Source organism: Diadema antillarum, unplaced genomic scaffold (genome assembly GCF_040938485.1).
Source record: "Diadema antillarum isolate AM-2024a unplaced genomic scaffold, OU_Dant_1.0 seq00000222_RagTag, whole genome shotgun sequence".
Taxonomy (NCBI): Eukaryota; Metazoa; Echinodermata; class Echinoidea; order Diadematoida; family Diadematidae; genus Diadema; species Diadema antillarum.
The window spans coordinates 797,529-869,617 of NW_027271276.1; the positions used below are offsets into that span (position 1 = coordinate 797,529).

General features: G+C 39.6%; 2 protein-coding genes across 2 annotated transcripts; both read left to right on the forward strand.

Moving 5' to 3' along the window:
• Positions 1-3,800: 3,800 nt before the first annotated feature.
• On the forward strand, positions 3,801-17,825 carry LOC139729188 (uncharacterized). Its single transcript, XM_071640118.1, has 12 exons — positions 3,801-3,929; positions 5,976-6,080; positions 6,874-7,463; positions 8,616-8,655; positions 9,280-9,549; positions 11,462-11,560; positions 12,127-12,180; positions 13,520-13,617; positions 14,759-14,867; positions 15,220-15,337; positions 16,365-16,461; positions 17,670-17,825. The coding sequence occupies exons 1-12, from the start codon at positions 3,905-3,907 to the stop codon at positions 17,823-17,825; spliced, it is 1,761 nt and encodes a 586-aa protein (XP_071496219.1). The 5' UTR covers positions 3,801-3,904.
• Positions 17,826-26,591: 8,766 nt separating this feature from the next.
• LOC139729172 (uncharacterized) lies at positions 26,592-29,676 on the forward strand. Its single transcript, XM_071640104.1, has 2 exons — positions 26,592-26,936; positions 29,054-29,676. The coding sequence occupies exons 1-2, from the start codon at positions 26,643-26,645 to the stop codon at positions 29,165-29,167; spliced, it is 408 nt and encodes a 135-aa protein (XP_071496205.1). The 5' UTR covers positions 26,592-26,642; the 3' UTR covers positions 29,168-29,676.
• The last annotated feature ends 42,413 nt before the right edge of the window (positions 29,677-72,089 follow it).

Consider the following 72,089-nt stretch of genomic DNA (forward strand, 5'->3'; position numbering starts at 1 on the left):
CATACTATGGTATAGTACGAAATGTTAACATGGCAACAGTATGTAGGCAAGACAAGTCTCGCAAATACATGTATGACAAATATTGCATATTGCGAAAGCAATGTCCTGGGGTTACTTTAATACTAGAGCACACAGTCAGTCTAGACAATCTAGTGTCTAAACGACCAGGTGTAGTGTTGTCACTGACACTGACACTGGCCCACCACTGCACTGCCACTGGTACTGACTACTAGTACTACTGTGACTCTAACTAGCTAGACAAGAATAAATCTACGTATAAAGTTTACACCTAAGCTCAAATTTACATAAATTTACACTTTTTTCATGTACAAAGCTGTTTGCCACAACACACAATGTACAGAGTGTGCATAGCCCACAACCACAGAACTCTTACACACGTAGAAGAATCACTCGCCACCCGTTTTGTCGCCGTCGCTCGACTCATTGTCACGTGACGTCCGCCATTTTGCTTAGCGGAACTTTTTTTGCGTGCAAATCCCAGCAGACGCTATCCACATACAGTGACTGCATGTTGTACCGTGTTTTTCTGACGTTCCGAGACTCTGAGTGAGGCATTAAAATGCCATATTGTGCGGCTGTAAACTGCACAAATCACTTGACAAAAGGATTTGGAAAGAGGTAAGTTTGACACCAAGCCATGATGAGAATAAGAAGTAAATTAATTGCCCAAGTAACGTTACAATTAGGCGGATCGGTCGTATGTTGGCTTTCTTGTGAGCGCAGTAGCAAAGGTAGTCCCAGACACTGGATTTTGTGTTTGCCGTCGACATATCTGTTTACCACCAACTACTATGCAAAATGCCTAATTTAGGCCCTGGGGATATATTATACTCTGTACATTGTGTGTTGGGGCAAACAGCTTTATACATGAAAAAAGTGTAAATTTATGTAAATTTGAGCTTTGGTGTAAACTTTACACGTAGATTTATTCTTGTCTAGCTAGTCTAGCTAGTTAGAGTCACAGTACCAGTGGTGGGCCAGTGCAGTGTCAGTGTCAGTGACAACACTACAGTCGTTTAGATACTAGATTGTCTAGACTGACTGTGTACTCTAGTATTAAAGTAACCCCGGGACATTGCTTTTGCAATATGCAATATTTGTCATACATGTATTTGCGAGACTTGTCTTGCCTACATATTGTTGCCACGTTAACATTTCGTACTATACCATGTAGTATGTTTTCACACTCATAAGGATTTCATTTTGAATTGTGCTTGAAGCGAACAAGTGCAAGTGAAATCTTGGATTATACAGTATTGCCTTTGATATCTTTTTTTATATTCTTGCCAGTGTACATTATTCATGGTTTTATTTTGCTGCCATATTGTATGCTAAGTGATTGTACATGCATTTGCTTTCATGATATACGATACATGTAGTTGTCTTATTTGTGACACTTGTTTTGCCTACATGTACATACTTTGAGATACAGTGTAGTATGTTTTCACACTCTTTAAATTTCACTTTGAATTTCATTTGAAGCAAACAGGTGCGTGTGAAATCTTGCATTATACAGATGTTCATGTATTGCCTTTAGTTGATATTGTTATGCCAAGAATGCATTTGATATTCTTGCCCGACAGTGTTCATTGTTTATGGATTTTATGTTGTTGCTATATTGCATGATAGTTGATTATACAGGCATTTGCTTTCGTGATATACAACAATTGTTGTATATCTGTGATACTTGTTTTGCTTACATGTTGTTACCAAATTATGTTTTCATACTACACAGTGTATGGGATAGTGTTTGTTAAACTCATTACTAAGGATTTAATTTTGAATCATGCTGAGCTAAGTACAGGTGAAATCTTACATTTACAAATGTATTGCCTTTAATACTGTTGCCAGGAATGCCTTTGGTGTTCTTTTCAGTGTTCATAATTCGTAGATTTATATTGCCATAGTGCATGCGGATCAACACAATATGTTTTCATACTATACCATAGTGCGTTTTTACACATTAGGATTTTCTTTTTGAATCACGCTTGAAGCTATCAAGGGCAAGTGAAATTGTGCACTATATTGATGTATTGCCTTAGATAATCTTGCCAGACAGTGTTCATTATTCATGAATTTTATGTTGTTGCCCTATTGCATGTCCATTACAGATGTATATGCATTTGATTTTGTGATTACAATAGTTGTCACAAATTTGCGACACTGGTGGTCTTGCCTATCATTTGCATAGTATGTTCCTGACGCATGTACATGTGATTATAGCCGCCGTAATAGGTATGATAATGGTACATGTACTTCAAGCAAATGGTATATCACTGTACTGTGGTTGATTCTCAGCAATCAACTTTGACCTTGATAGATGTCAAATAAATTGTAAAAAATCAGGAAAATTAACTCTGTCCAAATTAACTTTCTGTTTTTTGTGAGAAGACAATCTTGAAAGGAGTTCATGCTTGTAATGTGTGTGTGTGTGAGTGTGTGAATACATATATATATATATATATATATATATATATTGTATATATATATATATACATAGATAATTATATATATATATATATATATATATATATATATATATATATATATTGAGTACCAGGTAGTCTACATGTTGGTGCAGCAATATCATGATATCGAAAGTAAAACAGAAACCAATTTCATGTTGATCACCAACAATTTATTTACAGCACACAAATATTTGAGCGATTCGCTCTTTCTCAAGTGTTGTTGCAAATCGCTCAAAAATTGGTGTGGTGAAATAAATTGTCGGTGATTAGCATGAACTCGATTTCTGTTTTATTTCATGTATACAGATATACAGTGTATACATGCCTATAGGCATATTGCTTCCTATACCAATATGTGCAATAGTGGTAACTACATTGTACTACACACTACTAATGATAATGATAACAGCGGGAATATAGATAATTAAGGTGATGTTGTCTTCCAAATTTCTAATATGTTGAACGAGTGTCAGATGGGGAAGATGTATTACATGATCATATCCACAAATCATTGATTTTTACAACTGGACTGACTGGAAATTTAATTTGACCTGTTTAATTGGAGAAAAATCAAAAGCACGAACACACATCTTCTTACAATATCATTGGAGGGGGAAAAATGCAAGACATAGGGTTGAGAGGGGTATCAGAAAAATGGCAGAGCACAGACAAGGACAGGCGCGCGTCTTAGATTATTTTATACCAAAGCAGATCACGTCTCCGAAGTTAAATAGATCTATCCGAAAGGGGAAAAAACTCCTGTTTCAATACAGACAACTTTCAGGGAAGAGTGTGAAATAAATAACATAAATGAGTACATGAATCTGTGGTCAACGCTGGATTGAGAAGTACCGGTTTGACAGTAAAGTTCAAGTAAATATCAAGGGCTATAGCGGCTGTCATACTGTCCGATCAGTGAGTTGACCGTACCGTACTCGCGAGGAGCTGCGGAGGTACCGCTAAGCAACATGGCGGCGTGTGCACTGAGGCGTCACATCCGGGGTGCGCGGTGGCGACACCGAGCTCAGTGGGTTGTGAATGGGTGTGATTCTTCTATGTGTAAGAGTTCTGTGCCCACAACATGCGCATGTACTGACCGTCTTCGAACGTTGAGGGGGCAAATCGTAGTCTTCCCTTTGCGCATTTTGTGACGCGTCGTTTGTTCTGCAGCATGCATGCTGTTCTAAAATCTGACTGAGGCTTCTCCGTGCACTCACGTATCATACCTACACGTACAACGACACACACGTACGTCCGTACTTAAATACGTCCACGTCTTTGTACGCATGCTCAGCTCACCCATCCATTGGAATAAAGCCGACCTGGAAATTTGCGAGACTCCACGATAATATTTTCTGTATAGGACTCGAAAGAGCTCAAATATCCGCGGGGTATAGTCAACTTTGGGGATAGACATGTCCGAGGCGACACAGGAGAAAGGTAAAGGTTCGTTAAACCATTAATCAGGAAGAATGTACTGATCTGATCAAGCGAAAACCGGAAAGCAACATAAAAAAGCAACAGGGATAATGTGCGTGGCGAGTAGTGCATCGGTCAATAGTGCACTAGACTATTCTCTACGCTGTAGACGTAGACGCCACTGTAGTTACGAGTGCACGACAGCAGCAGTCGGTGTGCACAAACCACAGTGAAGTGTCAGTGACTTGATGCATCCATCACCTATCGACACGCGGAGCTGACATTCTAACGTTAATCGTACTGTCCGCGTCTGTAGTACTAACGTTTGAGTTCTAACGGTTAGACTTAGAGCCTCTAGTTCTAGTCCAAACCCATTTTGTTGGCTCTATCACATCATCACATCATGTCAAACAGAACCCGTTCCATGATGATGGTTGTAGCCTTGTCAAGTGTAGGCCTACAAGATTATTACACAGAGGGGGGTCAGAGTCAAGTGAGTAAAGACAAAAGAGAAAGACAAAAGTTAGCAAGACACTTTTTAAAGTGTGTCAGCATTGTCAATTGACTAGACCACCTAACATTTAATTACCTTTAACACGTTAGTTGCCCTGGACTGGGAAAGTGATTATGAATTGGGGCCTATCGATAATCATAATCAGTGTATTGTAAATTATAGAAAGTTGGCATGTCGAGTCTAAAAAGTGCCTGCAATGTACATGCAGCTGTGAAGCACAGAAATTTGATTCATATTCACACACATTCATTGCCTGACTCGTGATAGACTAGTACTAAAGTAGACATCGGCAATTGTGCACCTTTAATACGGCCTTATATCGGTGCGAGATTTTACCCTAATTGAGCAGTGCGTGCGAGTTCGTAAACTTAGGCACCGCAGGTTCGACAGCGTGTCTTCACCTCGGTACTGTACTGTGTATATGTGTGTCAGATTTTGCGTTGGGATGCAGCGTTTGTGTGAATATGTCAACGTGTGTGTGCATGATAAAAGCACTTTTACGCGGTTGCTCTAACGGCCTTCCCTGTGTGGCGTGATCGAGCACGAGCAAACCCCAGACAAACAGGGCCCAGGGTGCTGTGCATTGGCACACAACGGAACGCAACGAGTGGTAAACTACGTACCTTGCTTCAATCATAATTTTAAATGAATGAATTCTGCGTTATACCTGAAGCAGGGGATCACTAATTAACCTATTGCAGAGGACGTTTAATGTCCACTCGCGGCCTTGGCGAAATTATTCTGTGAAATAGTAACAAACACCCTCCAAATCTTATCCCGATTCGTCAGTCTGTTCGTGTTTATTTCGTTTACACAGTTGCGGTTTAACGAGCACGACCAGACAGTGTGCGAAGTGTGTATAGCTACCGATTTACGGGCAGCCACTACATGGACACACACTCACACACACACACACACAAGCCTCGCCCGCGTGGTTGGTTTGCGCGATTTGTGATGGGGTCGGATCGAGATGGATGAAGGAGGCATAAAAATATTCACGTAGCTGTTGTGGCGAGCTGGCGAAAGCTCGGATGTTCAAAAATGGAATCTATTGACTGTATCGCAGACAACTGCCAACTTTCTCACACTTTGGCAATTTTCTGCGATGCAACATTGTACAAATTGTATATTATATGCAAAGCTCGATAATCCTGCAGCGGAGAGCAAAGGCACGCAAAATCGCAATCCCACAGTGTTCCATGTGTCCGCTCCGCAGCAGATGCGCAGTGAGTGAGGCGGGCATATACTAAGTGACCTTATCACTTGTCAAATGGTGTTCCATACAGCAAGAGAAGGTCGCCAGCTGCTTAGTGCGTGGTGGTTCATGGGATATCACCTTGGCATACGGCGAATGAGGTACCGATAATATATAGGGCCGTAAAGTGCATAATTGCCTAGACATCTACATGTACTGCACTATGTCTATGATATTACTAGTGTAGAACTGTGAGTTCTATACAGAATCTCAGGTGTGCCACTGGGGGAAGGGGGTTCCTTTCCTGATGTATAATTATGTTTTTAAAAGCGGTTCTATGTTCTTTATTCTTTGATAGTGGGAGAAGATGCAGATGTAGTCAATGTATTGAGTGACATCATGGCACCAATGGACGATGACTTTGCTGAAGAAGTGAAGACCACAACGCCTGCCAAGAAAGTTGGTGAGTTTTAAAGGTCCTTCCCCCCCTTTAGTTTTATATGCCGTAGTGTCTGCGAAGCTGGCAAGTTTAACCGAGCCCCTTTGACTCAAAACTCTACCACTGACTCTTACCAGTCACGACCATATAATAGCTGATTGCTTCTTACGTAATGCTAATAGCTGTGAGGGCTTTTGATTGAAAAAGCTGTGTACAATGGAGTTATTTATCTAACATCTACTGGATTTTAACTGAAGATTTGTTTAAATTTCATTAGTGCTTGTACTTTATTTGGTCAGTGGGATACTGTCATCTTTTTTGATAGGAAAAGTTTCAAATCTATGTCTTGTGTAGGCAGTGTCTGTGTATGTCGTATATGGTTCGAGGTAAAATATACAAACAGTTTTAACTCTGGAGCTGCGTGGTTGGTCACAAATAAACCCAGTTTAACAGGGATTGACATTGGTGGTGGCCATGGGCTACCAAAAATTTGTGTCCGACCCCAAATATTTCAAAAAGCTTGTCTTTTGGTGGCCCGATCAAGCAACTTAAGATTCAAAATTGATTGCTGTGTTTCCTTTCATTTATCACCTTTAAATTTCCTTTTCAGGCCACCAACATTTCATATTTAATGATTTTAGTGGCCAAAACAGGCAACCAAAGAAAATGAAAAAGTATCAAGCCCTGATTAACTATACTGTGCCATGCATACATGCAATGTAGCCTCTTTTTCCATTTTGTTGTTGTTGTCGCATCATACTGCTTTCGTGATGAACATCCAAATTATTTTGTTTTTACCAAATTCCGTTTCTTCCAGTTCCAAAGAAGGTTACAAAACCTACTAAGTCCCCTGGGCAGGCCAAAGTCGTCAAGAAGCCAACCACACCTAATGCCCAGGCCCCGGCCCCCAAACCCACGGCTGCCGCAAAGGAGGAAGCAACCCCAGTGGCCCAAGCCACCAACGGGCAGAAAGCTTCAACCCCCACCCCAGCATCCTCGGCTGCTTCAACCCCCGCTTCCACAAAACCACAGCCAGCCTCGGCCACTGCCACGCCCACAACAAAGAAGAAGGTCGTTAAGAAGGTGCCAGTCAAGCCAAAAGTAGCTGGAAGTTCTGGCTCCACCGCTGCAAAGCAGACTGCTACTAAACAGGTTACTGGGAAAGCAGCAGCCTCGGGGGGCCCAGCCTCAGCCAAGAAGACCGTTGTGGCAGCAAAGACTGGGAAGAAGGCAGCGCCAGCTAAAGACTCCAGCAGTGACACAGCCAGGGCGGCCTCTGGTACAGTCAGTGCGCAGTCTTTGGATCAGTCACAGGCCAAGCCAGCTGCTAGCCCCAAGACACCGAAAGTGACAGTGGCAGAAAAGAAAGAGGAGGCTAAGGTAGTTGTTTTTAGGAGGCCGAGTTCAGTAGAAAAGACACATTATTTGTATACCTTCCCTTCCATTGTCTTGTAGGGACAATGAGTTCTTGCAATTGTAAAAAACAGACAAAATGCAGGAAATGGAGATCTGATGAATGTAATTAGATTTTTTTTCAGTGCAGATACAATGCCTGCGGCATAACAGAATGTCTATTTTTCAGCCAATTTGAAATTAATTTCAGATATGTTGAAACAGAAAAGGTCTTTCTTTAAAAATCACTCTCCTTCACCTTAGTTTCTTAAAGGGATTGTACAGTTTCGGTTGAGACCTAACTTCAGATTTCTAACATTTTTTGGTGAGATAATGAAAAACCTCTTATGAAATATGAAAGAGCATGTAATTTTATGAGGAATTCAATGTTTATTTGATGAAAATTGGTTTTGAGAAAGCTGAGATATCCAAAAAGAGCGATTCTAATAAAGTGTGGGACCCACACTTTCACACAATCGCTTTGTTTACCTTGTTTTTGGATGTTTCCGTCATTCCAAACCCGATTTCCATCAAGTAAACTTCGAATTCCTCTTAAAATGGTATGCTCTGTACTATTTCATAAGTGTTTTCTTGGCATCTCGCTAATAGTTAAAAGCCCAATTCTCACCCCCACCAAAACTGTACTATCCCTTTAATCCCTGTTTGTTTCCTAACTTGCCATTTTCCTTTCAAAATTTCCAATGTTCATTAGTCTCTCATCCATTATCTGTCTTTCTGTAAGCTTTCCTCCAGTGTAAGGTATATTTTCTAAATTATGCCATTTTATAGCTGTTGCCAGCACTCAGACCACAGATGCGTGAGCTGTGTTGGGAAAAAAAAGTATGTTTGAGGTGTTTTCTTTCAGTAAACTTTGCTACTGTAAGAATGTTAGTGAAATGTGAAAATAATCGCTGTTTCAATCGCATGTTTTATTTCTACTTGTATCTATTCGTATTTACTTGTGATAGCAAATTATCGTATATATCAGTCCTGTGGATTTATTTCGTGCAAATTAGTTGCCAAAAGGATCTGGACTTGGAAGGGCTCAAGTCGGGCAATTCCAGGTAAATGGTAGACCGGAATGTGGTGAATGAATGTGTGAGAAATGGAGAAGAAAATGTTTAACCTCAATAATGGCCTCTAATAATATTTTTATGATATTTTCAGGCAAAGAAGGAGGAAGAAACAGAAATGGAAGTCACTGAAGGTGGGTACAGACCTTGTCATTTTCATCCAACCTGACAAATTACTGTAAAAGTGGATATTTTCGAGCAACTAATTTTTTGCGCTTGGCCGGGTAAGAAGAATTTTGCGTGCTTTTAATTTCGTGGAATCAAGACATCACGCACAGGAACATATGGCTAGCAAAAATATTCATGTGCTTTTATTTGTGCGGTAGTTTCTGATTGTGCGAAATGCGCGAAAATTTCAACACCGCGAAAATTTCCACTTTTACAGTATATATGTTGGAGTATACTTCACATCGTTCCCCTGGACTTCTATGATATTTCATACCCATTATCTTCATTGCAAAATTGTATTGTTATATGTGTTCTGACCCTTAGGCTTGCAGCCAGTCGCATTATTTTAACCCTTTATGTTCCGGGGACTTTGGACATTGTGTGTAAGGCTATGGGTTTTCAGTGTCAGTCGGAACTCGGAACTCGGAAGCATACACAGGGTAAAAGAGTCACACCAGTGCTTGTCTAAATCAGCTCGATAGAATTTGATCATTAATTATGGTGCTTTTTCGCATGGCGTAGATGTTTTCCCAATGAAATTATTGAATTGTGATTCCCTCAAAACCCAAACATACTTCGTAAACACACAGAGGTACCTGGAAAGGAAGCCCACATCTCGGCCGAGATGACCACTGGTGCTACGCAGGAAGTGGAAGAGGGCAAGGAGACATCCGCAGCCGAGAGAGACGCCGACAACGAGGAGGATGACGATGAGGATGATGAAGACGACAATGAGGAGGAGATGAGCAATGCTGCAGACGGGGACGAAAGCGGGGACGTGGAACCGCCCGACTTCAACGACTCCTTTGATGTCCGGAGCGAGGCCAGCTCCAGTAGCTCGGAGAGTCAAGTCGGTGACAGTGAGTCTGTCTTATCATTTTTGTCTCGCCCACCGGAGGTGAAGGCGAGACTAAGGGATCCAAATGGCGTCCGTCCGTCGTCCGTCGTCCGTCCGTCGTCCGTCCGTCGTCCGTCCGTCGTCCGTCCGTCGTCCGTCACAAATGTTAAAGTTTACCTGCAAGACTTTCTTATGATGCATAACTTGGCATCTGTTACAGCAATGGCAGCCACACTTGGGTGATAGAAGCACTAGGGGTATCTTCATGTTATGGTGTTGTCAGAGGTCATGTGATGATGTCAAAGGTCATTTGAGGTCATAAATTAAAGAGTATGTGCAAGACTCTCTTTTCTATGTTAAAGTTTACCTGCAAGACTCTCTTTTGACAAATAACTTCACATAAGTTGCTTGGATTACAACCTAACTTGGGTCATAGATGCACTGGGGGTACCTTCATGTTATGGTGCCGTTGGAGGTCACAGGATAAGGTCAAAGGTCATTTGAGGTCAAACGTTAAAGTTTACTTGCAAGACTCTCTTATCACATGTAACTCGACACATGTTGCTACAATGGCAATCAAACTTGGGTGATGGATGCACTAGGGGTACCTTCATGTTATGGTGCCGTAAGAGGTCACATGATAAGGTCAAAGGTCATTTGAGGTCATACGTTTAAGTTTACTTGCAAGACTCTCTTATCACACGTAACTCAGCACATGTTGCTACAATGGCAATCAAACTTGGGTGATGGTAGATGTCTCTTGGGAAGTTGAAGGTAACCACAAGGTCAAAGGTTACAGACAGGGGTCAACGAACTTTTAGGGCCCAATGTTAAGTTTTTAGGGCACATTTCGTTTATGGCTCATAACTTTTGATCCCTTTGTCCGTTTGTGACCAGACTTCGATGGAAGATGTCCCTTGGGGAGGTGAAGGTCGTCACAAGGTCAAAGGTCACAGACGGGTCAACAAACTTTTAGGGCCCAATGTTATTTTTTAGGGCACGTTTTGATTGTGGCTCATAACTTTTGATCCCTATGTCCGTATGTGACCAAACTTGGACGGTAGATGTCCCTTGGGGAGTTAAAGGTCATCACAAGGTCAAAGGTCACAGAAAGGGGTCAACAAATTTTTAGGGCCCAATGTTAAGTTTTTATGGCGCGTTTCGATTATGGCTCATTACTTTTGATCCCTTTGTCCGTTTGTGACCAAACTTGGATGGTGAATGTCCCTTAGGGTGTTGAAGGTCACCACAAGGTCAAAGGTCATAAGCAGGTCAATTAACTTGTGGGAGTTATAAAAAATATTAATTCCTTGTACGCGAATGGGCGAGACACAATTCGGCGATTGCCTTGTTCTTTGGATTCACCTTCACATTTACCATTCATGCTAATTACCTTTTGAGAACACGTCATGCGTGTAAGCATTTAGTCACTTTGCATGTGAAAACCAAATGAGATATACGCAAGGTGCACTTTGATAGCAGGATAGAAAGTGAGATACTGGTCAGATGCCACCATAAAGAATCCCAGGTGTCACGACAATTATAGAATTTGTCTCAAGTTGCGGCAAGTTTTCACTAAAATCTGTAACTTTTGAGTATTTATTTTCATTTGAGATATATTTGTGTCGAGGTTACTGTAAACCCAGAAACATTTGCAGCATGAAGCTTTTGCGAATTGATGGAGACAAGAATCTTCACGTGCATTTTGCTTTTGCGAATCTTGGCTCCTTGCAAAATTCGTGAAAGTTTCATGCGTAGGAAAACTTCTTGTTTTACAGTAAATCCTCCAGTGGTGATATGGCAAAGTTCCTAAAGTTTTTGGAAACATAAATTACACAAAAATACAACCGAGGGAATTTTCTTGAACATACATGCACATACGTTCCTCGTAATGACCCGACCTCTTCTTTCCGCTCTTTCCTGGTTACCCATAGATGAAAGCGACAATGAGGATCGACAGAAAACGAGAGAGGACAGGAAGAGACAGTTCTCTCCTATCGTCTATGAAGGCAAACATGGCTCTGACTCTGAAGGTAGCAAAAGTTCCATTTTTTGCAGAAGTAGCCTAGTGATAAGTAGATTACCAATGCTTCCACTTTACATTTAACCTGTCAGTCTTATTGTCAGCATTTTCTGTATACCGGGTACTCATAAACTGAGCAGAACAGGAGAAAGAGAGAGAGAGAAAAAAAAGTAAGTTTTGGAAAGGCAAGATAAAGTTTAGGCAAGGCAAAATATTACCTGCAATGTTTGTTAGGTAGATGTGGGTCAAAACTTGATATCCTTATGTGCCAATTAGAAAACCTGTTGTGGAGGACATTCTGGAAAACTAATTGAAGACATTTTGGAAAAAGGAACTAAAGTAGACAGAAGAATGTATTGCAGTGCTGTATTAAGCATGAGAAAAGAATTGTCTCCTACTAGTGCCACTTCGTCAATTGTACATAGCATCAAGGTCGTATTCAAGTCCCACAAGATGACTATTTAGAGACAAGGAATGTCTTTGCATTGATGTGTCCTCTGATCCAAAACATCAAAACTGCTTTTGTTCGATTCAACATAGTCTTCCACTGTCTGTTCATTTTCTCTTGTCCAACAGCAGACAGCGGTAAGAGATCCAAGATGTCCTCATCTATACGAGAAGTTATCCCAGGTCAGTGACATCACTTGAAGAAAAAAAAAAGGAAAAAAACGAAAGAACACCTAACAAACACATGTACATTATTTAGCATCTTTGGGACATTGGATTTGCAGCCATCATCTGTCTAAACTCTAAGGCCCGAATTCACGAAGGTGGTACAATCTTGTCCATGGTTTCCTTAATTCCATTAAATAGCCTGTAGGATCTTGCCTTTTGATTTTCCCTATGGTCTGTACACAAGTATATATCACATAAGTCATGTCTGTAGTTGACAACTGAGCACCTATGAACCCTTTCCCTCATGGCAGTCATTGCGAGGTTACTGGAGGACAAGAAAATTGGTGCATAGGATACATAAGAAACATTTTGTTTTTATGTCATTAGAATTGTGATGAAATGTGTGTTAGTCTTTGGAGGACTTGGGAAGCCATGACATCATTGTACAACAAATATTATCTGATTTGCACGTATCTGTTTGCTTCTGCTGTCATTTCTTTGTGTTAGCAGTAAAACATAAGAATGTGTAAATACCACTTTGCTGTTTAGAGGAAACCAAAACCCAAAGAGAAATCTGGATTGAGTGAAAGCAGCAACATCAGTAGAACACATCAGTGAAAGTTTGAGGAAATATTGGACAATGGATGCAAAAGTTATGAATTTGTAAAGTTTTGGTGTTGGAACCGCTGGATGAGGAGACTACTTGAGTTATCATGTGTGGACAACAATTATAAAGAAAATATAAAGAAAATTCAACATGCTTTCATTTTTGTAGCATAATGAGCACTTGACACCCCTCTTTCAGAAAGCAGGGGGAATAATTACTACCCTTTACATATGTCAGTATCAAGTTTATGGAATGTGTAATTTTCATGAAAAATGAATTTTTGTGGAATTCCCTTAATATTTTCTCTATATAGTTGTCCACACATGACATCATAACGTCTCGTAGTCTCCTCATCCAGCGGTTCAAACAACAAAACTTTAAAATTTCATAACTTTTGCATTGTCTGATTTTCCTTAATCTTTCACTGATGTGTTATAGTATTCTACTCATGTTGCTGCTTTCACTCAATCCACATTTCTCTTTGGGTTTTGGTTTCCTTTACGGACAGATTTTAATGAAAATTGTGCCATTTTGTTGATCATATTTGTAAATAGCAACCGACTCCTGAAATTTGTGAAAATAAAATCCTATCGAAATATTCAGCATGTACAATATTCTCATGATGCTACAGTGAATGCTTGCTGTTTTCAACAAGCCTACCTCTCCAAAGTGATATACACATGAAGGATTGTGACAGTTTAAAGAGAAGAATTGCTTTTAATGTGATTTGAATGTTCCTTCCCACAGCGGATCAGACGGCAAAGATGAAGTATCTCTTCAGGGACGCTCGCTACTTCCTCATAAAGAGCAACAACCACGAAAACATTGCTCTGGCCAAGGCAAAGGTAATGTTAAATCCTCCAAGAGCTTTTTTTGTGAGGTTATTGTTGAGTACCCAGTTACAAAAAAAATATATATATATATAAGTTTTTTTTTTTTTTTTACCTAGTAAAGTTTTAAACCAATTTATAGGCAAGCTGTGTGTTTGTTTCTATCATACTTAAGGGTAAGTTTATCAGTGATATATATTTTCATTGTTAAATGGTAAAACAAGACATTGATGGTGTTGCCTTTGTGAAGATGACAGTTATTATAAGTAAAGATGGAAGCGTATGTATGAATTGTGCCGTCAAACTTATACTTACCTTTAAGAAAGGCTTATTGAGCTGCCACTCTTGTAACATTTATGCACAAACTGAAAACATGACCACGTATACCTTGATGTTATGTGCTTCTCTGTTATGACTTGTATTGTTTTACATTTTGCCAAATGAAAGAATGAATGAATATATCATGGTTCATTAACTTTCATTAGACACGTATTGCAAATATTTTGATTACCCCAATGAAGCAATGAATATGCTGTTTTTGCGTGAGGGAAAGTCAGCAATGTGTGAAGAAAGCTGAATGCAGTTATTGTGATGGTTGGACACGAGTTCAGCAATATGCAGCCTTTTGTAATTCTCGGTATCGGCAATACTTAGGTGCTGTGCATAGAGCAGTGTTTTAGATGCATTATGGGACAGCTCACAGGACAATCTTGCCCCAGTTTTGGCTGCACATACACTCCGATCATGCTCTGTCTTAATCCAAAGGTATTTTTTGTTGAAGATTTCTCCGCTTTCCATCATGTGACCAGCACATTGAAGCCTTGCAGTAGTGAATCATGACTCTAGTGACCGCAAATCAGTAAAACTTTCAACTCTTTTAAGCTGAATTATAGCCAAGAAAAAAAGGGTAACAACGGAAAAGCAGACAAATAACTCCATTGAATCGTATGGGAACTGCGACTCGTGTGAGACAACCGGAAGCGAACAAGGGCACCGAGGAATCCCACAGCGCATATTTGACAGAAATCTTCAGCGTGCACAGAAGTTTTCTGCGCATTGGCGATACCGAGAATATATATATATATATTTTTTTTTTTTTCCCTCCTTTTTTAGACCCTTTTAACTTAGTGATCAATTGCATTCTTTGATTCTACAGGGTGTATGGTCCACCTTGCCCTACAACGAACAGCGCCTGAACCAGGCATTCCGGGAGTCCAGGAACATTCTGCTCATTTTCTCAGTCAAGGAGAGTGGCAAGTTCCAAGGTAGAAACACATTTTTTAGTCATCCAATGTTGAAATAGCTGAGATATCCAAAAAACAAAGAGGTCCTAATAAAAGGTAGGACTCGCCTTTTATTAGGACCACTTTATTTTTCTGTGTTTTTTTTATATCTCAGCCATTTTAAAACCCATTTTCATCAAATAAACTTTGAATTCCTCTTGGAATTTGTGCTCTTGTATATTTCATAAGAGGTTTTTTTTAATCATCTTACAAAAAAGTTGAAATCTGATTCCCCCACCTCAACCAAAAACTATACTATCCTGAGACATCTTGCATATCTTACCTTCTTTTTCTCTCTCTCTGTGGCATTTTTTGTGAAAATTTCTGATAACAGGGTTTGCCAGGATGAGGGGTGAGTCTCGCAGAGATGGTCAGTCAGTCAACTGGGTGCTCCCAAGCGGCATGAACCGCTCCATCCTTGGAGGAGTCTTCAAGGTCGACTGGATCACCAGGTACAGTGGTGATCTATCACTTGGTCCACTCCCACTTCGTCCAAAAGCCGTTTAGTCTCAACCCACATGATCTAATCCTGTTTCATCTACAACCAGTTAATCTAATAACCATTTAGTCCAATTGCCACTTAGTCTTATTACCAGTTGGCCTACTTCCAGATGGGCTGTGCCCATTTCGTCTAATACCCGTAGTTTAATAGACCAAACGGGAAAAAATCCCAAGGAGACAAAATTACAATTACACCATGTGGTTATCAGACGAAACGATACTTAGCCAAACTGGGCATTAGACCAAGTGAGGATTAGACCAAAAAGGCATTAGTCAAAATTGACATGAGATCAAATGAGTTTAGCCATAGTGGTGTTCTTAGACAAACTGGGAAGTAGACCATCTGATAGTAGACCAAGTGGCAATAAACTGGTACAGTCACACCATGTGCTGAATGTGGTAGAATATAATGCCTGTGCCTATCATTTGAGTGTGGCTATCTTTTAGGGTGACACGACATTTGCTCCGGTCTTATTTTCTGCAAGGACTCAGGGTTAGGATTGTGATAGGGTTTTAGGTTTAGTTTGATGTGAGGATTAGGATTTAGAGTTAGGGTTATGTTTGTGGGTAGAATTTATGTTTGGCTTAGCATGCAGATATTCCGTTGGAGTAATTGTTGTAGGAGCAAATGTCATGGAACCTCTTCTAGGAGTTTGCTGCAATTTGTGCTTCCCTTTTTTTTTTTTTTTTTATTAAACAATGTTATTTTATAGATATTATCTTGCTTGCTATGTGAATTTAAATAGAATGAACTTAGAATGACCAAAGAGGGTGAAAATTCCACAAATTTCCGTTCTATGAATGAGCTGTATGTGAAATTTTAACCACTGGCTATTTATAAGACCTATATTAAAAGTAATGTAAGTAAAATGTATGGGAAATTTATAGCAACCCACATAAGTTGTCATTTGCAGTGATAAAGGAAAAATGTGATCAGTACACTAAAAATATCATTGTGTGACTCCCCACTGTCCGTAGACATGAACTGCCATTCACAAAGACCACACACCTATACAACAGCTGGAATGACAACAAGCCGGTCAAGATCGGCCGTGATGGTCAGGTGAGCGATCAAGTCTCCTCGCTGAAGCATTGGTTTGATAGGTAGCATGTCTGCCCTACAGTTAAGGTTTCTGGGGTTCAAGACCCAGAGAGACTAGCCGAGCTGATGTAATCTTCGCGGAATCCCACCATCCCCTCTGGCTAGTGAGAATTGATTATGTCTCTTTCATGCAGAGCTGCCAAGTCTCCCTGAACCTCCAGGGCAGTGATTTTGCTCAGTCGGTAGCACATCCGCCTCCAGATCCAAAGGACGCGGGTTTGATTCTAGATTCTAACTGAGTAGTGTTGTGTGTAATCATACCGTCCCCTCTAGTAAGAGGCAAAACACTCTGTGCCTTGGAAAGGACATAAAATAGAGGTCCCGTGTGAGAGAGTCACAACTTAAAGATCCTAGGTCCATTTATTCATCGCAAAGAGCAGGGTGCATAACTTGGTGAAGTGGTCCCACCTCACATCCAACTGGACCCCATAGAAGACCAGCTAGTGCAGCTGAATATGGGCTATCCAGCCACCTCAGATGGAAAAAAAATGAAACAGTGAAACGAGTGATAAAGTGACATAGGCAAATTTGTCTCCTCTCTCTCTCACACACACACACTCTCTCTCCATCTCAGCAGTGAATGATTGATACTCATCCTTTATAGTTATCCCAGGTGACTAGTAGTAGGCATTGAAGGATATCAACTAACCATGTGATGAAAATATTGATATATATTCATGTGGCCTTTAGTTGTTAAAGGGGAAGGCTAGTAACTGATCAGTAGGAATCAGTGGGAATGCTGGGAGATGATTGTTCCAATCCCTATGGGATTCATTTAAGAGTACGTTATATATCTATTGTTGTGTGAAAATAATTTGCTTCAGAACGGTCTCATATTCAAGTAATGTGCAGCTTAATGCCCCGTCACTGACCAGGGACTCTAACCTGGAAACATTAAATTGCACATTACTTGAATATGAGACCATTCTGAAGCAAATAATTTTCACACAATAATAGATATATAATGTACTCTTGAATGAATCCCATAGGGATTGGAACAATCATCTCCCAGCATTTCCACTGATTCCAACTGATCAGTTACTCGCCTTCCCCTTTAAGCTACAAAGAAAGTAGACATGTGAATGGAATGATGAGTCCGTTTGATATCATAACTTCAAGGACTTGCATGTCCACTTATATATGATTCCTTCCCACTCTGAATCACTCTGAACTACCCGTAGGAAATTGAGCCAAAGTGCGGCGAAAGCCTCTGCCGTCTCTTCCCGCGCGACGAGAACATCGACGTCGTGGAGATCCTGCGGGCAGCTCGTCGGCGGCGCGAGGAGAGCGGCCACCGCATCGTGCCAAGGTCGGCGCCCAAGCCAAGATTTGAGTGAGAACAAACAGATACTAGTAGTCCTACCAAGACTCATCACATACTATTGCCCTTACACCTTCTTTTATGTTTTCATTTACGTCCCTCAACCTTGGGCCATCATGTCTTGCTATGTCGTCCAAGCTTCATGATTTTGGGTCCCGCAGAATGGGTCAGCTCAAATTCTGATTCAGTCAGGGTCGCTCAAAGTGGGCATGGATCCTAAATTTCAAACACAGGGTCATTCTTCAAGTGTGGGCAAACGTCCGATAAAGCTCAGTTGTACCATCAAACAAATGAACCGAATTTTTTTGGTAGCTTGTAGGTGCAATTTAGTGCTTTACCAACAGACTGTCTGACAGTGTTTGGCATTGCTATATTAGTCTATTATGATATTCATGATGGATACTTCAGAGATATAAAACTGTATGAAGGCATATAATCCAAGTTAAACTATAAAAATGTCTGATGTGCCAAATCATCAATAATTATTTTATGGGATTTTTGTTTTCTTTTATCAGTTCTCTCATCATTCTAAAACGGGCTTGCTACCTTTCAGCTTGGACTGACATTGAGGGCACTTTTTTATTTCCCAGTGACAAGTATGTTTCACATTCATAAGGGCATTTTGGAGAAGTCATTGCTTCAGTTTTAACCTTCCAAAACTGCATCAAATAGCAGATGACCCCCAAGAATTGGCGGGTAGAGTACTTGCATGCTCATGGCGTAATATCCGTAGTAGTGCATGCTACTGGTTTTGCTTCCCATCCAACTTTAGCGTACTTTTGTGTTTTTCTTTGTCCGATCGCTTCTTCCATTCTCTCTCACATCTTCTATGTATGCATTATGTGTCGTTGTGTGATGGGACATGTGCCTTGCCAACCCACTGGTTAAAGGGAATGATCACATTCTGGTTTGATGCACCATGATGTCAGCTTAATCACTGGGTCTTACTAAAGTAAAAACACAAAAGGGGAAGATAGGAAAACGAAAGAAAGGCCGTCTGAAGTAGGGTGAGAATCTGATACTTGTGGCTCAGTTCAAGCTCATGCTGAATATGTCTGTGTTTGTGTCAGAATTAGGATTTACGAAAAACATTTTTTCTTTTCCTATTGCCCCACATGAATGGTAATGGTAGTTTGGTTTTATCTGGTTAGATATTTCATAACCCAATATCATATTCCCTCTTGTGGGAGTCTCACTGCTCATCGCACAAAATCTGTCTTAGTCCATTGCTTGTTATATTTTTTTCACAGAGAATATTCGTTTTTCAGCAGAAGAAAAACCCAAGGGAGAGACTAAAATTGCCAAGTCATCCTCATGTGGGAATATAGTGGTATAGTTGGGCTATATCTACTGAAATTATACTCTTGTCAACCCAAAAGGGGTTACTCTGTCCCACATACTCATGATTTTGTGTGTGAAAGAATGAGTGTGTTCATCTGACTGAGCAGTGCAAAAAAATATCAAGACGTTCCCCCTTTCTACTCTCTTTCTTTGTGTGAGTTTGTTAATGAATTGTTCACCCTCTTTGTATACATTTATACGTATATGTGAACAATATACGCCATTTTCTTTTTCTCGCTGTACTGATAATAATTGATACTAATGATGCCACACCCTAATTTCTCTGTAAAAGCTTCCAGCACGTGACCTCACCTCTGATTGGCCCAGACCAGAGGATGCTGATAGCGTCCAGACCACCTCTAGGCCCTGTGCTCTGTCCATTAGATGGCATCTCTCCTCTGGTGCTCAGGGAGAGCACGCCCATGAACTTTTTACCCAAGAAAATGCCTCTAGCCCGTTGTAGTGCATGTAGAGCTGAATGGCAAGGCCTTATAGGACTATGTAAGAAAGGCCTCCCGTGGGACCCTACGTAGCTCGCCTTTTTTTTTACCCCTCTTCCAGCAGTTTCCTGTTGCAGGTGTTGCATTAAAAAAAAAGGAGAAAAAAAATGAGGAAATGTGTATTCAGAAACCAGCGTGGTTGGATCAATGTGAGGAATGGGTTCTGGAGCTTGAGCCAGCATCAATGCCGCAGCCAGGGGACCTGTGTGGGGAACGGAGAGCGCGACAATGCATTCGACTGCTCTGATGGGGGAAAAATGTGTGTTGATGTGGATGAAAAAAGAAAAAAGATGAGAAATTAAGAGCAGTTGGAAAAGATGCACCAAGTGTCACCATTGGTTACACTCCAGGATTGGATTCAGTGAGATGTTCTTCCATGCTATGGGCTCCCTTCTTACCAGGAGTGATCATTCAGCTCGATTAAGAGTGAAGATTGGATTTTGCCCATTACCTTTCCTTTTTTTACATGTCTGTGGTGGTGCCTCACTACTTTGGACCAGAGCTGCGTGGCAGTTTTTACATGGAGCGTGGTCTGAGCGATTTGTGTGCGTCACAAATGGCAAAGAAAAAAAAAGTGTTGGATCTGCATGTTGCAGTATGCAAATTTACTGTTTTTATCAATTCTCAACGAACTGTGTTTGTGTCGAGGGTCACAGATGACAACCTGTGATTAGTGATATACCAATGAACTCACCCTTATGTGTCATTTTTTGTCCAGTTTAGTTTTGTCGGTAGAGTGGCACAAAATGAACTTTGCTTACTTCATTCGTCTCTGTGTCACGTAGGCATGGACTGAAGCACACAGCACCAGTGTAGGGCACAAAAGTCACCCCAGTAGTACCAGGACAATGGAAAGTGGTTAAAAAGAGGCTGTAAGATGGGGCCTATTCGGTAGACCACGTCACTAGCTATGAACTGATGGGCGTGTAAATGGATCAGCCATTGTGAAATCTTATGAAAAGTTGGCCAGGGACATTTTCACAAGAGTAGGGTAGCAGAGTGGACTTGGTTTTGAACTGAAATTAAGTGTTGGACTGTGCAGTGAAGGGCTGACAGGTTGTGTTCAACTTGTTACGATGCCAGAGCCAAACAGCAAAGATGATGGACACTATGAAAGAAAGAAAGAAAGAAAAAAAAAAAGAACCTAAAAACAAACAAAAAAAATGTTTGACATGTTCTGTAGATACTCCTTCCAGAACCATCAACACACGACTGTTCAACACAACGGTATGTGGGTAACTTGCAGTGTGGGAACTTGCGTATGATTCAGTTAGGAATGAATATAATGGGAAAGAATGTAAAGAACAATTTGACTTATCTTCAAAATAAAAGAAATGACATTTTCTTTTGGATTTTTTATACTTTCTCAAATTATGATGAAAAGACTTTGGCATAAATGTGGCAGGGTAATAAATTGGGTCATTTTGATTGTTTTCAAGACTTCTGTCATTGATTGATGCAAATTCAAAGGGTTGGGAAGTTACGAGTTTCAAGTGACATTAATGCTCAGGAAGATTTAAAATGAAGTACATTCCGATTATGTAATGGCTGCCACAACAAGCTAAGAATGTAACATTGAAGCCAGTGCTTGGGAAGAGGTTTTAAAAGACTAGTGATGTCAGTCGCATATCTTTCAATGTATTTCGCAATGTAACGACCGGTTATTTCTTGGAGCATGTGACTGTGTCACTGTATTCCATTCACGAGTGTAACTTGCTTCAGCAGGCTTGTTGCTTCACCATTCTTACATTTAGGTCAGGTTGATTTCATTAACAATTGAGCTATAAAGGAGTGCACGATGCTACTCGTAGTTTTGTCTGCTGTGCATTCCTGTACTGTACTTGTGGCATAAGATGTAAGCGATGGTGGATTTATGTGCATGACTTTTGTGTCACAGTTTTCGATGACGATGAAAACTTCGATTGGAAATTCTCTATCAAAAATTCTCACTATTAAGGGGATTCATTATCCTCTCAAAAATCTGAATTGTTGAAAATGACTTCATGTGACGTGCTGTCTGCAGGAACGTTGAAATTCAATTAATTTCCGCATAGTGTCGCTTGCTTCTTCTTGTTCCAGTATAACAGAATGCACACCAGAAAATATGACTCAATTTTTTTCATGCCATAATATGTACCTATTAAAAGTTAGGAAGCTGTGGAGCACCATGATTTGGTCATAAACCGATGTGTTTGGTTGATGTTTTTTCCCCATGTCGCACTAGGCGGAGACGGCCTGAGGGCAGGGACTACCGTCATCGCGGCATGAAGCGGCGGATGGACTCCAGCAGAGATGGTGAGGTTGTCCTGTAGATTCACCGACAGGGTTGATATCTTTTTACTGACATCTAGTTGGTATAGATAGTGCATTTGTAGCATGATTTATGATGGTTGAACCCTAACTGTGCTTTATCTGCCAGTTAGCTTTTCTGCTAGAGTGCTTTCTTTACTAGTTGGCTTGAGATGGGTTTTTCTGAAAATGCCTTGATATATTTGTTTGATATTAAAAGAATGAGAGATCACAGGAGTTTATCATTGTTCTGTGTTGTGCATTGCAAGTATTGTCAATGCTTTTATGGTACAGGTCACTCCCATTATAACGAACACAGTTACACTGTATAACAAAATTTCGGTTACAACGAAGTAAAAATTCAGGCCAGACCATTATCCACCCTATGTTTGTTATTCTTTTTTTGTTTGGTTAAAATGAAATTTGGATATAACGAAAGAAAATTGCTGGTCCTGAGGACTTCGTTTTAATGGAAGTCCACTGTATGCTGCTTCATAGATGTATGTTGGGAGTTGCTGAGAGTATTAAAATTTTGGTGCTTCATTAGATCTGTCATTGTCTCTGACAATTAAACTGCATTGGGTATCAGCAGTGTTTCAAAGTATTGGTTCCAAGGGGTCAAAACATGCTGGTGTTTTGTTGTTGTAACACTCTACTCTCCCTCTATCTATCCCATGTCAGATCACCGGAGGCGCATGAGACCCCCTCCTCCACCCCCTCCGCCACCCCTTCTGGATCCCTCAAGGGACCTCCTGATAGGCCCGGTAAGTTTTCTTCATCTAACTTTCCTTGCGAGATTGGACCACTGCTAGTTGGCCAACACTGCATCACTACTTTTCAAACAATCTTATGTTTCATGTGTATTCTTGATGCCTCTGATATTTCCATCCTTTTTAACTTGTTCCCTACAAGATTCTAAAATCTCAACAGACTTTGTGCACATCTCAGGATGTTCCTGTAGGCAGTGACTTAAAATCTGCCAATACCCTGAAAATAAATTTGTGTACAGGTAGAATAGACAGAAACAGCCATAATTCACCTGTGATGGCCCCTGAAAGTATACATATTTCGATAAATCAGATCATATCTCTTATAACAATTTGGCACTTGTGCTTCACATTTAAGTCCTGCTCCAGAAGCGCTGGTACTGATGTGTGCGCATTCTAGCTATATGCGTATGCTTTCAAGAATAGTAGTAAGATTCCATGTCGATCGGTTTTGCTGATCGCGCGCATGCATTGCATATCATTATCATTCAAGACATATTTTGAAAAAAAAAAATATCGATATTGCAACAGTTTGGTTGAAAGAACCAGGTGATCTACTAGTCTATTTTAAGTTGTTTTCGTTTTTGAATACTCTTTAAAATTTACATTTAAATCCCAGTAAATAAAACTTGGAGTGACAAAAAATTTTTATTTTGTATTTTGCAGAGGGCATGCTTTATCTTGAGTATATTCTACAGATATATAGCAAATTCAGTACTCTGGGTATTGGTATACTTTAAAGGAACAAATGTGACCTGCTACAACAAAAGGATGTGAAGGTCGATTTTCTGAAAATGGCGTGACATTTTTTCCTTACTCTTCCGCTTTAATTTCACATATAACACGACTCGTAAAAGTACTCTGTTGCGGAGGTATTTGTGATTTCATGAGACCATGTCAAGTGGTCTAGGAAATCAACGTTTTGAGAAAACCGCCTTCAAAATTTTCTTATCGACGCGATTGTGATCAAGGGGAGGTAAGGCAGTTTTTGCCTCTTTACAATAGAAGGTCTGCTCATAGCAACTTCCGCGATGTTCATTCAAGCTTAGCGCCAGTGGTATAAGCATTCCCTATCAGTAACCAGGATGCCACGCACTGACCGATAAGATCACTCCGTCGTTGCCAGGGGCAGAGTCTATCTGCGGTGCTAAATCCAAATCTTCAGACACGATTCTAATCTGTTGAAAGTCGGAAAATCATGGCTCAGAAAAATGCTAATTTCTTGCCTTTTCTTTCATCATTTAGCTTTGAAATTTCAGAAGATGAACAAAAAAAACATTAGCCTACAAAATTACGTATTCAACAAAAATTTGATGGTTTTGACTGATTTGGTTTATCTGACTTCAAACTTGATTTTCTTGGCTCAGCCGTCAGCGACTTTTGGATCCTTTTGTCGTGGTGGGTCACAAATGGTTGACTGATACTTTCAATTCCTCACCATGTAACAGACTGAGGGATGGAAGTAATCAATCTTTTTCTCTCTCCTCTCTGCAGTCTTACTCTGACTATCTGAGGGACTACTCTAACCGCTCCATGACGATGTCAATGCCTCCCTACCCATCCACGGTGAGAGAAATAAAATCCACTTTAGCCGGTCAAAGTGGCCATAAAGGACAACTTCACCCAAATAATTGTGTGCATTGAGTGAATGCATCAATATTAGTAGAACACATCAGTGAAGTTTTAAGAAAATGGGACAGTTTGCTCAAAAGAAATAAAATTATAAGTTTCAGTGCTTCCATCACTGTATGAGAAGACTATAACAGTTTGTGACGTTACTGCAAGATGATATAAAGAAAATATGAATAGAATATTAATGAATCTTTATATATAGACCCAGTGATATCGCAAGGTGGCATACCTTTACATTGCCTAGGCATAGAACGAACTTGATATGAGGTCCGCAAACATGAACTGATGACTTGGTAACAACCTTTGTAGAGTGTGATCACATAGTAGTGTTCCTATGCATGAGCAATGGATTTTGTGCTAAACTGATGCCACACATTATCAAAGGAATGTATCAGACATGTGTTTGCAGCATTCTATGCAGAAAGTCTTGTATGATTTTCACTAGATGCAAAACAAGTGAGAACAGCATAGGACGTCCTAGTTCAATTCAATTCACATTTATTTCGGATATTAAAACAAGGTAAATATTACAAGGATTCATTTGGGTAACACCTATAAGAAGCAAACGCTTGTCGGGTAAGGTGCACCCTATTGCAACTGTATAATAAACATAAATAATGATATAATATACAACATAAAAGCGACTAAAAATAAAAAAACATACAGCGTACATACATACAAAATACATTCACAAAGACAACAAATAAAAAAAAATAATGGATATCGGGTAAGTGAGGTATCAAAAAAAAAATTAATGTTGGTTGAAACGTACGTTGACTCAAAAGATGTGAAATATCAGATTGGATAAGTTAAACTGCCAAGTAAACAGTAAAAAATCATGCAATTAGTCAATCAGCATTCGAAATATATTACAAGCGTCAATGATATAATTCGTTTGATTTTTGTAGAAAAATAATAATACTAACGTTAATCAACACTAACATATAGTGATAATTATTAAAATGAACTTTGAACAGTAACATAAAAAAACAATATAGCATGCAAAACATTAAAGCAGATACTTATTCGAACTTATACAAATGAAATATAATGTCAATTTTTAAAAGCATGCTTATCATGTAAAAAACAATTAGTCAGTATTTCATATCATAATTTGCCAGATAAAAAGGAAGTGTAGATGGGAAACGTTGATTTTTGTTGCAGAGTCAAATCGGAAGAAATCATATGATTGCACGTGAATTCAAAGAAATGTATTGCACAAGGATCATGATAATGTGAACTAATAACATATGTAAAATACGTAAAATGCATGCGATGAAACACTATTGTGACACTGATAAATTATAATAAATAAGGTAATAATACATTAGGAATTATACTCGGAATGGCAAACAAAAGAAGAAGAAAAAACGAAGCACAGTATTGCACAAAGATCATAGCAATGTGAAACTATAGTATGATATAATAATGAAATGCATGCAATGTGATACTACTTTATGAGACTTATGAAAATCTACACCCACTGGTAATGGGACAAATTAATTACGGAAATATAAATTGAAGCAAATGAACATAAATAAACTCAATTAATGATACAGCGCAATAAAATGATATAATAATAGTGAATGGAAATGATGAAAATCAAATTGCATTGCATGATAAATCATAGTAAACAGGGCACTTTACATTGAGAATTATACACAGTATTGCAACCAGGGGAAAAACGAAGCACAGTATTGCACAGAGATCATAGCTATGTGAAGCTATAGAATACATGAAGTGCATGCGATGATTATGAGACTATACGAATGTCTACACCCATGGTAATGGGACATATTGATTACGAAAATATAAATTGAAGCAAATAATCATATAAACGCAATTAATCATACAGCACAATAAACTAATATACATGTAATAACAGTGACTGGAAATGATGAAGATCAGATTGCATTGCATGAGAAATTATAATAAAGTGGGCACTTCGCATGAAGAACTACTCAGCATTGCAACAACAAAAACAAAAAACAGAGTAATGTTATATACTGTGTTAATGGTAATGTACCTATTCATCGTTAATTGCAAAGGAGGGACATCTTTAATGTCTTCTTAAAAGTAGTGAGCTTTAGAGACTTGAGCGAACTTTCTAGATTGTTTGCAATGAGACTCACAAATTCTAGTTTGCAATGAGACTCACAAATTAAAAAAGAAAAGATTCATAAGCACCCTTTCCATGTTGCATTCACATCAAGACTCAATTTTGCACTTAGAATTAATATTTGTTTACTCATGCATATGTATATGTCATATCAGTTGATACAGCAGTAAATAACAGGCAGTCAAATGTTTAATCCATGTTGTGTTCCATTACAGAGCTACTCCTATGACCCACTGGCCCCCTTTCCTCATCAGTATACCCCTCGTCTCCCCCCACCGGCCCCGCCCCTCTCCTCCCATCATCGCCTTGGTGACTACCCTCCTCCGCCCCTCTCGCCCCTTGGGTCCTCCCGCCGTGAGAGGGAGCACCGCGATCACCGGGACCGGGACAGGATGAGCGAGCGCCGGGCGCGTCGCGGGGAGCACCGCAGCCACGACCGCTCTCGCCGTGAGCGAATGAAGGACCGGGAGCGTCGTATGGTAAGTGGCTGCCTGTCTCTTATCTCTCGTCACCGTATTCTTAACCATTCTCTGTAGGTACAGTCTGACCTCTCCTATCCAGCCTCCCTATATCTGGATCTCACTATTATCACGATGTGGTCTTGCCGTGATTTTTTTTTTCTCCAATCTAATTACAGGAGAAGGGGGATTTCAAACTCTAACAAATTTCCGACACCAACTCACATGGATTAGATATTATTCCCAACATGGTCACATCAAATTTTCATCTAAATAACGTGCAGTTAGACACTCACTACCCTCCAAATCACCGCAAGAATATGGACAGTACAGGCGATCTTTCATCAAGCAAATTATCAGAGAATTCTGACTGCAGATCAGCTGACGAGGATGTGACATGTTCACGCAAAATTGATACATGTACATGTAGCTACCATAAGGTAGGCAGCTGAGTCTCCCATATCCGGCTACATCCCTTATCTGGATGAGCGCCGGTCTTGACATGTCCAAATAGGAGGGGTTGGACTGTATTAGCACATTGCCAATGTCCCCCTGAAGAGTGAGTTATCACAGAGCTTTATGAGGGGTACATCAGGGCCCCATTGCATAAAAGATGTTAGGATAGCAACTCTTGCTGGAATGGCAACTGCCTATAGCAAGTATTCTCATTTTTCAAAAAAGCATGCTTCCAACCCTTGAGATAGCATACTTAGAGTTTTTGGGGAGACAATATTTTGGTATGTCATCAATTTCGGAAAATGATAGTTGTTTGCATATTAGTTGAAAATAAGGCCACCATGAAATCTATGATGTGTACGCTATTTCAGTGACATGTTAACCCTAACCAGGCCGGGCTTTTTTGGGTGTTCTGTGGCCGGGGAGGGGTTGATTCAAACCCCCCCTGAGATCTCGGCCGCCGATCGCGCAATCGCCATGAAATTTAGCACGTGCATTACCTGTGGCGTAATCTATCAAGCTATCAATTTCTTATGTATTTTATTGTTTTATGAATTTCTTATATAGTTCTTTGTTTTTTCGATCTCTTGTTTTATCATTTTTTTTCCACAAAATTTATGACAGAACCTATATTAAGCATAATTATGCTAAAATTTAATAGTTTCAGCCAATAAAAGTGAAAATAATCATATCTTTATGAATAAGAAGAGAAAACTCCATTTGCATAGACTTTATACACAAAATCACGTTTTTGAGCCATTTTCGGTCTGACAGGCATGTATAAAACGTTATGCAGCGTCGTAACGGTATGCACGATTTTTGCAGAAATGGTGTCAAAAGATGCGCGAGACTTGAAAGTAAAAAGTCAGCAAATGGCGCTTTCAAAAAATTTCGCGCGGCGGAGTAGTGGTGAAAAATGTCGAGGGGGGGTTGATTCAAACCCCCCCCCCCCCCCCCCCCCCCGGCCTTTTTAGGGTTAAGGTTATTGGATGTAGTCTGCAGAAGATGGGATTTTAACCCTATATTAACGGGGGGGGGGGGGGGGGGGGGGTCAAGTTCACCCCCCCTCGACATTTCGCGCAAAGATTTTGCCGCGTCGTTTCATGACTCCCGCATATTTTGAGACCGAATTTGCGACGTCCGGGTACACCGTTCTGAAGTTACGTAATGTTTTGCATATTCATGTCAACCCGAAAACAGCTCAAATTCATGATTTCGTGTGCAAATCCAATGCAAATTGTGTTTGTTTTTTTTTGTTTTGTTTTTTGAACCAGTATGATTGATATAATAGATATAATAGAAATGTTTCCAGACTAAACCGTGTACAGTTATGGTTTAATGAGAAAAATAGTGATATCTTCTTATATTTCAGGCTTTATTGAAAAAAAAATTATATGGTAGCATGTTTTGTGATACAACTGACCTACACATACTATGCATCAAAAGTTATATCTTGAACATTTTTAAAATCACTGCTCCCAAAGGTAAACAGGACAGGAGATGATATTTCACAAGCACTGAATCTCTGGGATTAGGTGGATTCAGGTAGTTCTCTGTGATTTACGATGTTAAATATCAAGAATGCAGTCGCTCTTTGTTTTTGTACTGAAGAAACTGAGTTATAAATTTTAACTCACTGATTTTGCGTAAGCCTTCTCCCATCATTGACCTCTTACTTTCAGACCTACGAGCGAAGCCACGCGGACGAGTGCGAGGACTTCGTGCGCCGTACGTCAGGCAAGAGCGGCTACGGCTCGGGCGGCTATGGCAGCTCCCGGCACGGTGGACGCAGATGAGGTCCGATAGGACTGAACATGGTCAGATGGAAAAAGATATTCACACCGTGAGCTGGTATTTGTTTGTAGATAATTTCTTTCTCTGATGCGCCTGTGAGCCGCATCTGGCAATGTGCTCTGATAATGTGAGTGCACTTTTTGTGGATGTAATGTGGGATGACGTCTGTCATAGAAAAACGGCCTACACTCTTACCTCCTACGTTGTCACATTTCATAACTTTTGACTTGGACGCAGCCTCCTGCACATAATATATGCTGTTCTGCAATTCTCTTTTTTTTTTCACAAAGCAAGAGAGCAAAGTGAAGAGTGACCTAACATTGGCATTTGTTTTTTAGAGGACCAATCATTATTGTAGTTTAGGGATGAATTAAGAATTGTATGTAAGATTTTATCAACCTATTTTGTTAGTATGTGTGGAAACATCAGATCATTCTTGATTCCAAGGTGCCAGTGCAATGAAGCATTGTGCATTACATCATATTTGGAAGGAATTGAATAAAAGTGTTGGTTAATGCAGGGCTCGACACTAACTTTATTTTTTGGTGGCCCAATGGGGCCACCAAAATCATCAATTTCAAATTTTTGGTGGCCCGAGAGAAAAATTTGGTGGCCCGAAAAAAAAAAAAAAAACATTGATAAAAGTCCATTTTTTTAAATAAGTCGCACACTCACTGCATGCATTTATGCATTTCCGGCGCAAAAAGTCACGAATTTATTGACACACTTTTCGAAAAATTCTGATGGCCAGAGGTGGGCCCCCAAATTTGCCCTTTTCTGAAATTTGGTGGCCCGACTTTCATTTTTGGTGGCCCCGGGCCACCGGGCCACTGTTAGTGTCGAGCCCTGGTTAATGTACTGAGAAGAATTTCCATTTTATATGTGTATTATATCAGATTATCTGTTCTTAACTATGTGAATTCTTCAAAAGATAGCTCTTAATGTTTGGTTTTGAGTGAAATTTTGGTCATTTTATTGTCTTTTTTTTCATTGATAGTTGTTTCCATTACTGAATGTGAAAGCATATATTGATTGAAGTCAACAAAATATGCTGGATATTGAGTGAAAAAAAAGAGGAGAATATTAACAGTGAAGTGAGAATAGAATCAATAGAAAGAGTTTTGAAATTTTGAGTGAATTAATTGTATACTCGAATACATTTCTTTGTCATGTATGTCACAGTCTCTTTGCCAATATCTGTGCTGGGAATGGCTATATGATTGTGACAGTTTGAAAGGGCTACATTATTGCCAAATGTTTTCTTGTACAAAGCCTTTTTGTTTATTTTTTTTATAACTTGTTTGTGATATTAGAATACACAATGTTTCATCCAATATACAAGAGCAGGCACAATGATCCCAGGTATAGAGGCAAAATTCTGGGATCTGGGTGCTGTGTTTGTTCTCATAAAAAATGGGTATGCTGGAATTACTCGTGCCCTCCAAGGCAGCTGGTTTTGGGGATTTACTTTCATATTGTTTTCTTTTCATCTTTTATCTTTCCCAGTGCAGAGTAGCTAGCAGCCCAATAACTCTTTGCATGAAAAAAAAGGGTCCTGTTTTTAACAAACTTGAATCATACAATCAAACATACGCCTGGATACTCGATTTTGAGTGGCTGATATATGACTATTCTATGATTTTGTTTAATTGCAGCTTTTTAGCCAATGAAGACCAGCATTTCCTTCTCAAGAACACATTATAAATGTTGTCAGTCATTTGCTGGTTTTGACAGGCTATATTGTTGATATCTTAATCATGGAAGTGTGTAGAAGCAGAGGATCTATCTCAAAGTGTTCTTTGGGACCCAAACTTTCTGCAATGCTCATATGACATTAAAGGGCTAATGCAGTGATACTTTCTAGCACACAGGAATGTGTGAGTATATAAGAACCGACGCAGCATTTCATTCATTGTGTTTGACATATTCATCACAGGTGCTTTCTTTGAGAAACTATTGCTCTTACCTGTCACTGACAGCGCAACAGTTTATATGAATTACCCAATATTGACTGTGGATGCAAGATTCGTGGCTAACATTTCAAGAGACTTGGTGTGCCATAGATACTCCGTGTGGTGGAATTATGTGAGAGAAAAGTTTCTTCTTCTGATTTGATGCTGAAAATCTCTGTCTTGAAGACTAAATGCAGCCTCGGAGTATTGGAAACAAATAATGGTGCAAAAATTAGAATGTGGCTGTGGAAGTGTACAGAGAAGGGAAATACTCAAATATGATCATGATTAATCTTTTTCTTCCATGTATGAACACAATGACCCGAACTCAACACACCAGTGTCAGGTTTTGACAAAGTCGTGAAGCCTTCGATTATTTGAATGTTGGGAAATCCATGAAGAATATATATATATATTTGGTTGGCACATTGCAAAAAGTAAAGTGTCTTGCATCTTGTAGCTGAGGCATTAAGAGCATGATACTGTCTTATTTTTGTGTATTCATTGAAAAGAAACTTGCTTGTTGAAGATAAAGCACACAGCCTACAGATTCTCCAACAACAACGAAATATCCTTTGACAAGGAGTCGTATATCGTCGCTGGGGCGATAAGACCTCGTATCAACAAAATGTCAATGTTCAGGAGAGCCAAAAAACATGGCGGCCAAAGCACTGTGGCGAATGGGATAGCCTTTCCTTTGACATGCCGTGGTGGCTTCATTTTTGGAGTAAGACAGTTGGGATTTGGACAGGACATCACTTAACCCATTATTTGACCATTAATCCAAAAAACTCATTTTCACCAAAATTGCAGATACAAGGTCCTTTCACCCCAGCGACGATATATATACAGAAATGTAATTCTTTATAGAACATGTGAAAAGGAACCATCAAACTGTATCGTGTGTGTAGAAGTGGGGCTGCCTGCAGCTCCTGGTTTGACTCTGCAAAAGTTGATGGGAATTTGAAGGGAGTTACTGTGTGATGTTTGGATAACACATGTGATGAAGAGATGACTACTGTGCTGTCTAGTATTGTTCAGCAATGTCTGAATCATGTGTCAAATTGGCTTTCATCATACAAGCCACTTTGGATGACAAGCAACTTAATGGTGAATGCCATTCCCTCCACTTTTTTTCTGGAATTTTGATTGACTAATTGACAAATATAGGATACTACCAGCATACATGTAACATACTCCTCAAAACTGGTGAAATCATGCTGCTATACTCAGATTTTGTTACATTAGGGTTTGAAAGGCAATGAAATATGAAGAACCATTCAACTTAAAGGGGTGAGAAAATTAACTTTTAATGAGTCTGTCATATACAGGCTCTTTAAATGAGAACCCTTTCATCAAACTTTTCATTTTGTATGTACCTACCTCATGCACCAACCCTCGTAAACCTGATGTTGTTTGATATAAGGTGACTTTTTGCTTTATGAATTGCACTTGAGATAATGACTTGCAGGTCATTGAGCAGTAGTTTGTTGACAAAGTAAACCAGAAATGGATGTTTCAGGAATTTATTGTGCCGTAGAATTTACAGTAATCAAGGAGAGAGACATTATTAGTATCTGATTTGATTGTTTCTCAGGGGAGTTTTAAAGGATTTCTTCATGTCCAGTGTTTTTTAGTGGAGTTAACAGAAGCCTGTATACCTGCCCAGAAGTATCCCTCCTTTATATTCATTGTCGATGATTCAATACACATTTCTGCAAGTGCAGATGACCAGTTTGTTACATTAGTGCAGTCCCACATACTACATTTAGTGTAAGCGGAGATACCTTTATGCATATGTTTGGGATGCCAGTTTTCATGCAAAAGCCTGAATTCAGGCCCTGGAGGTATCAAAGTTCAGGTCCTTTTGTGTACAAAGTAGCTTCGTTTAGATATACGTATTTTAGGCCCTCTCTTTCATTCTAAATGGTGTCCCTGATACTTGCTAGTCTATTTCAAAAACAGCGTGCAGTTTAGTTTTTTTATGCCTCCGCCACGAAGTGGTGCCGGAGGCATTATGTTTTCGGGTTGTCCGTCCGTCCGTACGTCCGTACGTCTGTACGTCCGTACGTCCGTACGTCCGTACGTCCGTACGTCCGTCCGCTTTCGTTTACGCGATAACTTGAGTAATATTGACTTGAATTCTACCAAACTTGGTCCAAGTATAAAGTATGATGGGGCAATTAGTTGATTAGATTTTGGGTGAAATCCGCCAAAGGTCAAAGGTCAAGGTCAAATCATGAAATTGTATCTGTTTACGCGATAACTCAAGACTGGATCGAGCAAATTTCACCAAACTTTGTCGGAGGATGATGTATGATGGGACAATTACTTGATTAGTTTTTTAGTGAAATCGGACTGAGGTCAAAGGTCAAAGATCAAGGTCAAATCCTGAAATTTATCTGTTTACGTGATAACTCAAAACTGGATGAAGCAGCTTTCACCAAACTTGGTCCAAGGATGATGTATGATGGGACAATTAGTTGAGTAGATTTTAGTGACATTGGCAAGAGGTCAAAGGTCAAAAGGTCAAGGTCAAATGCTAAAAATGTTGCTATTTCCCCAATATCTATGCAATGCCCTAAGGTATTTTCTTGAAACTTGGTGCAGACATGTACTACTGCATATAGATTCTCCAGAGAGAGTTTCATGTCATAAGGTCAAAGGTCAAAAGGTCGAAGGTTAGGTGAAAATGTTGTAATATCACTTTTCTCACAAATGGTTCAATGTATCTTCATAGAACTTGGTACATACACATGTACTGACTGGCAGAGATTATCTAGGGAATTTAGGGGTCGTAGGTCAATAGTCATGGGGTCAAAGGTCAAGGTCAACTCCTCAATATTTTACTGTTTCCCTCATACACTAATATATGAAATGCTTGCATTATTAGTTTTCAAACTTAATATATACATGCATTACCTAATGGAGATTCTCCAGGAAATTTCCAGCCAGAATGTCAAAGGTCAGAGGTTAAGGGTCAAAGGCCAGGTTTCCATGCGTCCCCCCCCCCCCCCAAAAAAAAAAAAAAAAAAAAAAAAAAATCTATTTTGTACTGTAATTAACTCTTTCTTCATACCTTGGAAATTACTCAATGCATAAACTTATAGGGTCTGTCAGAATTCAAGTAAAAATTCTCAATTCCCCAAATATGTGCACCTGCACTCTTCGACAATTATAGCAAACCCAGTTCAAGGAAAGTGAATATTCAAGTCATTTCTGACAAACCTGTCATATCAATATTTTGCCAGTTATGTGAAACTGTCATGGATCACACATGTGAAGACATTGTGCTGTACGCCTATTGGGAGAATCATGCATTATGGCGGAGGCATCAGTCGCCATAGCGACATTTCTAGTTCTGAATACAATTCATCAAACATCAGTAAAACCTGTACAAATGTACTTACATGTTATCGATACAACTTTGGGCCAAAAATGTAGATCTGGCCAGCCTGACAGCGCGCTTTTGCATTTGAAAGAAAAAGCAATTGCGTTGAACTTTTTTCAAAGTGCTTGGGTTCCAAAAATGTGTATATCTGACCCGCCTGGCAGGGGACTTTGCACTTGAAAGAATAAGAAATCGCTTTTGAAACTTTTTTTCCCCCCCAAGTTTATTGGTTTTGGCAAGGCTAGTGCTTTCAACAGCTGATTGGCTGAACAAGTGTGTAATTGATTAGGGGTGTCAGATCAAGTTCAGACATACAATGTATTATTCCAATAGAGGATAAGATAACTCATGACTCATTCAGCAGTAGATCAGAGTGATATTTTTCTTCCCTGGCGTAACTGGTATTCCCCTTTAAAGTAAATACCCTCAGTGGTATTTTGATGGTATCTGTAATACGGAGTGACAAGACAACATATATCCAAAGCCTTCATCTGTAGTACATGTACATGGCATCTGAAATCACATTGGAAAGTGTGAGTGCATATTCTGGGTAGTGGTACGGTAAAGCAGTGAATCAATGACAAAATGGGAGATCGGGCAGAGTAAAGACATTCTTGTGAGAAGATTCTGGAATATTCTAGATGTGTTGACTTCTTTCTTTTCATTTTCATGGCAGACGTAGAAGGAATATGCTCTGTTTTTGTTTTACATTGAGCACACATGTCTATGTTTTCTATAATTAACGTTGTGTATCTGTATATATTTAGTTAAGTATTTGTATATAAACTAGTTATCATTAGATTTTTTTCCACCTTCTTTTCAGATATATCTTTGATCTCTGGGTAAACTGCCAATCAGACCAAAGCTAACATTGATATATGGTAATCTTTGCAGCACTGCTCAATAGGAAGGACTCTGATGCTTCAGTTGTATTTGACTGTCTGTCAGATGGAATATTGACTTGTCGCGTAATTTCAACTCTTTGAAGCTTCGATTTTGCCCAGAGGCCAACGTATGCAACGTTTAATGGATGTATTTATGACTGGAATATGCAGGCAGTGTACAGATGTAATAAAAAACAAAGAAAAATAGTGCATATTGCACTTTGAAATTCCACAACGTAAACAGCTGAATCTTGTTCCGCGTGTGTTAACTGGTGTGAGGTGGTGAGCTGTACAAAATATTATTGACTGCCGAGGTACACAGAGACTCCAACTCTCCCGTTTTTGACGGGAGATCTCCCGCCGAAATCCCTTTTTTGCAAAACCTCCCGTTCTCCCGCTTGAAATTTAATATCTCCCGCCCTGGCTCTGTGTCTCCCGCTTGAAATGAATTCTTACTTAATATCATTTTATGTTGAAAAAATAAGCCGTAGATAAAACGAGAGAGCATCTAGAACCCTAGAGCAAGGAACTTCGCGCACATCAAATTGGAGTCTCCCGTTTGCTAGGGGTTTCAGGCGGGAGAATCTCCCAATCAGAAGGTGCTTGGGGTTGGAGTCTCTGGGTACAGTGGAACCTTGTTGTAACAAAGTCAGGTATAGGGAGACGCCTGATATAACAAGGTCATTTTGCAGGCCACTCCTTTAATATTTGTTAGTCTTCATCCCTGATATATGAAGCTACTCAAGATAACGAAATGCACAATAAAACGAGGAATTTCACTGGTCCTATGCAGCTTGCTCCAACTAGTACCCCTTTCAGTAACTCCTCTGGCTCTGGCCAGGCCCGAGCTAAGTTGTAAAATTTTGAGTTTATGAATGGGTCGGGCCAAAGTGGCCCGCGACAGGAGCGGTCTATTTTGATGCTGCTGAAGCAAGCACCTGGCGCGGGCCAGGCTCGGGCCTGGTGCCGATCGGAGAGTTTATAAACGATAGCAGCGCCAGGCTCAGGCCAAAATTCCTTGCACGGTCAAAGGTCACAATTACCTGGCCATGCCCTTGGCCGGAGCATGCGTTCAGTTACCAGGGTAGTTGTCCCTTACGTGGCCGACTTCGGGAATGGTGCATCATAAAAGTAGTGTGGCTCTCTAGTTACTGAATGCAATTTTTACTGCTTGGCGCGGGCCTCATTAGCTCGGACCAGGAGGTGGCCAAACATGCACAAGTTACTGAAAGGGGTGTAGGTTTCCTTGTACCATGGTACTCTGCATGCCCTCTTCTCTTCAGTAAAGTTTTGTTGACAGGGCAGACCAATTTGCACCCTGTACTGATACATGGAGAAAACCACAGGGTAGGATACGGGTGTGTGTGTCTGTGTGTGTGTGTGTGATGCTAATGCTCGGACATGTGTGTGTGTGTGTGTGTGCGTCAATGTTCCTCTTGGGAATTAGTGTAATTACCAAACTAGCCAGTATATTAACCACACTTTTATTTTTTATTATTACTTTCTTTTTTTTTGGGGGGGGGGACCTTTAAAATACTGGGTGCTCTTCAGACACAGTAACAGCAAAATTTGTGGCCGCAAAAACAATCTGAACGTCCTCTGAAGACCATCCTGTTGATGTGTTTGTTTAGTTTTTATTTGCAGAAGAGGAAAATATAGCAGTGTTCAAATGTGCTTTGGGTGATGTTTATTGATATTGTTCACTATTTCATGGCTGTGCAGATAACTAACCCCAATTTCTTAAAAAACAAGGCCTTCAGCTGTAAATGCATCAAGAGTATAGTGCACCATTCCCCCTCCCCCCCCCAAAAAAAAAAAAATAATAATACTTTAAAAAAAAAAAAAATTAGTAGACCTCAATATTTCCGTTAGTAGACTAGGGTCCCATTTCAAAAAAAAAATTGTTATTAGTAACAACTGTCAATTTTTATGACAAATTTGCCATCGGCCAAACAAATGCAAGGATTTCAGTAGCTTATAAAAAGTACTGTAAATTTTTGTTGATAAACAAGTTTTATGAAACAGGGCCCAGGGCGCAGTGAAGAGTCATTCAAATGACTTAGAATTTTAAAGCACAGAAACGAAGCAGTTGTAGAGCAAGATACCACCCACTTAAGTAATTTAACTTGTTCTTTTGTTAACAAACTTCCTCAAGTGTTGGAAATGTTCTGCAACACAGACTATTATGGTGCTGTCCATGACATTGCTTATTACTAGTTCACTTGATGTGTATCAGTTTACCCATGTATGTCAATTTTAGCAATTCCTGGTAATCTTCAGTGTGAAACAGAACACACATAACCAAGCAGAATAAAAAAAGAGTATTTTGCAGGTAGCATATTAACGCTCATTCTTTCTAACCCAACACATTTATACCCACCTCATCAACCCTGCATGGGCCATCTCTACTCTCCAGCACAAATACTGTATACACCATATATTTAGCGAGTTTAATTTTTCGCGAATCAGCACTTCACAGCAATTTCTTGGGTTATTAAATTCCCAATTGTGGAGTACAGTAGGCCCTACTATACAGAGAAAATATGTATGTGTGCATATCACATTCATGTCTGGTTCAGAATTAATATTTCTGTGTTTAATTTTCAATTGGTGAACGGCACCCAGCTTGGCAACAGTCTTAAAAATGAAACCCTTGCAAAACATTTGGCATATTGTAAAACCAGAAATCTTTGAGTGCATTTTAATTCTGCGAATTTCACAAGAGCCAAGATTCGCGAAACTAAAAAGCATTTGAAAGTTATTTTGCACTATAAGCATTGAATGCCAGAGGCAATTTGTGAAAATTTCATGCTGCCCAAAAGACCATTTGCTCCAATTTGTGAAAATTTCATGTTCCGAAAATATCTTGCTTTACAAAATACAGTTACTATATAAAGTCTACATCTGAAATGCCCTCACTAGTCATACACATTTGTACTAGGCAGTCAAGTACAAAATACTGCTTCTCCCTCTCCTTTCATCTTGTAGTAAACTCCTCCCTACTAGTATTTCGAGAACCTCCATTGTTTTGTATGCATGTGTGTGTGTCTGTCTGTCTGTCTGCCTGTGTCTGTGTCTGTGTGTGTTTTGCGGAACTACATAAGAACAAGAAGCACAAAATGTGACCGTGCACCTCAAAACGAACATAAAGTCGCACACACTGATTTTGCGTGAGGACTGAAAATAAGTGAAATAGGTCAACCTAGCCGAACTTGACTTTTTCATATTTTCTGAAAGAGCAGGTCTTCTTTTACATTATGCTAAAATTTGGTATCACAAAACGGGCAGGAAAGTGTGTTTTTTTAGCAGTTTATCTCGAACATTTTTGGTAGAATAGTGTGATTAGGTGTGTCTTTAGAATCCCTTTTTCATTTCTGAAAAACCTTGTCCACACTCTTCACTTTCAACTCTATCAACTTTTGAAAGGATAGTGCTACTGCTTTGAAAGTTGGCATTAATTATGGACAGAATGTGTTAATGAGGCATGCTTAATTTCAGTTTAATCTGATAATCCCTTCATTGTTGTTACTCTGGTGGTTTACTTCCTGTTTTTTGTCCCATTCATCGCACAGCCAGCACGGTTTGGTAAAGATTAAGCGCTTGAATAGACACTGTATTTCAGAGCCTCTTTTCTCAGTTCACACTTTTCCTGAGTTTGTGCTTTCTTTCCAATATTTAGATAGGTTAGGACAGTCCATTTGATTTGAGTTATACATCATTTTAAAACTTAAAGTCTGCTCTTTAAGAACATGGTCTTCACTAAAAATTCCTGTCTGGTGACTTTTTGTTTGTTTTGAGGTGCAGGGTCACAAATGATGAACATATCCACACTGACTTCACAATCAACATACAGTGCAATAAAGTCTGAGGCAAGCCACGCCGTTACCGTAGGAAACGAATATTTTAATTGCTGAAACATAAGAACAGAAAGATCTTGTCACTAAACAAGTACTGGGTAGCAATGGATGTGACGCGGTTTGGGATTTACAAGCTAACCGCGATGAAACAATAAGGTCAGTGAAATCTTTGCAAACGTAACTGATAATGTGTATATTTAGGCTGCATTAGCGAATGTATAATAACGAACATGGTTATAACAAAATTCTGGGTACAATGAAGACAAATTCAGGCCCTAACATATGTTTTCTACCGTTTACTTGTTCCGTTATCACTAAATTTTAATACAGTCTGTGTAGTGAAAGCAAAATGCTGGTCTCAAGTGGTCTACACTACAGATGTACAGGTGTAGAGGTATCACTCTCAAAGCATGTTATGACATATATCTGAAATGCATCAAATGTGACAAGGTCTGAAATCTGAGGCAAATGCACACTCTTTTTTAATATCCGATACAGTTGTGGAACTACTACAGCATATTTATAAGCCTCTGTTTACATAACTAACAAATCATTTTATATTAGCAGAGCCCTAAAGCATTTACTGCAAACATCTACACCCCAAAAACAGCGAATTACAGAATATGTAAATTTTATTTTACAAGTTCCCTTAATGAGGTACAAAATCAAACTAGAAGTACATATCACTAAAGATGATTAAAACCCACGCTCCCGCAGCCCAAATTCGTATGAAAAAGAATTGAACCTGGGTTTGATAAAAGGGTATGTGTGTGTGTGTGTCTGTGTGTGTGTATACATTCGTGTGTGTAGTACCTTGTGAGTACCTGGTGAGTATGATTGCTTCACAATTGTGGAAGTAGTTCACTCTACAAGATTTGAAGAAAATATGCTATTGTCTTGGTCATCTAAATGTATACCTCTCTGTCATAATGTACACCAAATTTGAGTTCAATTACTTCAAAATTGTGGAAGTAGTAACATCGCAAGATTTTCAAGAAAATGAATTGTTACCATGGCACTGCCTTGTTTAGTACAAACACAAAGTGTGTCTTGCATAACTACACCTACACGTATATATCATTATACTGTACATACCAAATTTAAAATAAATTACTTAAATACTGTGGAAGCTCGTACACTGTAGGTCACTCCACATGGTTTTGGGAAAATTGTGGTTACCATGGCAACACTTTCTCTGAGAAACATAAAAAAACATGTCCTTCACATTTACACCACAATGTCATTATGTACACCAATTTTTAGTTCAATTGCTTCAAAATTGTGGAAGCAGTTCACTCGACAAGATTTTCAAGAAAGTATGCCGTTACCACGGCAATGCCTTGTCAGGTACAAACACAAAGTGTGTCTTGCATAACTACACCTATAGATCATTATACATACCAAATTTGAAATAAATTGTTTAAATACTGTGGAAATACACATGTAGTTCACTCCATAAGGTTTGGGGGAAATTGTGGTTACCATGGCAATGCTTTCTCCGACAAACGTGAAAAACATGTCTTGGACATCTACACCTCAATGTCATCATGTAACCCAAGTTTCATCAAAATTGCTATAAAACTGTAGGAGTTCGCGACGCAAGATTTGCAATCGACTGCCCGACCGACCGCCCACCTGACCGATCACATGCTGATTCCTATATATCCCCCCTTATACACTTCGTGTATGCGGGGGTGTAATCAATTCATGTGGACTTCCTGTTTTAATTCTGATAACGGTTTCTCGTCCGATCCTGGATGCTTCATCAGCTCATCTGATTTGATGGCGGGAAGGCGTCGTTGCCAATCGGTGCAGACGCACTACCGATTATTGTTCCGAGTCAGTGGGCTGGATGACAGAGCTGTAAACCCGGGAGAGGTTGTGCCGCAGTCCCCAAGCCTTATAGGGGAGGGGTTTTCAGAGTTGACGTAGACAGCTTCCCGGACCCCCCTCTCGAGCCATCAAGACTCCTTGTCTAAGATGCACACATCTTTGTCACTAGAGTTGTGTTTGAAAGTCTGCAGGTGGGAGAAGACGACTGAATCATTGCCCAATGTACCTGGTCTTCGATGTTGACATAATCGCTATGCAGCGACTGTTTGGTTGTAGTTTACAGGCACAAACCCTTGTTGGTCATAAAGGAGTCTGCGCCAAGACTACTACATGGACCACTGGCACTGTCACACGTAGTAGTCTTGGTGCAGACTCCTTTACGACCCAACAAGGGTTTATGCCTGCAAACTAGCTTGGTTTCACCAAATAGTTCTCCTGGCAACCCTCTTCTTGACACTGCATGGTGTAGACGATGTTGTTTCTCTTTCCTTTGGTACCTTATCTTTTGGATGGACCAGTTTCTGTTTGAGTGTGTAAGCCAGTCTGAAGTAGACAGGAATCCGGTAGCCTGAAGGAATCTGATGGATTTTCTGAGAGAGTCCTCTGATGTAGGGCACAAAGACACCTATGGTCAAGTGCTGCTCTGCTGGATGTGTTTCATTCTCCTGGGCACTATTTCAGAAAAGATGTTAGCAGGGACTCCAACTCTCCCGTTTTCGACGGGAGATCTCCCGCCGAAAACCCATTTTTGCACAATCTCCCGTTCTCCCGTTTGAGATTTAATTTCTCCCGCCCTGGCTCAAAGTCTCCCGTTGGAAAGGATTTCTTACTTATTGCTATCGTATGTTGCAAAAATAAGCCTTAGATAGCACCAGAGAGCATTTTATAACCCTAGGAACTTCGCGCTTCGCACACATAAATTTGGAGTCTCCCGTTTGCTAGGGGTTTCAGGCGGGAGAATCTCCAGATCAGAAGGTGCTTGGGGTTGGAGTCTCTGTGTTAGGATAGCAACTTCTCATAGCAGCAGCCAATCAGGAAGCTGTAGATATGTCATTACCATGACACTTGCCATTCTAGCAAAAGTTGCTATCATATCAACTTTTTATGAAATGGGGCCCTTTCTCGATAATCCATCCATGGTAACCGTGGTAACCACACATGCGAAGTGCTTCCTGGATGTGCCTCTGCTCTTTCTCCTTTGTTCTGTCCTCGGAAGATGAAATGTAGGACGCCCTGTGAAAGAGTGTTCATACCACTCCCAAGAAGGAAGGGGTGGTGTGAATCAAACAGGAGGTATTGGTCTGTATGGGTGGCTTTCCTATAGACTCAGGACAGGAGCGTTCCGTCGTCTTTGCTGGTGATGAGGCAATCTAGAAATGCTAGTTGTTTGTCCTGTGCTGTCTCAACCGTGAACTTGATACATGGGTTGCAGTTATTGATGTGTGCAAGGCTTCTAGTTCTGCAGTCTTGATCTTAACACCTTCCCGCCATCAAATCAGACGGGCTGATGAAGCATCCAGGATCGGACGTGAAACCCTTCTTGGAATTAAAACAGTAAATCCTGATGAATATTGATTTAATTTTGTACCTTATTTGAACGTTACCTGAACGAATCACAACATACACCACTTGAAGTCCCCTCAATGTGACACTAAACTAAAATGTATCAACAAAAGCCACATTTCTATGAGACCCACAGATCATCCCAGCTACAGAATTTCACCCCACTACTCTTCGAAAACAAAACTCCCACAACTACAATTCCTGGTCTGTATTCCACATGGATCATTGCTATAATGGCAATTCAACAATCATAATTATAAGATCAGTGCATAAAAATATAGTTCTAGTTCTCAGAAACCAGCATACCATATCTTTCTATTGCAGGTGACATAATTCACATAGCATTACTTGGCGCACTTCAAGTAGAACTTCATTTACAATTTTACTCACTTTCAACTTCAGTATATTCAATTCCATGCATGATTCCTTTTCAAGAAGAATTACACAACAGTTCTCATTATTGACTTGTTTTTCAAAGCCAAATTCTGACTATTCTTACAACAGTGAATGCATGATGCCACATCAACGGCAATCAAAGCAAAAGCTGATTGAAAATCACCAGTAGGTCCAGCCTGGTCTAGCATCCTTACACAGATGCGATGAATGCACAAATGTCTACCCTCTCAGTTGATGTGACAAAGATGCTAATATCTCTTTTAAAGGATGCATAAATCAAGGAATATATAAGGGCACAAAACACATTTACTAGTACTGATGAACACCTGCCAATTACAACTACTGCACCTGAGATAAAAGATATTTGGTTCCATCATACATTCCTCTTAAATACATGTACATGTACCAAGGTACCAAGGTCTATTGATTGTGGTTCAATAATCTTTGTGAGAGATACCATGAAGGAGTATTTAATACCAAGTCACTATTGGCCAACAAATAGAAAATAGGTGATTTCATATCAATGTACACTTGCTTGTTCACCTTTATTGGAGAAATTTCAAACAAATAATCATTTACATTCTGCACTCACTCATTGTTACTGTGGGACAGGGATTATTACAGACAGAAGGATACGGAAACTCATTCCATTTGCTATCATAACAAAGCTTTTCCTCTTTCTGCTGTTTCTGCCTCACAAAGAATGTCAGTCACAAGAGGGCGCCAATCAAACTGGTGACAAAGTATGCAGATGTCTCTAATTCACTATGTATATACACAAAACCTCATTATCTTTTATTTACTGTACATCTGTCTCACTTGTTTTCATTGTCCAACCTCGATATGCTTTAATTCAAATACAGCACTTCTGCAATGTACTGTCTTGTCAACAGAGGATATTGCATCAATCGCAATACAAATGTGTATATACAGTGCACATTAAAAAAAAAGTAATCCAATTTGGAGATCTAATATTTTCTAATTGTCACCTATGTAGAGCACATTGTTGGTTGTGAGGAAAGAAGAACTTTTCCTCTTTTTATTGGTACCTACTTACTTTGACAAATGTCATGCATGATTGAGTACATCAACTTTACAGACAATAATGACAAACAGCACTTTTTCCAAGTTTGAGTGTCACATGAAGGAACAATGAATGTCTCACTGAATGGATGAGAACTGTCAATGAAAATGGCAAAATAAACAGGTCAGCCTGTACAAATGCAGGTTTATGTGTAAGGTCTGTGTTTCTTCTAGCATTTTATGGTCCATAACCGCGACTGTCCACCTGTCCGATAACTTGGTCACTCAAGATTCAAGATTCAACTTTATTTTCACCTCCATCAAAATGAACAAAGAAATTATGTACATTGCATATGCACGGGATATTTGTGATACAGAACAACATTTGAAAAGGTACATAAAAAAATTATGAAAATGAGAAGTAGATGCGATTACATCTTTGTTAAATACATAAAGCGTATAATACAAGTCAACTAAGGATGAGGATGGAAGTGGAGGGTCATTAAGAAGCAAAGCTTGTACGATATGGGACCCTCAGAAAATACACAACACATCAATATAAAACACAATAAACGAACTGATGTCAACTGACATCAAGATGATTGGGAAGAGAAAAAGAGAGAAAAAAGAGGAAAAAAAAAGAGAGAAAAAAAAAAGGGAGAAAAAAAAAGGGGGAACTACAGCATGTGCCATCGTGGACGCAAGCAATCTAGATTTCATAATGTAAAATAAGTGATAAAATACAAGCTGGATTAAATGTAATGCAAAACATTTTTTATACGTAGTTATGTTGGTAAGAATGCAGGAGAAAGAGAAAAACACATCGTTATATTTAGAACACAGACAGAGACATACTTAGGAGGACTTATGTAAAAAAGAATGATGACTTGACTGAGATGATAAAGGGAAACTAACTCTGTTGGATGTTGTACAATTTCAATAAAAATGATTTTAATTTATTCTTGAAGGAATTCAGAGATTGAGCTGTTGTAATGTTACTGGGAAGTGAATTCCAATACTTTGGCCCATCGTAAATGAATGTGTTTTGAGCCAACAAAGTTCTCAGAAATGGCAAATGGAAATCATTTGATCGCCGTGTTGGATAATTGTGAACGGATTGGTTTCTTTGAAACGTTGTTTCAAATATATTTGGGAGATTATTTTTATTATAATTATACATAAATTGTCCTAAATTAAACAAATACAAATCATTAATTTTCAATATTTTATGCTCATAAAATAGTGGGTCAGTATGGGACAAAAATGCAGTATGACATATAACACGGAGTGATTTCTTTTGCAATAAAAGTAATTTATCTAAGAGTGTTTTATATGTACTTCCCCACGCGAGAATACCGTAACTTAAATATGGCACTATTAAGGATGAATATAATACGAGCAGGGACGACAAAGGAAAACAAAACTTTAGCTTATTAATTATACCAATATTACGTGACATAATTTTACATATACTGTCAATATGAAATTTCCAGGACTCGATCGACTCGATCGTTCCCAGGACTCGATCGATCCCACAAAGGCAAACTCACATAGTTCATTTTTCTTTGTTCATATTCAACATATAGCTCGCGGCGACAAACCATATCTTGAACATTAAGAGAGAAATTGGATTATAGGTTAGCCTTTGTGGGAGTGACCAAGTGAGCAGCAACATGGAAATGTGAAAGGCTACATTGTATGGCCCATAAAAGGTTCGAAGAAACCCTATACACAAACCTGCAGCCGTGCAGGCTGGCCCAACACGGGGTCAGAGTTCTATAAAAGTCCCTGAGAAGGAACACACATGCATAAGGACAGGTACATGTAAGGTCAGTTTTGCTTTATCTGCAACAGAGACTCCAACCCCAGGCACCTTCTGATCTGGAGATTCTCCCGCCCGAAACCCCTAGCAAACGGGAGACTCCAAGATGATGTGAGCGAAGTTCCTAGTGTTCTATATGTTCTCTGGTGCTATCTAAGGCTTATTTTTTCAACATACGATAGCAATAAGTAAGAAATCCTTTCTACCGGGAGACACAGAGCCAGGGCGGGAGAAATCAAATCTCCAGCGGGAGAACGGGAGATTTTGCAAAAATAGGTTTTCGGCGGGAGATCTCCCGTCGAAAACGGGAGAGTTGGAGTCTCTGCTGCAATGTACCAAAGGCCTAATCTCCCCCCCTCTCATATGGCAATTCATGCATGCATAATCCAATGACAGATTTTTATGCTCATAAAATTGAATTCACATCATGATTTGCCATCGATAGAGTAGTAGACTGAGATTTATGTACAAAATGCTGCAAAGATCCAAGGAAAATCTGAAAAACATTTGTCCATAATATCACAATTGTAATGCTAGACAATATATTACAAAAATGATAGCACACCATACCCCATTACCACAATCACTTCAGACAGTCATATGGATGAATATTATACCAACAAGTGTAACAAGTTAATATACATAAATATATATTATTATAAAATCTGTAAAAACATATCAATACTCTTGGAATGATGCTCACTTTTGGAAAAAAATATATACATTCAATCATAAAAATGGCACATATTGCCTTCAAAGTAATCAGGTGAATTCAATTATATGAAATAATTCCTTTAAGCTCCAATACCAATAATGAAAAAAAAAAAAAAAAAAAAAACACAACCAAAAACGAATATTAGGTGTCCATGCAGGTTTCTTTCATTTTGTTTTTATACTTTATTCATTTCATTTTGTTCTCATATTTCATTCATTTCATTTGTTTTAATATTTCATTCATTTCATTTTGTTCTTGTATTTCATTCATTACATTTTTTAAATATTTCATTCATTTTATTTTGTTTTTACATTTCATTCATTTCATTTTATTTCATTTTCAACTTAACAAAACATTTACATTCACATAGTAACACAATATCAATACAATTTAGTAATGAACTAGAAATGTCGCTATGACGACTGGTATGCCTCCGCCATCATGCATGATTCTCCGAATACATTTGTAGGTCTATAGCACAATGTCTTGACAATGTGTGACGACAGTTTCACATAACTGGCAAAATATTAAATGACAGGTTTGTCACAAATGCATTGAATGTTCACTTTCCTTGAACTAGGTTTATTTGGATTAATGGCTATACTGTCTAATAAGAGTGCAGGTATTTGGAGATTTTTACCTAACTTTTGACCCTTTTGTAAGTTTAAAGAAGAAGTGAAATTTATCACTTACACTCGACCTTTCACCTTTTGGCCTTTGACCTTTTGACAAAAAACTTCCAAGAGAATCTGTATTGGGTAATACATGCATATGACAAAGTTTCAAGAAAAAATAATGCAGGCATTGCATAGATAAGAGGGAAATAATGACATTTTGATGAGCTGACCTCGACCTTTGACCCCCTGACCTTTGACCCATGACCCCAAAATTCCCTACATAATCACTGCCAGTCAGTATATGCATACTAAGTGCCATGAAGATACCTTGAAATATTTGCGAGATACGGAGAAAAAAGTGCAATTTTAACATTTTCATTTGACCTTGACCTTTGACCTCATGACCCCAACTCTCTCTGAGAAATCTTTATTTGGTACTTCATGTATACACCAAGTTTCAAGAAAATACCTCCAGGCATTGCAGAGATATAGGGGAAATAGTGAAAATTTGAGCATTTGACCTTGACCTTTGACCTTGAGCATGTGCATCCAAAAGTTGATCGGCACAACTTTGCCGACTCATACATATACATGCCAAGTTTCATTAGGATACCTCTAACGGTTTTTTAGATATGCTGTCCACAAAATTGAGTACGGACAGACGGAAGGAAGGACAGACCCGAGAGACGGAAGGAAGGATGGACGGACGGACAGACGGAGAACCCGAAAACATAATGCCTCCGGCGACACTTCGTGGCGGAGGCATAAAAAAACTGTGAAATTAACAATACTAGACATTACTTTCTGATGATGTCAAATCAATAATAAAGCTGCAGGAAATGGAGATGTGCTGAAAATCAAAGCTTGTATTTTGCAGGCTCCTCATAGACAATATAATTATTGAACAAAACTAATAACACTTAGGAAGCAAGTTGCTTCCCCCCTCCCCTAGTCATCAATGTACTAACACATAGTAGTAACTTAGCTCTATCACTCGTGGTTCTAGAGAAGAAGGTTTTTTTTTTTTCTAAGGTTCCTTAATTTTGGTGGTTTAGGCCCCTCTGGGGCCCCAGGTGGGGCAGGGTGCCCATTTGAAGGAATTGGGATCCTATCCCCCTAGGGATGTCACATGCCAAGTTTGGTGAAAAAAATTCATCTTGGGGTTTTCAAGAAGATGAAAATGTACTATTAGGGCCCCCATAAGGACCCCTCCCCTGGGTCCCAAAGGGGGGGGACCCCTGATTCTGCTTTGAACAAACATGAAACTACAGTCATCAATGCACTAACTCATACTATTAATTTAGCTCTATCACTTCTGGTTCTGGAGAAGACTTTTTAAGATTCCTTAATTTGGGGGAATTTGGGTCCCCCTGGGGCCCCCAGGTGAGGAATGGTGCCCATTTGCACAAATCGAGATCCTATCTCTTGAGGGATGCTACCTGCGAAGTTTGGTGAAAATTGGTCGTGATGTTTTCAAGAAGATGAAAATCTAAAAAGTTTACAGACGACAGACTATGGACGATACACGACGGACACAGGACAAAGAGCGACCACAATAGCTCACTTAAGCCTTTGGCTCAGGTGAGCTAAAAACTGAAATTTTAGCATTTTCACTTCACCTTTGACCTTTCATCCAATTGCCAAAAATTTTCCCTAAAGAATCTTTATCTGGTAATGCATCTATACACGAATGTTCAAGAAAAAACCTTTAGTCACTGCAAAGATATGGGGAAAAAGTGACATTTTAAGAATTCTACCTTGACCTTTGACCTTGAGCATGTGCACCCAAATGACAATAGACACAACTTTGTCCACTCATACATTCCTCTGCCAAATTTCATTGGGCTACCTCAAACAGTTTTCAGGTAATGCTGTCCACAAAATGGAGAGAAAGTGTACAGACGGGCAACCCGAAAGCATGGTGCCTCTGGCAACACTTCATGGTGGAGGCATAAAAACCTTCAAACCAAAATCCTTCAGCCATCTCCGTCTCCTACGTTTACACCACTCACACCAGAATAACTCTGTGTCTGTCAGGATTGACCAACAGTGGCCATGGGAGCCAATCCCTGTAGCAGAATTACAGAGAATCCTCGGCTAAACAAACCCCTCAACAGAGCAGATCACTTTGTATCACACCAAACATGTGAATCAAGTGACCCATGACTCTCAACACACTACAAAACAGTTTCGCTGTCAACTAAATTCTTGTGGATTGGTGACATTGGTAGATATTGTATTTCATCCTCATCTTTACTTGAAGTATTACTGAAGTACCCATTGTCTGGGCAGTAAGGGACATAGTCCGCAGAGAAAGAGAAGTCAGTCAAATTGGACTTAGTTGGTACTTGATAGTCTGCTCCAGTGCCCGCTGCACTATGTTCAAGGGAGTGTTTTCCTCCAAGACTATCATGACCCCTCCACTGGACATACCCTTCTTGCAGAGTGACTGTCTTACCCACACTACTATCTGAACCCTGCACTCTGAGTTTTCCTTCATCCAGCTTACTAATGCCAGCAACTTGGCTGCTGTCAATTTCACTGTCACTTCCCTTGATTTGCAAATCTCCCCCGAGTTTGTCACTGTGGAGGTCTTTGATAGAGTTGTCACCTCCTGTCTCCCTGGCCATCTCTGAGGGCGTGCCTCCAGTTGTATCTTCCAGGGCCCTAACCCCTGCACTGCCACTCCCTCTTTCTGAAAACCTGTCTTCACACATCGTGACTACTCCCTCCGTCTCCGTCTCAGAGTCGTCGGAGAAGGCCAGGTTGGTGTAGTGTAAGCACTCTTCCGAGTCCGTCCCTGTCTTTATGATCTCCCTGGAAATGAGTCCAGATTCACTGATGTACCCCGAGGATGAGCTGGATGACACAATGGACTCGTTTCTGGGGCGCTTCATCTCATCAACGTCCTCCTTTGGCATGTCCTTCACCGTGTCTCCCAACGAAGGTCCGCCGTCTTCTACCAATGTGCCTTCCTTGTACACCAGAGACCCCAGCAAAGGCATGGTATCTTCACCACTGCTGAACTTGGCATCCAAGTCTGCCTTGAGGGTTGATGGATGAGGCGAGGGTAGTATGGAGAGAGAGGGTACAGATGAGTCTGGGGATTCATCTGGATTGGTTTCCTGCAGATTGTCTTTACCGTCATTGATGTTACCTTCCGTGCACCAAGGAACTGGCATTGGAAATGGCATAGGTGTCTTGGAACAAGGCACTGCACATCCTGCCCTGACGTAACTTGACACAGACTTGGAGAAATCCTGAGAGGACCCTTGAGGAGATACAGGAGATGAAGGCAAAGAGAACAGCAAATCCTGCCCAGAGACATAATCACTGATCTCCCTCGTATTTGATTCTAGCACTAAGGGTGGGATTAAGGGACGGGACAATGGTTGCTGTTCAGATTTTTCTTCACCCTCAGGATCTGCACTGCTGTTTTTGTGCAAGTCAGCGGCTCTCAAGCCCTTGGACAGGTTTGCAATGCTTGGTAAGGACTCTGTTGTTAGAGAAGCAGAGATGAAAGGTGAGGAGGATGGAGCCAGGTTTTCCATCTCTGCAGCATCATCTTTGGACAAATTATCCACAGCTTGTCTGGCTGTAAGGATGGACAGCTTGTTGGTGACAAGGCTATCCTCACTCACATATCCCAGAGAAGAGGACAGAGATGGCTCTGGTGTGGGAGCAGACTGACGACTCGCATCACATCTCGCTGCAACTTCTGCACATGCCATAGACCCTGGCACATACCCATTATCTAAAGTCACACCTACCAAGGCAGGGCCTGTCTTGGCAAGCCCTGGGCTCATGGAAGCACCCAGCACAGAGTAGGCCATCTCCGATGTTTCAAAATTACCAACAGCTGCTTGCTTTGGAGACACTATTATCAGTCTGTCATCCAGCTCTCCGTTGAAGTCGTCTGCCATTGTGAAACCTTCTTTCCCACTTCCTACGCCGTTGTGTGGATACTGAAATGAACTTTGAAGGGTATCAGAGATGTTGGGCAACCTTTCTTTTCTCATGTCATTCTTGATACTGTCTATCCCTGATGTGGACATACCGGCATCAAAACCATCATTGTCATCATCATCATAGAGGCCATGGACAATAGTTTTAGTATTCTCTGAGCCCAGCAACCCTTTCTCAGCGATGGGTGGAAGCAGGGTGACACCATCACAGCTTGACGAAGACGAAGCCAACTGACAGCCCTGGTGGCCTCTCTTGGACCCAGCATCCCGAGGTGCACAGAGCTTGCGGTGATCTTTGTTAGTTGCGCACTGCATGGGGAACACTTCGTCCACAATCAATGGTGACAGCTCATCATTTGGTGAGGAAGGAACACCGCTGTCAACGCTGAGCGATCGTGTCAGAATATCCTTACTACTGAGCTCAGCGTCACTGGATGTCACTTTGTGAATTGTTAGGGTAGGACCCCTAGAGAAGTCCTGGAAGTCTTTAGCCACTGTTGCCACCTCAGGGTTCTGTAATTGACTATTTCCAGGGATGACATCAAATGTTTCCTTCTCTGCCTCCCTTCCCATCCAAAATGGATGCGAGCTCTGCAGAAAAAATGTGTTGGATAGAAGGGTAAATATGACATTACATAATTAGAGTCCAAACCATTAGAGTAGCATAAGAATTAAATGAGAAATTCCTCACACGAGATGTGTACATGTATTGATCAAAAGAAGATAGAGACTGAGACAAGGTCATTTAGGTTCTTGACACAAAAACATCAAGGTGCTCTCATCATCACTTGAAAAAAAGAAGCAAGATTTATGCACACATTCATGCATGGGGTACTATCGTAACATGAATCAAGAAAGACAAAGAAAAGGAAAGAAAAACAGAAAGAATTTGATTTGAACTCTGTGCTCGAATACTCACCACATTTCTGTTCTTGACAATGTCCTTGTAAGCAGGCTCGGGCCACGACTTTCCAAGCTTGGCTTGGACCTGGTAGAGGCACATCGCCAGAATGAGAAGGAGAAATACCCCAGGGAAGATCAGCCATAAGAATGGTCTCAGGTTGGCTAGAGATGTGAAAAGAAAGTCAGCATGAGTCAGAGGACGTGCTCTCAAATCCTCAAGGACTTTCACAGAGCTCTTTTATCATCAAGTCAGCATATGTGTGAGGAAACAAAGAATTCACAAGAGTTTGAGAGACAATGCATTTACGCATCTTTCAATTTAAAACGAATTAGATATATATCCACCCAACTGAGCTTTGAATCAGGAGCCAGATCTTGTTTCATGTTGCCTGGAATGACTTACATTTAAACATAGCATGTAATTATCATAATTATGGTCACTATGCACTCTTACCTATTATGGTGATAAGGAATTTTCTGTCATTTCCCGTTTCATTGAAACAAACTCCAAACAAATTCCCCTCTCATAATAAGCTAAGAGTATATAACTTCTTTTTCATTAATGCTCAAAACTCACTTATTCAATCAACAGTAACTTTTTTTTTTCTCTGCTGCATATACATATCACAATGTTTGTAATCACATTCTGTGTCGTAACTGTCAGATGGATGGGAGGATTGTAATCTTATCCATGGACATTACAAGTGGCATTGGACCCATGACCTTATGAGTGGAAGTCCAACATCGTAACCAGCATGCCATCCTATTTCCTCATGTAATAATGTTCTCTTTCTCACAGAAACTGGTTAAATCAAGTGCCAGCCACCTGTAACAGTTTGGGAAAGATCCATCTAATGATTTGCGTGATCAGATGTACAACCCTAACAGTATCAATAATCCTTGAAAATATTGGAGGCTGTTTTGTAGTACATATAGTATTATATCTCATACGTACTGTACTTCTTGCCAAGTTTTGTGTGATCAAGGACAACATGATCTACAGTTAATGTTTCATGGGGAAAAACATCCCTAACAATCACTACTAAATGTGACAATTGCAGGCCTGATATTAAAACACTCTCAAATCTGCCCAAAACTTTGCTGCTTCCCTGTAACAATCTAGTCACCAACAGCTTGCTGTACTCACTGGGTATTGGCTCACATGCTTTGTAGGAAGTAGAGGCAGGTGCACCAAGCAGCGCTTTCCCATTGTGGATGTTGACCGCTAGGACCCGGAAGTCAAATTTGGTGCCTTGCTCTCCGGCCTGACTACAGTCCAGTGTGAGCTCAGCACTGGTCCGCGACACATTTACTGTCTTCCACTCATCAATGTCATCGCCAGACTGGGTGCCTACCAGCATTGACACCCAGTACTGCGTTACGCTGGGGTGAGTGGATGTCTCCTCAAGGGCTTGCATGCGGTGCGAAACCTGGTAGTAGGTGATTGGTCCGTTCGGATGGGATGGTGACTTCCAACTAAGCCTCACTCCGCCGTATCTAGTGCTGGAGATGGGCAGGAACTCTGGCTGTTCAGGGACTATTCGGAAGCAGCAAGAACATGGAAGGTACTTTAACAATTCTTTCCTGACCTTGATCACAACAGTAAAGACATCAGCTGTCTGAATCATTATGAACTATCAATATCCTTTGATGACTCTGGACAGTTAAATACTTGAGGAATTCAACATAACTTTGTTGCTCACTATAGAATTGGTCTGTCAATTGACACAACATATTCCTAAAAACTGTAATTAATTCCTGCAATGTATTATACTCTTCGTTGACTTCATAGCCAATACACACATCAATCTCTTGATCATTCATAAACAGCTGGTGTATACAATGTATGTCAAGATTAAAGGGTAGGTACAGTTCTGGTCGAGGTGAGGATTTAGCTTTTAACATTTTGCGAGATATTCAGAAACCACTCTATGAGATGTCAAAGAGACTGCGATTCTAAGGGGTATCAAAAGTTTATTTGATGAAAATCGGTTTTGAAATGACTGAGATATCCAAAAACTAGACATATCGCTACGGCTACTGATATGCCTCCGCCATAATGCATGGTTCTCCTAATAGGTCTATAGTACAATGTCTTGACAATGTGTGATGACAGTTTCACACAATTGGCAAAATATTAAAAGGACAGGTTTGACACAAATGTGCTGAATGTTCACTTTCCTAGAACTAGGTTCAATTGGATGAATGATTAAAATGTCAGAGTGCAGGTATTTGGGGAACTGATGATTTTTACTTGACTTTTGACCCTTTTATAAGTTTATGCATTGAGTAATTTTCAAGGTATTGAGGAAAAGTATAATTTCAGTATCAAATGGGAAAATAGCATTATCTAAACCTGGCCTTTGACCTTTGACCTCACAGTTCCAAAGAGAATCACTGTTAGGTTGAACATGCATAAATATGTAAGTTTCATGATGATACCTGGAGTTACTTTCGAGATATGGAGGAAAAAGTGCAATTTAGCACTTTCACTTGACCTTTGACCTTTTGACCTTTGACCTTTTGGCAAGAAACTTCCCCAAAAATATATATTGGGTAATACATGCCATACATCAAGTTTAAAAAAAAAACAAACCTTCAGGCATATTGCATTCTCAGGAAAGTAGTGATATTTTGAGGAGTTGACCTTGACCTTTGACCCCCTGACCTTTGACCCACGACCCCAACTTCCCTAGATAATCACTGCCCATCAGTACAAGCATATATACTAAGTTCCATGAAGATACCTTGAACCATTTGCGAGATATGGAGAAAAACATGAAATTTCAATTTTTTTTCACAAAATATACTGTGACCTTTGACCTTTGACCCTGTGACCCTAAAATCCACACAAAGTATTATCCCCCAAGGATATACCCTCATACCAAGTTTGATGTAAAACCACCACACGGTTCTTGAGATATCGACAAAAACAAAACGGGACGGACGGACGTACGGACGGACGTACGGACGGACGTACGGACGTACGGACGGACGGACGGACGGACGGACGGACGGACGACCCGAAAACATAATGCCTCCGGCCACTTCGTTGCGGAGGCATAACAAGGTGAAACAAAGAGATCCTGATAAAAGGCGTGGCCTGTAGTCTTTTCTATTATTATCACCTTTTTGGATATCTCACCCATTTGAAAACCAATTTTCATCAAATAAACGTTGAATCCTTCTTAAAATTACATGCTCTTTCATATTTCACAAGAGGCTTCTCAGTATCTCACTTAGGAATGTTCAAAACATTAATCCCCACCTAAACCAGTACTGTATAGTCTCTTTAATACCAAACCACAAATGATCTTCAGGTGTAAGTCCATATGCAAGGCAGATTGGCAAACTCTGATGTGGAATAAACTACCTTGGTATTCTGGCAGTGATGATCTTTGCCACTCAGAGCTATAAAACTATAAGTGCTATAGGAAATAGTCTATTCTACACTGTACATATTATATCTAGTACAATTAAGGGCTTTTTACACTTGCAAATTTTTGCTTAGTCCCGTACCAACGGTGGGGCTAAGGGGGGGCCTTAGCCCCACCGTTGGTACCGGACTTTCCTTAGCCCACTTTCTGTTTACACTCGTTTTTGCCAAAGTGGGCTAGCCCCACTGATAGTCCCGTACTATCTGGCCCTGCAAAATAGCAGGGTTAGCACCGCAATTGCGGTGCCAAGCAAACGAGTGTAAACAGAACGAAAATAAAAATAATCCGGGGCTAAGCGACGGAAACGAAGTCCGACCCCCACCGACCAATCAGAAACGAGATAATTAAGTACTGCTGGTGTGTACGTGTACAGTGCACAGGTAATCATGAATAATGCATGTGGTTTGGAAAGTACCGCACTAAGAAATATGAGTGTAAAAAGGTCAATTTTCTCCTTAGCCCCGGACAAGAGCTTAGTACGGGACTTTTTGGCGAGTGTAAAAAGCTGAAAAAATTGGTACGGGACTAACGATAGTCCTGGGTCAGAGAAAGTACGGGGTTAAGAAACACAAGTGTAAAAAGGGCTTTAAAGAGATATTTTCATTGGTCAATTTTGGTCTGTGATGACTGGCAAATACATTGGTACTGCTTTCAAGTGTGTAATACAATGGTAAGACCAACCATATTCCATCTCATCAGCTCCTAAAGGCCAGGTATCAATCCTCATCCCCTCCCATTTGAAAAGTCACCCGTCTTCTCACCTCCTATGTCAGTGACGTGGATGACTTTATCTGATAACTCCCCTCCTTCAGTGGTCCATGCCTGTACTTGAAGTGAGTAATTTGCATGACCGTACAGTCCCTCCACTGTATAGCTGAGGTTCTCCCCCGCCATGTATTCATGCTTGTCCAATGCCACATCCCCCTCAAGGAAGACCTTGTAGTACTGGATGACACCATTCTTGATCTGCGGGGCGGACCATGCTATTCCAATGCTTGTGGAAGTTACAGTGGTGACCCTGACGTCCACTGGCTTACTAGGCCCTAGAGATGGTAATTGACCAATTAAAACAAATACAGACATTTATGGTAAAGAAAAATCACAAAAAACTGTCACATTTTTGTCTTTTCATGTTACGTACATTCCCCACTAAGTCTAGAATTGGTATAAAACACCGTGTTCAAAAGAAGTTAAGTGTTGTTATTGTCTTTTCTAATCAATATTAAGCCTTTAAGTTAAAAAACAACAAACTTTCAGTAAATGCTCATCGACCTACATCATACAGTTTCATAATATATGCTTCATATGTACATTACCCGCAAAATTCTCATGTTGGCAAAAATTCAAATAGACTGCTTCTTTGAAACAATTTTGGGGAAAAGTTATCTCTCATTGAAGTGTTCTAAAAGATTGCATTGTAATTGGGGGTGGGGGGGGGGGTGGGTAATGCACAATGGAAACGGAAAATAACCTGACATCCCTGAAATGTACCCTTTTACCTTGGAAATACCCATATAGCATTTGTCTTACCAGTGATATACGACTGATGTGTATAACTTGTTTTCATCAAAGCATTACATGCTGTACTGTAAAAGTGGATATTTTCACAAGAGTAATTTTTCGCAATCGGCCAGGTAGGATGAATATCGAATGTTTATAATTCTGCAGAATCAGGACATCAACAACTAGACCATGCAAAATATTTGTGTGCTTTTATTTTCATAGTAGCTTCTGGTTGTGCAGTGTGGTGTGGTACTTGCATACACCTTATACTTCCATTCACTGACCTCTCTGGCTGGACGTTCCAACGGATGGATGGTCACTCCTCGGTCCCTCACCCACACTGGTGTTGGCCGACACCCAGACGAGATACTGGGAAAATGGCTTTACACCGGTCAGTCTCACAGGTGTGGCTTCATGCCGTCCGAAGCTTGGCTGTTGGATTGGCTCTGGGGAAGACATGGAAACAGCTCTAGGCACACGTAGTATGCATCTTATTTTCAGATGCTGAATTCTAGCTCAGACAAAATTTCTGAAATACATTCAGATACAGTTAAACCTGTGTCCAGTGACCAATCAAGGAAAGCATCAATCAAGGTAGACATGGATGTCCATTACTATTGTGTTATTGATAGTAAAAATGACCATTAACTAGCATATGAACAATTATATAGCTTATTTACAGGTAGGCCATACAGTCTTTCTGCCTATGAAATAATGATGCCAATAGGGACTTTACCATTGTATGGCATTGTCATCTCAGAATAGCAAGTTCAGAGAATGAGACTCTTTTCTTTTTCCACTTTTAATCTTTTTCGACAGTTTAATTGGCAGAAGAAACAAAAATAAAAACACTTGTTGACACGTTGACATAATACAGATAAAAATAGTATTTATTCATGCACTTTGACACCCTCATACAGTTCAGAGTTTCACGATTTCTGAAATTGACCCAGGCAGCATAATGTTAAACAGTGTTTTTTACTGTAAAAATAAAAGACTCCATACCAACGCAGCTTGTTGAATTCCATGAATCTGACCACCCTTGGACGTCCCCACTCTCTGAGAGGTCAACCAGGAGACAGTAGTAGGCCGTGTGTCCAATGATCACCCCATGGGCCTCCTCTCCTGGCACCTCGATCCAGTCCAGCTCCAGGCTGTTGGTTCCAGGAACTGCCGTCACAGTGAGGTTTGTCGGTGCTGCCCCAGGCACTGATACCAGAAAGGTCCGACAACGTGATATTAAGTGGATTTGAGACGGGTGAAGTCTTTTCATCCACAAGAAATGCTAATGCAGCATATCACGCATGTCTGCTTCAAATGGTTAAGTACATTTCTGCCTTAAGTCTGTAATGATTACTTCCTTTCCATCTATACTAAGCATAATTTCACCACAAATTTTGACGTCAAGTTCAAGTTCATTTTTTCTCCATCTCCAACATTATGACTAGCACATGCATACAAGGTGAATAAAATGAAAAGGAAAGCAATAATGAAGTCTCACATCTCTGAATCGAGATACAATTCATACAGAGAGAAAGAGAATGGTGAGAAGAGTTTCGCATGTTTTTAATTCCGCGGAATCAGACACCAAGTACAGGAACAAACAGCAAGCAAAAATATTTGTGTGCTGTTATTTTCGCGCTAGTTTGTGGTTGCGCGAATGCGCAAAAATTTCAACACTGCGAAAAATTTCCACTTTTACAGTATTTGTATAAGGAAAGTATTCACTATCCCATTGTTCTCCAAATGGTTCTAGTCATCAAAATTTGGTGGTTTGGTGACATTTCCACTACAGAACCAAATTTAACCCCTTGAGGACGAGTCCCGAGTATACTCGGGCAAGTGTCCATGAAAAATTTGTGTACTAGCAAAATCAGCCAGTCCTCAATGGGTTAAGGAGCTCCCTCACTCAATTTCAAACCTCACAGAGGACCTACATTGTACCAGTAAGCCTGTCCATTACAAATGTTCTGAATCATCAGTTTTTTTGTAACACTTTGCTGTGAAATATTTCATAAGAATAACCAATAATCATAGCAATGGTTTGTGATGTCTTTTTCATATGAAAATAGATTGATGGATAAACCTTATAAACATGTATTCTGATCTCCCTGAATTCCATTTCTTAATACTTAGAATGATGATGATGATATTATTGACCATAGTACAATGTAATAATTATGATAATAATAATAATGATAGTAGCAATAAAGATAATGAAAATATGATAATAGTTGTATGAATAATACAGATGATTTTAATGGTGATGAGAATGATATATAATCATCATCATCCTAACTATAATATTGATAATAATGATAATAATATTGGTAACAATAAATCATGTAATGTTTTCAGCAAACATCGTTCAAGCCTACCCCACTCAGCTGTTTTATTCCGCACTTGAGATGATCGTGAACTCTCCCCTTTAGAGTTTGTAACGGAAACATAGAAGTAGTAGAGCACATATCCCTTCAGCTTATCAATGACGACAGAATGTTCGTTGGGAGAAACCTCTCGGCTATTCCTGTCATATGCGGGCAAGGGACAAAACAAACATGCTGTAAAACCACAAACATATGTGACTTGAAACTTTTAGAGAATTGGAGTCAAAGGCCTCTTTTTGCGAACTTTTATAAATCGCCAATTGTATTGAATGTATTGTTTAGACGAAATGTTAGCATGCATTTTACTTTCTCAAATCTTGGATTACCGCTAAATTCGTAAACGTTTCATGAATACGGACATTTCTGGTTTATATGACAGTAATGTCATCATGCATTTAGCAGAACTACATAGAACTATCTTTTTCACATACATGCTTATACACATGCACACACACATACACACACACACCAAAAAAAAAAAAAAAACCCTCCATATACTGATGTATAATGAAGAATATCAGCAAAGGTAAGAAATGCTTAAAAATTGAGAAATTCCACATACTTGCTCGGTGTGAAAAACCAAGTTATAAGAAAAACAAATTTTAGTTCAAAACTATCATTTTTGTTATGAGTGAAGGAAAAACAAGGGCAATATCCAATATGGTAAAAATTAGTAAAATACATTTACAACTCTATGTTGGCCATTTATGTCACTACCTATTAGAATCCGCAGAGATCACAGTAATGCAAAGACTGTGTATGACTCCATGTTTATACTACTCAGGGTCAAAACACACTGACTGGATCCAATAAAAAAATGAAATTATGTGAATTAACACCGTAAGATGCTAGAAATAACAAAGACATAACATACAGCCATGTCTTAATGGTTTTGGCTCCAACTGATATGTAAGACATACTGTAAAACGAGGAATGTTCGCGTGCATTTTAATTTCGCGAATTTCACGAGCGCCAAGATTCGCGAAATTAAAATGCACGCGAAAGTTCTTGTCTACACTATATGCATTGAATGCCAGTGGCAGTTCGCGAAAATATCATGCCGCAAAAAAGGCCGTCGGCTCCAATTCGCGAAAAATTCATGCCGCGAATATATCATGTTTTACAGTATGGCTGAAGTACAATCGTAAATAAAACATTTAATAGACAAATAGGAAGGGAGACATATTGATGCATAACACAAAGATGACAAGAAAAAAAAGACAGTTCACATCACCATTAACTTTTACTTTGTGAACAATGTAGATAAAACATAGACTAGTAACAAAATCTGAGAAAAGGAAGGTATTCATGGAAGTATTGAAATTTCAGATGTTTTCACAGCAAAGTAATATTGGCATTTACACACTTAATACGCCAATTGAATGAGGTGATGATGTCTTTGTCTCTCAAGTCTGCAACTGAATTTCTCAAAAATCTTCCTACATTTCCTTTTCTGATATCAATTAAAATCTGGTTATTCAATCATATATACATTACATAATATACATATATTTTGTATAATTACCTCCACCAAGGGAGGAGGTTATGTTTTCGTTACCGTTGGTTTATTCGTTCGTTTGTTTGTTCGTTTGTTTGTCCGTGTGCAAAATAACTCAAAAAGTAGTTAACAGATTTGGATGAAACTTGCAGGAAAGGTTTAGAATGACACGAGTAACAAACGATTAACTTTTGGTAGTGATCCGAGAATTTTGGGGGAATTTATGAAGGATTTTTGATATTTTGGCAGGTAGGGTCAATGAACTTGGTAGTTCAGACTGCGCGTATTTGAGGTTTGCATGCACGCACTAAAGTGCGTGCTCTAGTTTCTGCTAGGGCGAGGCGCGCCGTGCAGCTGAGAGTTTATGATGTAACAAACGCTTCTATATTGGGAAATCGGGCGACTCTCAGCACACAATGCTGTAAGTATGTATGGGTTGAAATCACTGATATCTTTATGGAAGAACAAGCAGTGGTGGAAATGAGCTGCATACTTGACGGAGGTCTGCACTCTTAGAGTGCTTCTCTAGTTTTTATATGTGATATGACAATTTAACTTATGATAATATGCTTTGATAAATGTATATTTTCTGGGAAACAATTACTTTACATTGACGGATGGTTGAAAAAGTATATCAAATTGAATTGAATTACAAAAAAATGCAGGATAGCTAGATTCTGTTTCTTTCATTTCATCATTCAAAATTCCGAGTAATCTGGTAATATTTTCTTTCAATTACTTCATTCATTTATTCTATTTATTTCAATATTGTAAAAATACATAGAAAATTAGTCTTCACAGGCTGAAAATGAGAATAATGTAGAAGTTGGCAACTTAATACGAAAGTCCTTTTGTGTAAGACATTGTACTTCGATACGCTACCAGTGCTTGTACCAGTGCCGCATGTAATTTGCTTACATGATTGTAACTTGATTTCCTTGTCATGTTATATCTTTTTTGTGAAAAATACAGAAATCAAATCAAGTAAGATAAAATTATGCATAATTGTAAAATGCATATTGTATGATTTACATAATAAACTTGATATTCTTCAACATATTACTATCTAGACAAAATTTCTTTGTAACAATAATGTTCTTATTTTGTGAAAAATGCAGCAATGAAGTCAAACAAGATAAAATTTTATACAACACCTCAGAATGATGTCGAATTCTGATTGGCCAAGAACATGTCACATGACATTCAATAGAAAATACCTATCAAACTCATTGAGAGTGACAGCCATACAATAGGCCCCTGGCATGGGCCTATTGCACGGCTCGAAGGTACTATAGCACGGCTTCGCGGGGGGCTACTAATGCATGGCCGCTCACAGAGTTCTGTGGCTCACACCCGTAGCAAAGCGCCAGCAAACTACATTGTACAGTGTACGTGCTGGCCGGCTGCGCTGCGCTGCCGGTAAGTCTCACAGACCAGGCGCGGCGGAGTACTGCAACGTTAACGTGTACGCGCAGTTACTAGTCTTTACCTAGCTAGTTGCATGTATCACGGCCTTTACACCTACTGCTGTGTTTTTACTTTTGACTCTGATCTGCTACGTGGACCACAGTGATCCCAAAATCAAGACTTCATTTCAAGTTGAGAAACCGTAATTTGATTATTTTTCTGTGTTTTTATACAAAATCATTTTCGGAAATAGAGTCTAGACCTACTACTAGATCTACCGACATCTCAGATCGGCCTAACAGTCAGGCCTAACTCGATCTAACGTTAGCGTAGAATGGGTATAGACCCTGCGGAGTTTGTGATTCCTGTGACTGTGTGGTCGAATCATGACGAGTGTTTGAAAGCAGTACACAGGGTGGTTTACAATTCTCTGCCTAATTGTTACATTTATTTTTGGGCCTTCCTGAGTTGGCGGTCACTAATTTTGTATTGTGATTGTGGACAAAGTGTTGTATAAAACGAATAATTTATGATTTTGTTCGTGCATTGGGGCACGTAATACCGCACTCGGCGCGAGATTCGCCACTGGTCTATTCAACGCGGCGCTACGCGCCTTGTTGAATAGACCAGTGGCTCATCTCGCGCCTCGTGCGATATTCGTGCCCTATGCACTCACAACTCATAAATTATTCGTATAATATAGCGTGGTTTGGGGAATGAGTATGGTACAGGACTGTAGCCGGGAGGACCAAATCTTCAGGACTTACTCCATTAAGTCTTGATCCGTTGCCTTCATCCAGTAGACAGTGTATGCAGTGATGTAGCCCTGTACCACAGTGGGCTCATCCCAGCTTACTAGGATAGACTGGTGTGATAGTGTCTTGGCTGCAACTCCAGTGGGTCTCTCTGGTGCTGGAGGGGGAAGAAAGGTTAACATTTCAGTAGATCTTATATTATACACCCTTCACATTAGTTTTAACCCTTTCTGACGTGCCAGCGACTCTGGACAGTGTTTACAGTTTGGGGGGGGGGGGGGTTCTGGTACACCTGCAAAATTGTCAAATTTCGCTCCAAAATGTATACGTATGCTTGAGAAATGTGTAGAATAACGCTGTAACAACAAGATTTTCGTTGGGTAAACCACGAACCACTTACTCGATCAGGGTCAGGCTAACTCGGACTCGGGAACAACTCAGCCTCGCTTTGATGGCGGGGCTGAGTTGTCCCTCTGGATTGTACAGTCTTTTGCTATGGGAGCACATTGCGTTCTGGCTAATCACAGTTATGGGCTGAGCAGATACAACGCACACATCAAAGAACCTCTTTTGCATGCATTCAAAATGAACGTGCGCCTATGTATAGAATATGGCGATCATGAACTGCGTATAAATTGTCTGAAAGAGGGCCGAGTTGTCCCTGAGACCGAGTTAACCTGGATCCTTCTGGAATAAAAGTCTGTATACCGACTTTTACTTTTGATCTCAAAATACTCCAAAACAACTCATCTTCCTGGCAAATCGTGTCAGCCAGGTAAGTTTCTTGGTAGCCTCTTTCAATATATTGCAAGCAAATATGAAATGGTGCATGACGGGTTCTCAAACCTTTACCAAAACTATATTTCCACTCCAAGATTGGACTGAAATAAGCATAGTACACAAACATTACAGAAAAAAAGAAATGAGCAAAAGCAGAGGCCAATCAATAAGAACTCCACTTTAATGACTTTACATGCTCCTCAAAAAAGAAAAAGAAAAGAAAAAGAAAAAAGGAATCAATACAGTAAGCATTCCATACTTTCCTCACTTTGTTAAGACAGTCTGTCATGAGACAAAGGTATGTGGTAGAGGAAGTCTGGAGTTAACTTTTAATTTACTATGATGATGACAACTTTAGTTATTCACTATTTATATACCTTGTGTCAAATCTAGATATGTTCCTTTCAATCTGAGGTTTCCATTTGATTGTTGTGTGGTTTCGCATAATACACTAACAAGCTGATGCAAGCTAATAATATATATAGACCACATGCAGGAGACAAATTCAGTTGTTTTGTGTGAAACAGCAATGACAATATCCAATTATATCACTTTGTTGACTTATCTTGTATGTTCCAATCCATGTGTACAATAGACAGCAAAAAAGGAATATTCTGTTTTTGTTTGCTACCAGACAACTGTTCAACATAATTTTCAAAGTCTCTTAATAATGCCACAGTGATAACTGATTCCAAAATTGGCGAAACACTTTTGAAAACTAAACTTCCTCTGTTTCTCCCAAACTGGCAAAACTTTATAAATCTAATTCTAATAGTGTTCAGAATATATGTGACCTGCTACAACAAAAGGGTCCTAAAGTCGCGCACGGTCGAAGCCGTGAAAATCGAGTTTGAAGTCAGAGCGTCAAAATTGGTCAAAACTTACGATTTTCTGATTTTGACATATTATTGTAGTCTGACATATCTTCTATCATCTGTCGAAATTTTGAAGCAAAATGGTGAAAGAAAAGACCAAAAAATAGCGTTTTTCTGGGCCATGTTCTTTGGCGTCTCAACGAAGCAGAACTGGTTCGAAAATTTGGATTGAGCGCCACAGATAGGCTCCGCCCCTAACAACGACCAGAGTGATCTCATTGGTCAGTTTGCTGCTTGCTGCTTGCCGCTAACCGAAGCGTGAAGCTCACACACTGCCCAGTCGACTGGTGCGTGCAGGCGGGGTGCGCTATGCCCAGCCGCTTCTCCTGGCATCCTGGTCACTGATTGGTCGGTGAGGAGACCGCCGACGCTGTGCTTGAATGAGCATTTCGGGAGTTGCTAGGGCTTGCCTTCTATTGTCCGGAGGTGAAAACTGACTTGCGTGTCCCTTGATCGCGATTGCGTCGCAAGGAAATCTTTTAGGGTGCTTTTCTCGAAACAGTGATTTCCCAGACGTCTCAACATGCTCTCTTTTAAACATCGATATCTCCGCAGCCGATTATTTTTATAAGATGTGTTATATATCAATTTAAAGCAGAAAGATTAGGAAATTATGCCATGCAATTTTCAAATAATTGACCTCACCCGACTTTAGGATCATTTTGTTGTAGCGGGTCACATATGAGTTGTTACTATTTGGCCCTTTATCTTTTTGTTATGTAAGATATGCATAGAGAGTTGGAGATGCCATTTAAATGATGAAAAGATGACAACCCCCCCCCCCCTTCGAAAGAAAAACAATAAACAATATTCCTTTTTCTCATATATTTGGGCACAGACAAAACTTATCTGCTACTGAGAACAAACAAAAACATATCACTCTTATAATATACCCAGAACAGATCTGAGGAAAAGTTTTCTCTGGAGAACACGGAAAATTGGTGAATTTATTTTTACAACCAAATGGAAAGCTGCTCAACAACTAAAGTCACAGAGTTTCATACCAATTTGCCTTTCTTTCGAAACTTTTAAAGATAATATAAAGTTTTGGTACCTCAAAAGTTTCCCTGAGTTTCCTAGTCTTAGTTTGTGTTTCAGGTTAAAGTACCTTTCATATAACTAACACTGTGAGACGTACTCGCCCCAAAGTGCTCTCATGTCTTAGTAATCATGCAATAATGGTTTCGTACAATACGTGTATATTGATTGTCGCGGTACCGCGTCGAGTCAAACTAACGGCTCGGTCAAATTTTTCAGAGCCCGCTCTGCTCTGGTACGAAACCATTATTGCATGATTACTAAGACGTGAGAGCACTTTGGGGCAAGTAATTCTCACAGTGCTAGTTATATGAAAGGTACAGTACTTTAACCTGAAACACAAACTAAGACAAGGAAACTCAGGGAAATTTTTGAGGTACCAAAACTTTATATTATCTTTAAATGTTCATAACTTTCTCTCGCCCCCCCCCCCCCCCCCCACCCAACTGATCTACTTCTCAGATTTTTCTGTTTTCATACAAAGCAACACAATGTCAGGATGGGGTTTTCCTTTTAATGCAAACTTGACCCTGTACTTGAAGGCCCTTGAAAGTTCTCCAAGAGGAAAGCTCTCCAAGAGGAAAGGGATACAGGAAGGCTTAAGGAGCTTCCGTTCAGACACTCTCCACCACTTACTTGACGTCATGTCACCAAGAACCATCGACTCCACTGGGCCCAATCCCTGGCTGTTGTATGCTTGCACTTCCACCACATATTCACAGAACCTCTCCAGCCCTTCCGAAACAAATATACAACAGGGTGATTATCACAGAAACCATTGTGCACAATCAAGATCACACTAGTCTGATACAAATCATATCTTCATGAAATGAATACATGTTGATTAATCAGCCATGAGGTTTAACATGAGAATTTTGAGCTTTGGAGGTTCTATGCTTATCGATATTTTTTTTTATAATTCTTTTTTTAAAAAGTAACACTCTTTTTCTTTTCTTTGATAATGACTTTACAGGGGCACTTATTTGTATATTGTATACCTTCAGTAAAGCACAGCCGTACCTTACCCCCAAAATAGGCATGCTATAGCATTCATTCTCTCTTGCACTGTCACCTGCACACACGACGCACTGTCACTCGCACACACCTATACTTCTATTGTCTATTATACCAGTAGTCAATGGTGCTGCATGCTGTTTTTTTTCTTCTTTAAAGCGTCTAGTCACTGTTTTTCTTTTCCGTTGTTTTTTTTTTCTTTCTTTAGCAAAATGTGTTTCATGTATCAAGATTAAAAGTTTTATGAGTACATGTATAATTGGTGTTGTATTATATTCGTATTACATATAGAGATAGGGCCTCATCCACGTCTAGCTCTGCTTATGATAACGGTCCCCTGTATTGATTTCTCCTTTGTTCATAGATACAGTATGCCTTTAATATCTCATTTTGATTCATATTTCACTACAGACTGATGTTGTTACAGAAATGATATTTCTTGTATTGATTTGTATGTTAAAGGGTGTGTACAGTTCTGGTTGAGGTGAGAATTTGGCTTTTAACGTTTTGCGAGATATATATTCAGAAACCACTCTATGAGATGTCAAAGAGCATGCAATTCTAAGAGGTATCAAAAGTTTATTCGATGAAAATCGGTTTTGAAATGGCTGAGATACACAAAAACAAGGTGAAACAAAGAGATCCTAATAAAAGGCGTGGCTTGTCACCATTTATTATTATCACTTTGATAATTTGAAAACCAATTTTCATCAAATAAACGATGAATCCTTCTTTAAATTATATGCTCTTTCATATTTCATAAGAGGTTTCTCATTATCTCACTTAAGAATGTTATAAACCTGAATCCCCACCTCAACCAGTACTGTACGGTCCATTTAAACTCTCTCTCTCTCTACTCTCTTTTGCATACTCTGTATCACTCTGTTTTCATTTGTATTTGTATTTGGAGAAAGAAAATGCAGAAATAAACCAAACCAAACCAATATGATTTGTCACTTCTCCTGACAGCATCCTGATGCTGTCAGGAGAAGAGAATAAAAAATAAAATGATTTAGCCCTCTCTTTGCCAAGGACTTCTGACAGCCTATACGACATTATGAGGGTTTTTTTGTTGTTGCTGTTGTTGTTGTTGTTTTTTTTTTCCTTTGCCAATCGGTACTCAGAGCACACAATGGGATTTGTTAACCCACTGAAGATGGACTGATTTTGCTATAACATGCATTTCCCACAGACATCTCCTTGTAATAACAAAATTAAAGATACCCTGGGAGTACGAATGTTAAGACAGCCAATCCCTTTTGCATGCAAATTTTTGAAAAATTGGTGAGAACACTTAGGTATTGAAGAAAACACTATTTGGAAACCTCCTGTAAATTTCGAACTCAAGAGGGTCTTTATTTGTTTAGTTAAATTGACTGTTAAGATTTGAATAATTTTTGCATACGACGCAAAAATTACAAATCTAAATACTAGTCTAGTTTTACAGACCTGTGTGATGCACTTAGTTGTACACGTAATTCATGTAAGTGGTGTGTTGTTATTTGCCATTGATAAGAAAGTAAGAGAAGCTAGTGAATTCTTCTTTTCTGACAGCTTTAACATGCATGTCTGTTGTTCGAAGTATAATTATCATATTACAACCACAGGAGGATTAATGTATGCAGCTGTGCCTAGTACACAGAATACGTTACGGTGAGCATTTAGTGCATTATTTGAATTTTAATGGCTAACAACCTTCAAATATCACAGAAATGTTATAGATTTACAATAGTCTTGTCATTCTGGTGGAATATATCATGTTCTGTGCTATTTGGGAAGGAATGCAAAAGGGAAGGGCCATCTTTAAACATACATCAGTAATACGTTGAGGGCATATGTACTTTTTATTGTTCTGAAATTCCTTATTTTGGGGAAAATCAGGGTGATTAAAACAACAAACACTGACCTTGTCCTTGCTCCCATCACAAACTGATTATTTACAAAGACTGAAATAATAAAAATAATTCTTCTCTCACCCTCAATGTAAACTTGAGTTACGTCGACAGTGTAAAATCTTGTCCTGTTATCTCGGCACCCATCTGGTTGGGGAACTCGCACATTATATCCCAAGATGACACCTCGCTGCTCAGCTTCCTTCAAAGGCTATACGTTGCATCAGAGTCGACGATAAAAGCAAAGAAAGTTGACAAATGTGAGAAATGAATATGACAGATGATTTTGTTTTCAGACATTTATTTCTTTCATAAGGATGTTTTTTTCTACTGAATAGATTTCAACTCTTTAAGGGCACTGGGCTTGCATAGTTTTTGCTAAATTGGGCAAACATTGATTAAGTCTTATGCTTGTCAGGAACAACATTAGTGACTTGGGAAAGATAAGGATTACGATTAAGATGAAGATTACCATTTTGGTGCAGTGTAGTCCAAGAATGATATATTGCACACCGGTCAGAAAAATTTGACTCTTTAAAGTTTCACTTTCTTCCAAAATAATCATATGATCATTGTCATATCTATGATTCGTATTTTGAATTGTTTCTTGCTACTTGAAAGGAAGGCAAATTATAGACCTTACTATATCTTTAACCAAAATTTCAAATGCATTGGAAAAAAATTGCATAGTTATTTTCAAGTTGCTTTCTGAAACAATAAATTGGCTTTTGAACTAGCTAAAAATTGAACCGTCACCCTCAACCCCCCACCCCGAAACCTCACCCTGCTGACTAACACCTCACCTTCCATGAAATAAGAACATTTCGCAGGTAGAGGCTGTCCTCAGATCTGTTGAAATGTTGCTTCATTGCCAGGTTTTGGACTTTCCCACTTGGCTCTAGAAAGGCAGGGAAGAAGTGCAGAAATAAGGTGCTTGTGATGTAAAAGTGAGAAGAATTTTCCTTCTTCTGAATTGATACATCATATAACATTTGTCTACCATACTGACAATATATGAAAGATTTCACATCTTTTGAATCCATAAACTAGAACTAGAGAAGCACTCTGAGAGTGCAGATCTCTGCCAAGCAGCTCATTTCCACCACTGATCTTGTTCTGCCAGTGACTTCCACCCATATTGTATGCATGTTTACAATACCACTCATCTGCCGATGATGTGTGATATGCTTCCTATCCTAGAGAAAAATAACATGAGTTTTCATTTCAAACAACATCAGTATGATATAATACATGCATCTCATCAGAACATATACTCTCGGATTACGACATATTAGGTGAAATAAAAATGATTTTACACAAAAAATGAGATCTAAATTCACACTGGACAGTAACATGTTGGGTATACTGCAAGCCACTGCTGCTGGAAAAAAAAAATATATATGTATATATGTTATACTCTTCAGTCAGCTTGGAAGTCATAACAGAAAATATGAATTATTCACCCAATAAATGCTCAGCCACACTCCAAATTGTTTCACACTTATTGCACTCTACCTCTGCATGAGTTAGTGTCAAAATAAGGTTACAGAGGGTACCAGATAATTAACAGCACAATGACAATCCACAGGGAATTTAGACTTATTAAAATCATAATCTAATAAACGGTAAAAGTGACAAACGGATAATGTATACATTTCTTTTTTAAGTGACATGGCAGTATCCTTGGGGTAGGCAAAGAGAAATAACCACACGATGAGATACTCAACCTACATCAAATCCAACTAGAAATGTCGCTATGGCGACTGGTATGCCTCCGCCATAATGCATGATTCTCCTAATAGGTCTATAGTACATGTGGACAATGTGTGATTACATTTTCACAAAATTGGCAAAATATTAAAATGATAAGTTTGTCACAAATGTGTTGAATGTTCACCTTCCTTGCCCGAGGTTTAATTGGATGAATAGGAGAGCATATATTTGGGGATTTAACCCATCCCCGTCAGCTCCCACAAAAAACGTGGTTTTTATTATTTATGACCAAAAGAGGGCGTCCTAGGACCTCAGGCTTGGCCAGGAGCTGTAGAATAATTTTAGCCAATCACAGAGATCCTTACTGGGACTCAGAAAAATAATTTATGCAAAGAAACATATTTTAGAATGTCTCTTATTGGCCAAAACACCTGCCAGGGGTTCGAGCCTGCTGAGAAACTAATCAATATTCATGTTGACAGCGCGCATGTATCTTTGTTGCCCCAGCAACTGCAGTGATTTCTTACGCGCGGTATCGTGATATCGATCTCCTCATAGAGTGCTTGACGATATCTCCTTGTGTGTGTACGTGTACTGCTATGCTGGGGCACGGGGGGTGTTTGTTGAATTCCATTTACGTTAGTGAGTGTGGGTAACTTCTCTGGTTTCCCGTCCATTTCTCTCTCTCTTTTCTCTCTTTTGCTTTCGTATCATTCTATATCTTTCATTCTCAGAGTACAATCGTACTTCTGAGAGTGTATTGTTCATTTTTTCTAAGTGATTATCTCGTTTGCAACAATTTAGAGGTGAGTTTTTGTCCTAGTGTTTGTTGAGTTTTTTGATTGAACACGATGTAGCTTACCTACGTATGTGCGCAAAACATCGTAGTTTGTGTGGCACCCACTCGTTTGTTTTCCGTGTAAGCATTTTTGCCGTAGTGTCTTCATCGTTCGTCTTCCAAGCATCGTGTTTTCACCCTAGTTTTTCTCATCGTAGTTTTTTACCTCGATTTTTTTTTTGGGTGCAAGATGTTCTGTGTATTTTTTTCTACGGTAATATGCCATCGTTGATGATCTTCGTGTATTCATTACTAGTTTTTCACCTCCGTTTCATTTTTGTGTACAACTAATGTCTAACGTGGCGTAGTTACAACTATGTTTAGAGGGACCCCGTTTAGAGCTAGTTAGCTAGGTCTGCGATGTCTGTATCGTTTGCTGATATGTCTTGTGAGCTGAGAGTGACTATGATGGGAGTGATATTCAGGGTTTTGCTGTGGTTGAGGTGATGGCAAGATGTAATTTATTTTGTGTAACCATGTATGACATTGATGGCGAGTAAAACTACGACACGAGTAGCCTAGCCTAGGCCAATGACGAGAGTGACACTGAAGAAACGGGGGCTGATGCTCGCTCGTCCAATCGTGCACGGGAGTGGTCTAGAGACCTGCATTTACAGTTGTGTATTTATTTTTTTTTTTCCTTTTTCTTATTCACTCGGGTATTGTGCTACCAAAATTCGTGTCTCTGAAGAAACTCAACCAAAAGCTTGACAACAAGTTTGCATCAGGTCTATTCTGTAGTACTAGCACTAGGTTCTAGATCTAAATCATAATGGCGATGCTAGTTTAGTTTTCATTTAGAACTCGATGAAATCCATTTTCTTTGCTCATTTTTCAACTGATAAATTATTTAGAACTGTACTTAA

What these genes read in the sequence shown, in the direction of transcription:
- LOC139729172 (XM_071640104.1), top strand. Translation starts at nt 26,643, where the DNA reads ATGTTTAATCCATGTTGTGTTCCATTACAGAGCTACTCCTATGACCCA. An exon ending in AGGACCGGGAGCGTCGTATG is followed by an intron (nt 26,937 to 29,053) that starts GTAAGTGGCTGC and finishes TCTTACTTTCAG; the next exon opens with ACCTACGAGCGAAGCCACGC.
- LOC139729188 (XM_071640118.1), top strand. Translation starts at nt 3,905, where the DNA reads ATGTCCGAGGCGACACAGGAGAAAG. An exon ending in AACGCCTGCCAAGAAAGTTG is followed by an intron (nt 6,081 to 6,873) that starts GTGAGTTTTAAA and finishes CGTTTCTTCCAG; the next exon opens with TTCCAAAGAAGGTTACAAAA. An exon ending in ACATGGCTCTGACTCTGAAG is followed by an intron (nt 11,561 to 12,126) that starts GTAGCAAAAGTT and finishes CTTGTCCAACAG; the next exon opens with CAGACAGCGGTAAGAGATCC.